Source organism: Embiotoca jacksoni, unplaced genomic scaffold, assembly GCF_022577435.1.
Source record: "Embiotoca jacksoni isolate LCO1_2020_lvr unplaced genomic scaffold, fEmbJac1.0.p SCAF_63, whole genome shotgun sequence".
Taxonomy (NCBI): Eukaryota; Metazoa; Chordata; class Actinopteri; family Embiotocidae; genus Embiotoca; species Embiotoca jacksoni.
Genome location: NW_027185418.1, coordinates 975135 through 1045239, shown reverse-complemented (window position 1 = coordinate 1045239; position 70105 = coordinate 975135). Strand labels below are relative to the sequence as shown.

The 70105-nt window shown below is 43.7% G+C and overlaps 5 protein-coding genes across 6 annotated transcripts; 3 read left to right on the top strand and 2 right to left on the bottom strand.

Annotated features, from left to right (window-relative positions):
* The first annotated feature begins 16727 nt into the window (after window positions 1-16727).
* Window positions 16728-32673, top strand: LOC138213756 (soluble guanylate cyclase 88E-like). Of its 2 annotated transcripts, none has more exons than XM_069175006.1 (18): window positions 16728-16748; window positions 17068-17118; window positions 18162-18338; window positions 19188-19320; window positions 19745-19919; window positions 21150-21241; window positions 21673-21930; window positions 22060-22204; window positions 23791-23916; window positions 24104-24224; window positions 25410-25539; window positions 25952-26098; window positions 26508-26654; window positions 27416-27572; window positions 29264-29373; window positions 29799-29888; window positions 30233-30351; window positions 31372-32673. In XM_069175006.1, the coding sequence occupies exons 3-18, from the start codon at window positions 18211-18213 to the stop codon at window positions 31727-31729; spliced, it is 2436 nt and encodes an 811-aa protein (XP_069031107.1). In that variant the 5' UTR covers window positions 16728-16748; window positions 17068-17118; window positions 18162-18210; the 3' UTR covers window positions 31730-32673. The 2 variants fall into 2 exon arrangements, with proteins under 2 accessions (XP_069031107.1, XP_069031108.1); XM_069175007.1 differs by lacking the exon at window positions 16728-16748 and adding an exon at window positions 16932-16952.
* A 3056-nt stretch (window positions 32674-35729) lies between these two features.
* On the top strand, window positions 35730-42848 carry tnfaip8l2b (tumor necrosis factor, alpha-induced protein 8-like 2b). The gene is made up of 3 exons (XM_069174976.1): window positions 35730-36278; window positions 40815-41139; window positions 42021-42848. Exons 2-3 carry the CDS (start codon window positions 40822-40824, stop codon window positions 42261-42263), a joined length of 561 nt encoding a protein of 186 aa, XP_069031077.1. The 5' UTR covers window positions 35730-36278; window positions 40815-40821; the 3' UTR covers window positions 42264-42848.
* A 304-nt stretch (window positions 42849-43152) lies between these two features.
* On the bottom strand, window positions 43153-46310 carry lysmd1 (LysM, putative peptidoglycan-binding, domain containing 1). The gene is made up of 3 exons (XM_069174975.1): window positions 45747-46310; window positions 44935-45245; window positions 43153-44052 (listed from the first exon to the last, which is right to left on the bottom strand). The coding sequence occupies exons 1-3, from the start codon at window positions 45915-45917 to the stop codon at window positions 43866-43868; spliced, it is 669 nt and encodes a 222-aa protein (XP_069031076.1). The 5' UTR covers window positions 45918-46310; the 3' UTR covers window positions 43153-43865.
* Window positions 46311-46758: 448 nt separating this feature from the next.
* On the top strand, window positions 46759-49029 carry scnm1 (sodium channel modifier 1). Its single transcript, XM_069175012.1, is given in 9 exon segments — window positions 46759-46890; window positions 47057-47127; window positions 47268-47356; window positions 47573-47616; window positions 47618-47668; window positions 48110-48210; window positions 48293-48429; window positions 48542-48644; window positions 48743-49029. Coding segments are annotated over 9 exon segments (768 nt in total). The 5' UTR covers window positions 46759-46839; the 3' UTR covers window positions 48864-49029.
* A 2334-nt stretch (window positions 49030-51363) lies between these two features.
* On the bottom strand, window positions 51364-67735 carry tmod4 (tropomodulin 4 (muscle)). The gene is made up of 10 exons (XM_069174937.1): window positions 67643-67735; window positions 60218-60396; window positions 58761-58917; window positions 57615-57734; window positions 53663-53755; window positions 53385-53515; window positions 52869-52976; window positions 52446-52589; window positions 52028-52172; window positions 51364-51839 (listed from the first exon to the last, which is right to left on the bottom strand). The coding sequence occupies exons 2-10, from the start codon at window positions 60317-60319 to the stop codon at window positions 51817-51819; spliced, it is 1023 nt and encodes a 340-aa protein (XP_069031038.1). The 5' UTR covers window positions 60320-60396; window positions 67643-67735; the 3' UTR covers window positions 51364-51816.
* Window positions 67736-70105: the final 2370 nt, after the last annotated feature.

The following is a 70105-nucleotide window of genomic DNA, read 5'->3' as shown; positions in this document are numbered from 1 at the left end:
TTTTGGGGGGGGGACAGCATGGTTTGCATGTAATGTGGAGGGGAGAGGAGGCTCGAGCGTCGGTGAGCGCACGGCGTTATGTATTCATAAATAGATACAGCTCAGACAGAGAGGGAACACTGTGCTCTTTGCCATCCTGAGCACGGTGATGTGATATATATATATATATATATATATATAAAAAACAAAAAACTTTAAAGACATAAAACACCACCGAGCTCGCTGAGCTGGATGACAGACCGCGAGCGCGGGGAGAGGCGAAAACGACTGCAACGCAGACGGGCTTGCGAGGGGGCGGGGGGGGGGGGGGAACCAAAAAAAGCTTTACGCGAATAAAAAGCCATCAACTTTTTATTGCTAAATTTCATGCGGCAACATCAGCCGCTCTAATTAAGTGTCGAAAACATCCACGACAACAACCTCTGCGGGTCTACGAAAAACGGCTCAATAACTCAAAGTAAAACACTGACTTTTCAGTGTGCTGTCATCCAGGGAGAAAACCACAAAAAGCTCTCACTTTTATATTCTGTCGAGGAATGATTTACCGCGCACACACGCTTTTTCATTTTTTTTGTTTTGGAATCCCTGTTTTACATTCACTCTGTTCAGCAGCTCGTACTCACCGCGACAGGTTTCTGCTGTTGGCCGAGGAACAACCGAATCTCAAGAGCCGGGATTGAAGTGCCTTGCTACGCCGCGGAGTTTTTGTCATCAACGTGTTTTGTTTTCGATTCAAACTTCCTCATCCAAAAAAAAAAAAAAACCCTCGGCGCGTGATCGCGACCCGACGAACGCGCCGAACCCTCCGACCGACTTTCGTTCCTTCGCTCGCCCTTTGAAACGCTGCCGACGGAGCCAATCAGACGCATTGGCATCGAAGCACGCTCTCTCTTTCGCCCTTCTGTCCACGAGCGCGAATGTAAAAAATATCTGCGCGGTTTTCGAATGCTTTTAACACCTTTCACTTAATTAAATGCTTTGTCAGCTCCTTTGAAACTGACTCCGACACCCTCAGGTGAATGGTGGAGATCCAGTCGAGTTCAGGCAACTGAAGCGACTTTGGTGAGCCGCGCTGATCGATGTTTTTTCCCCGTCGGGTTAAATTACCGTGTTCGAGGTGGAAGGGCGGCCCAACTTCAAATTTGATTTACTGCGGGACGGTTTCTTCCTTTCGCAGCTTCAGAGCACGCAATCAGTCGCCGCTTACAAGGAGATAGAAGCTCCTTTTTCCACCCTTTTACCGGCTCTGCTCGACTCGACCGCGCGCTTTCGGCACGAGCCGCTTTTCTGGCGCTGCAGACAGCGCGCCCTCAAAGCAACGCCGTCACTGTGACATACCCACTTTGTACTTCCATCGGTCCACGACACTGGAAAAAAGGAAAAAAAAAAAGCAACAATTGTGACGGTTCCCTCCGACCAATCGGCGGTCCGCAGTGTTTTCGCATCGACCTCTTAGTATCGGCTCACGCGGAAACGCAACACGGGTGATACCAGAAATGACACCGGGTACCGGCACCCGTCGGCAACTTTCGCCCAATAGAAAACTACAAAAAGTGAGAGGAGTAGATTAGAGTCTGGCGGAGTCCAAAGACCAAAAAAAAAAAAAAAAGGGCTATATACCAAAATTGATGTCAGGCTATGTATGAAACTTCAACTTTTCTATACTCCTGCTGGAGTTTCTTCTGCTTCTCCCTCACTGAAAACATTCCCCATGTTTGTTTTGACCTCGTTTTAGGTGGTTGCAGCAGTAATAGGAACACACCGCGCACAGATAAAGAAGTTTTGGGTCGGGACCGACCGAATGACAACCTGCCTTCATTTAAATTCTGTGTGTCCTGTCCAGAGTAAAAACTGCAAAAAAAAAAAATACACTGAATTATTTAAGCTTCCTGCTGTCCGGCGAACCGACGGAAGATCACAAACAGCAAAACGACGACGAAAGAAAAACATCGCTGCAGTTGAGATGAGACCTTTAAAAGACGCGTTCGATCTAAAACACACAAAAAAAGTATGTTGGTTGTGTTGAAACTCTTGCGCTGCCTGACCAATAAATGAACCCACGAACTGCAACAATGGCCCACAGATTAAAAAAAAACAAAAAAACGAAAGAAAGAAAGAAATCTAACGCAACAACGTGGCGAACTTTCCCTCTCGACAGACGGCGCTGAATTAGAGCCGTCTGCGATGTTGGAATATAAAACGAAGCAGAATCCCAGTTTGACGCAACGCGGGGAAGAATGCACGCCGTCACTTCCCTAATAAAAGGAAACAGCTGTTGGTCCGGCCTCCGAACGTTTACTTACTGCACGTCCCTCCGGCTCGCGCCGCTCTCCTACATCTGCATGATCGTGATTCCCGACTTCGGCGCGGATTAGCCCGCTCGTCGCTTGTGTGTTTTTTCTGAGAGAGCGAGCCGGGAATGGAACCACGGCATCAATTAGTCATGCAAAATGTCATCATCGTTATTTAGACCGGCCTGGAGGGAGTGGAGGGGGTGGGGTGGGGGGTGATGCCTCTATTCTGAGCGACGGGAGGGACGGGTTTAAATAAAAGCTTAAAAATTAAATAAGAGGAAACGGGGAATCTCCGCCGATGCTAGCCAGCTGCGTATGAAATATTAAAGAAGAGACCTCCGGGGCACGATGGCTATCTGATTGGCAATAAAAAAAAAAAATTTTAAAAAATTTAAAAAACGACTCCGACAATTTTAAACTGCGCTAATTGAGACGAGGAAGACAATGAGGTATGGCAGGAGATGAGGGGGGGGGGGAAGCACCACGAGAAAGCACAGGGATAGCGTGTGATCACAGATCAGCTCGCATTATATTTTCCTTTATTGTCTCTGATTTAATTTTACAGGAAAACAATATGCTGCGTCTTCCTCTCCCCGCTTCCTGCGCCTCGCCATCTGTTGTTTTTCTTTGCCGAATTGTTCTCTTATGTTGCACTTCGTTCTCTTACTGATGGCCAAGATTGTCTAACTGTACCTCCATTTCTACAAGAGATGAAGAAAAAAAAAAAAAAAAAAAAAAAAAATTGAAACGAACAAAAGGCCTATTTCTTCACAGAATTTTTTTTTTTTTTTTTTTTTTTTTTTTTTTTTTCCCTCTCGGCCCAGAATAGAAAGAGTCTATCTGCTGCCATCACGGAAGATATAATCACACTTCAAGAAAAAAAAAAAAACAAAGAAAGAAAGAAAGAAAGCGGCCAACTTTTGGCTGCGGGTGGTGCCAAACTCAGGATTGAAGGTAGGTAGATGGAGCTGGATACAATCCGGAAAAAAAAAAGAAATATATATATATTAGAGTAGAGTCGAGCGCACGGCGTCAACAAAGAAGTTTCCTCGGCGCTTTCCCTCTCGGGCCTTTGTATTCTATTAACATTTATTAAAGCATATCAGAGAGCTCAGGGTGGAGGTTTTTTTTGAATTATTTTTTTTTTTTTTTTTTTTTACGAATTACAAATTGCTGAGCTGCATTCGCCGGCTGTCCTCGAGGGACATTCTTGGACTCCCAACACCCCGACGCGTTCCCTCGAGGGCCGCAAAAACGGGAAGGGATTGAGAATCGTGCGAGGATGTAAATTGACTGGAGGGAGCGGAGAGAGAGAGAGAGAGAGAGAGAGAGGCTGCCAAATCGAACGCGCAGATGGTTGTGTCAAGCTGGCGGGAGGGGACGGTGTGGGGGAGGAGGGCGGCGGCGGTGGGGGGGGGGGGGGGGGGGGCACGCGGATGTCTTTGGCACACCGTGAGCATCTGGCACCGGTGGCACAGGAGAAAAAAAAAAAAGAAAAGAAAAAGCGCACATCCCAACCAACACCGCCACCGACAACCACCTCCACCACCTCCACCACCTCCCCGCTCCGTGTTCGGTTTATCTCACCACCCAGAATCCGGGAGGACAATGGAGCTGTGAGAAACCCAGTGTGTGTGTGTGTGTGTGTGTGTGTGTGTGTGTGTGTGTGCGTGTGCGCGTCCCTCTCTGTTTGTGGCTCATCCCAGGGCCGGCGGTGTCACGGGGGAACCGAGTGGTCACGGGACAACGTGAGCCACGAAGGAGATTTGCAGGCGCAGTCAATGAGAGGATGGAAAACCTTCCTCCCGCTGATGAAGCTGCCCAGCCGTCGCCTTCTCGGCACACGTTGTGGCTCATCTCGGTCTTGCCGGCTTTGTCGGGCGTATAATGACTGCAATTACAAAACTGTTTCCCTGGTGTTCCTTTTTTTTTTTTTTTTAAAAGATGGTCGTAATATTTTGATTGTCCACATACACAAAAGACAGAAAAGAAATTGAAAGTTTTTCACCGTTCAGACGACTTCTGAACTAATTATCGCGATGATTTAAATAGATCTGCAACGCTCCGGGCAGCCGGCGGATCCACCGTGTTACACACAACAGAGCGACGGTTGAATCGATAAAGTGACTCGAGTGTTTTTTTTGCACAAGTTTGTGGAGCTTTTGTACTTTTCACGGTGCAGACCGTGTGCAGTCATAGTTACGAGTTAATTTGCAGATTATGGTTTTTGCAGCAATAAAATACAGTATTATGTTGTAGGTTATGGGCACAGTCAGCAATTAATTCACTTTCTGCTAAATTCAGCGAATGTCTTGTGGTGTGCGCTGGAGAAAAAAAAAAACACAAGGAAATGTTCGCAGCCCAGGCTCGGTAAATGGGAATGAAATAAAGTGGCTCAAGTTCAAGCCGGACAAAACTATTCCAGCCAGATGAGGAAGAGGGGATGGGAGAAAAGGGGGGGGGGGGGGGGGGGGAGCAAGAAGGAAGGTAAATCTGGCACACGCTAATGGTGCTGAACTCTACAACAACATGGCATTGCCGGGGAAAAAAAAAAACATCCAAATAAAAGAAGTGTGTAAAGACGCCTTGCAAACACTCTTATTAACATGATGTCCTGTGCTTTGTGTATTTGTACCTCTTATCTAGAGGAAACCGGACCTTGAGGTGTAACAAACAGTCAGCTCTTGCGTTGCAGTTATTTATAAATCCTCCTATAGTCGGTTGCCATGTTTTCACACGTTTCTAAAGCTGTAGAAAGCCCAGGTGATTCCTGCATTGTTTTGTTTTTTCTACTTTGCTAATTAACAAGATAAGATTTCTAAAACAGATTTGGAGTTCATTAAAAGTTTACTTTTTTTCCTTTTAACAGAGGCTTGCTGTTTATATTTTATATTAGCACTAAAGAGGGCTGTAGATGCGCTGAGGGAGAACCATTTTTTTTTTTGTCTAATTATGAAATGAGATTAAAATGATGAACTGTATCGTCTCACTTTAAGAATGACACACAACATTCGCTCCCCAAAGTGTTGTTGAATCTCAGACGAACGGCGTGCAGGACCTTCTTCGCTGCAGCTGGTTAGCAGTTGATATGACGACAGCACGGGGTTGCGAGCCAATTTTTCAAAATAGAATAAATGAACTACAAAACCAGCAGCCTTTGTCATTATTAACACAGCGGATATATAGTTTTACTATAGTCGCTTTAGGCTACGCGAGAACAGAAGGAATTGTTGACTTTTTTTTTTTTTTCAACCCGGTAATGCATTTAAACCCTCGACAACCGACCGCACACACAAACGCACAAACACACAAACACCAGGGGTAACAGAGGGCGCAGCCGACTCACCGATGGACGTCTGCAGTTGTGGTTAGTGGCAAAAGCGTCCGTGATGTCCACGTCGTATCCGTGTCCAACATATTGCGTCATTGGTATGGAAGGACTGTATGAGTTTTAATGCGGGTGCCTGAATGCAGCGGGAGAGAAAAGGTCCGCATTCAAAACAAATTGCGTGGTCACCGAGTACTCCAGCCGGGTGTGTATTTGTTTGTGCCGTATTCAAATATATTTCTTCCCCCTTTGGTCCATCGCCGGTTTGATATCAGACGCGGCGCGGCGCAAATTCCCCTCCGGCTCGGGTTCGAGGCCAGCCGGTCCCCGCTGCCGCGGGGGTCACGTGGCGCCGCCGCCGCCGCCGCCGCCTGTTCTTTCACCGTGTCGTCCCCCCGCATCGTTGGCGACCCGGAGAAACGGACAATCTGTCACATTGACATCGCAAAGACACTCGAGTGACATCTACTTTTTTGAGTTACGTTTTTTTTTTTGAGCTCAGCTACACTAGCCGAGATCACCGCCTTACGACAAGCACCCCCGACACACTCTCCGACGTACCACCTTCATTTCACGTTGCCAAAAGTCAACACAAAATGATTTTCCCATAACTATCATTAAAATGATCAAAAAAATGTGAAATATATGTGCATATATTTTGAGATATGTTCTCCTACGTAGCACACTTTTCCGGTTTTCACAACCAAAAGGATTGGATTTGTTTTGAATGTTTAGCAGTTGCTGGTCTGAATCTCGGTGTTGCTGTGGCAACTCCAAACTACCACCAGGCCCCGGCACCGTGATTTAGTGATAGAGCTTAGTTCGTACGCTACACGGCATCTTCCCGACTTGAACAAAAAGTCCCGAATGTACCTTTAATCACATCTTTTCTTTTTTTTTAGTTTTTCAGCCGCCTATAGTTTAATCCTCGAGGGATAACACGGTCGTCCGGTCCAGTCGGCATTATCATTTACATTCCCATTTTGATACAGCGCACGTACCGCAGACGAGCATCTTGGCACCTAAGCGCGCGTCTCATTAATGAGCTTAAACGTGCGAGGACCCAAAAAAAAAAAAAAAAAAAAAAAAATCTGGTATCCATTTACCGCCTGCGAGGAGATGCCACGCTAAGACCCAATCGCTTTGGCAGAGCTGCGGCCTCGCAGCGTCCAAAACCCAGCCGCACAGCGACGCATTGAAAACAACGCAGCGGTGTCTTATCTCCGCTGGCGCGCAAACAAATCCGCACGTTCCAAGGGCATCTCGCGACAAAACAACGTGCCCTGTGCGCCTCGTCCGTTATTTGACTGAACTCCCGGGATCTTTGTTATTTCTAGAATTCCTTTGCTGACATCTGCTGTGGCATGAAACACGCGTAGCCTTACCAAAAACGGTTCAAAGAACGTCATCCGAAATTATATGAATAACAACAACAACAGCAACAAAAAACACACATTGTGTAATCACGTTGAAACAAATCCAAGAAGATATATCCGTTTCCCGCTCCTTTCGGTGTTCGGCGGTTTTTAACCCGAAAAACATCAAACTTCTTAAATAAGAGTGACATTGCTGCACTGATGTGTTGCCAACTGTCTGTTGTCAGCAGATGCTCATACACACTGTCGTAATGATGGGGGGAAAAAAAAAAAAAAAAAAAAAAAAAGACCTCCCGCTGCAGAGGGACAGCGAGAGTCAAGTTCAAAAATTTTTTGGCTCATCTGCTCTCCAGAAGAATCTTCGGAGAGGAGGAGGATTATGGATCTGGTCTCAGTCCACGCTGCTGGGCTTCACAGCCACTGTGCCGGGGAGGACGGGGGGGGGGGGGGGGGGACGGGGGTCTGCAGAGGGGCCTCAGACTGCCTCAGACTCATAATCAAGCAGCTTTCAGACAGGAGGGCATTGTGCCGGTTTATCCAGCAGGGGGTGTTTAACTCAGCTCATCGGGCCCTCAGAGTGCAACTGGGACTCGTTGGCTGCCAGATGACCTGTCCCGTCCCGTCCTGTGCTGCAGGCTGCCAGGATTAAAGGACAATTACCTCATCAGACTCTCTTTTTATCCCGTTGATGTTCAATAACAAATGCTGTCGTTTAACTTTCTTTGTTCCTCTCAACCTCTACTCCCGCATTTGTTTTTTTTTTTACTTTTGTACCAGAGCCGTTGAAGAGAAAGTGCCCGGATTTATTTGCTTTAGCGGCGGATAATGACAACAACACGCACTTCCAGGATCAGAGTTGCCTGAAAGACGGACCGACTTGTGGCCGCATTGCACTCCGATCTAATCAGGCGACTTGGATTGTAAAAAAAAAGACATGGATTTTCCTGTAATCAAAGTTGCAGGAAAATATTTAAAGAAGCACTTGCTTTGTTATTGTGAAGGACTATCATCAAAATCGAACACTTATTATTGACGTTTTAGAGGCCTGAACTTGCTTCTTTCTCAAAATCCAGGGTCAGAAAATATCAGATATGTTGCATCATCACGGATGCAAGTTGCCTATTTCCCTTTTCAGCTCCTTACGCATGACATCTATTATTCTGACCCAGTACGAAAGCAATGTGTGAAATAGACACGCCCCTCCAATACAGCAAAACGTGAGATAGCTACGCTCGGCGATGTCTCGGCGTGACAGTTTCACGTTTTGCCGCAGTCGACAGGCGTGTCTATTTCACGCTTTGTCGCGATGACGAGTTGATTATGCTGGCCCCGACTGTAAAAAAAAAAAAAGATAAACACGATTTGGGGGTTGTAAAGGCTTTCCGATGCGCGCATGTTTGGAGAGAAAATAATATGAAGTACACGGAATGCAAAACAAACGGAACGAACCGCATCATTAAAAACACGCAAGTTTTTCTAATGCTTTGCTGATGTCGTCGACAAAATAATACGAGTGGCTGCGGGGCTGAGCGGATCCCATTATTACCCATAAAGCGTTTCATTACCGCTCTCATCGACCCGCCGGTAGGAATGTTCAGGTTTCACGCCGCGCAGGATGACAGTTTGTGACGAATGCAGCGAAAACCGAAAGCGAAGTTCATCCATTATTTCAGTGTAAACAATACTTCAGCCGCGATCTCCAAGACGCTGCCGCATTGTTGTGTGAATGATTTACGACACACAACGCTGACTGAGCCGCTTCACCATTGGAGGTTCGTGCTTTTGTAACAATACACTGCACGATCAAACACACACACACACACACACACACACACACACACACACACACACACAGAAAAGCAGGCATACCACAGCCCGGTTGCAACCCTGTTTTAAATTACCTCTTTGTGATGCAATTACCCCCCTCACTGCGAGGGGTGATGTTGGCTTTTTGTTTCACCACCATTTGTTTTCGCTGCGTGTCCTCTGCGGAGCATCCTGAACAAAGACTCCCTGACCTTGCCTCCTATTTAACTACACAACTGCACACAAACCAAAGGCTCCACTCTTAGGTGGCCGATTAAAAACAAAAAAAAAAAATCGAACCTCTCCCAGTGGAAACTTGGGGAATTAAAAAAAAAAAAGGATGTTCAACGATGTGCTTGAAAGGCGTACGTGGGTGCATACATAGGAAACGTGTGCGCCGACAACATACTACAAGACAAAGACAAAGGGAAGCACCGAATGCACAACGTCTCCGTGCCGCCGCCTCTCCTGTGTGGTCACTGTAAAATTACTTGTTGAGAGACGAAGCCACTGAAGAACTGCTTCCTTCAGCACTTCTTCAAGTTCCTAAAATAAAAATGTACAAAAAAAAAATAAAAAACGTTGCTTCACTTCACAAAGACTCTCTCAGCACGTACTCTCTTTGCCCGCCACTTCAAAGAGGCAAGAAATACATCCATGACTGGAACGAGGCCTGGTGGCTGCTCTTCGGAGCCGGCAAAATGTGGATTTTTTTTATTTTATTTTTATTTTTTTTAATTTTTTATGACTCAAATAAAATCGCATCGTGCCAAATGAGTTGTCATTTACCAAATTACATGTGAAGTCATGTCCTGATTTCATTATGAAATCTAAAACAAAAGTGTTGCCAGCGTTAGTGACAATGCGCACAATTATCTGCTCTTTGGTTTCATTCAGTCCAGCGTCAGAATCCAATGTGGGCAGATGGCACGTCGGTAAATTACATACAAAAAGGCAGTTAATGCCAAAAGCCAGAGATGGGAAACAGATAAAAAGGAGCAAATGAATAAAGTAGTGAATGTTATTATCACAATTCATTTATCTATTGTGCCCCCCCACCCTTCACACACACACACACACACACACACACACACACACACACACACACACACACACACACAACCAGCGTCCTACCCACTGCATGCATGCGACGTCTCGGACTCGCCAATGACACAGTCAAGGTGTGAAATCAACACAGAGCTGCAGCATCTGTTTAGCAGACAGTAGTTAATGCCGCGGCTGGAAAGAAAAAAATGCTCCGTCGGCACTTTTCATTTCACTGATACGATCCCTATGAAACAAACCTGTCAGATAGATCAAGCAGGTATAAAATTGATGCACTGACTTTAAGAAGGAATCCATCGGTATCTCGATTCAGGGCGTAATCTGTCAGTTTTTTTTTAATCTAAATAAGAGGTCTATATACATTTTTCTCCAAACTAGACGTCCGTCACTGCTTTTATAAATTACTGCAAATATCACCAGGATCGTACGTTAAATGCACACTACGCGTGAACTTGATTTTTCTAAACTGCCATCACTAGTTAGATAGGTTCATAGTGGTGGTTAAAAATGTGAAAAAAGCAGTGACTGGTTGATAAAAAAAAAAAAAAAAAAAAGGAAACTTTTTCTTTTTGCTTCCGTGTCCAAATCCCCCACACTGCTGACTCATCCGTTTCGACAACCCTTCTGACAAGGCTTGGCGACTCTGTGACGATGACACGCTACTTAATGCCTCTGTCTTTGAAGGACTAGAGTCATAATTCGTGAGGACGTTTGGACGTTGGTGCGTGTCAGGTGAATTAAAATGGAGACTGATCAGGAATCTAAATTCGAGAGGCCCCCTTCGGACGTGAACGTAAAGCAACATTCATAACTCGAACTTCTTTCTTCTGGATTTTGATCATGAGACCCGGTTTACATCGACTGGACCTTTAAAGAACTTTCTTTTTTTGTTTGTTTTGTTGTTTTTTGGGTACCGACTTCCATTCCTGGCCAGTATTTGTGTAAGTCGGTTCATTTTTTTTCTCATTTCCAGCCGCTACAATGCAATTTCGAAACCATCATCGGCAAACGTCAGGCTGTTGGCGTCAGTCACTCCGAATCAAAAGGGCCGAGGGCTTATTTCTAATCTCGCAATTCTGCACCGAGGTTCAATAATCAAACGGGGGGAGAGATCCATCATTGGACGGCGCAAAGGGACTAATTTCTCCACCAACAGTAGCCCCGGGAGATTTACGCGATACGGACCCATGTTGCGCTGGGAGTGAGAGCGAAGACTCGCGCGACGTCCCGATCCGCTCTCGCCGAGTTAATCCGACAATATTTTGAATTGAGTGAATTGTCGATGATGAGTCAGCTCGACTGACCTGCAGGTACAAGGTCAAGATATAAGGGAAATACTTAACTATGAGCTTACATTACATGATATTAAATAACAAGAATACGATTATTGTCAGTGTGCGGGCGAGTTTCTGAATGGGATAAACTCAAGGTTCAGGCACTTGACAAGTCCCTGAGCTTTCAGGTGAACCTCGAGTTTTGTTTTATTACAGTATAACGATGGTGTTTGAAGGATCAATTCACTCAAAATTGGATGAAATCCGCGGATTATTTTGCGTAACCGAGTTTGTTGCAAACCACTGGTGTCTCGGAGATAGATAGATAGATAGATAGATCGATAGATTAGATACATCATGTCAGGCAGGTAACTGATTTACTTAACACACGTTATGGACTTGAACACCCGTCTCTTGGGTGAAAGTCCTGTGTTTGTTCTGTCCGACCACCCCGATCCTGAGCTCTTTTCTTCCTCCTTCGCCGCATCGCATGACCTTCTTCGGCGCCGGGCGGTTGCTGCGCTGCCGAAGGACGCTTTCGTGCGTGTTTCTCGGGGACCGGCGGCCTTGTCGGTATTTAACGCCCCGGGGAACGAGAACGGGGCTCGCCGCTCGAGAGCAACGCAAAGAGAGCAACGCAAATCACCTCCATTGGACTGACGTGGCAGATACAGTCTGAGTGGCGGAAAATCTTTAAAAAAAAAAAAAAAAAAAAAAAAACGCCGCTAAGAAAGCCCAAAGGGGGTAATTTGGCCTGAATTCCCCCCCCGTCCCCCTTCCTTAACCCCCTCTCCCCCCCCTCCCCTCACCCAGACCTAATAAATCAGTCTTAATCCAGATGTACATTACAGATCGTCGGGCTGATGTCTCTAAAAACCTGGCAGGACGGGAAGATTGTTCATAGATTCACTGTATGTGTGTGTTGTGTACAGTCATGTATAAACGTGTGTGTGTGTGTGTGTGTGTGTGTGTGTGTGTCCCCTCCCCACCCCCCCACCCCGGATACAGTATGTGACCTTTTTAAAGTGTGCACGCAGCAGTTGTGTGTTTGCGCGAGTGCATATATATTTTTATATATATATATATATATATATATATATATATATATATATATATATACACGGGGTGGAAATGGTACACAAAACCGCGTTAGAGCTATCACAAGCAGAGCTGAAATTGGATTAGTGTCACCCGTGATAAGGCGAAGGGGCGAAAGAGGGAAAGAGGAGAAAATTGGAGGAAAGGAAACGGCCATTTGAGCCGCCGCTGCCTCCCTCTCTCTACCTCCACCTCCGCAATAATTTCATTTCAAATTCCAGGCACTGAATGCATAACCGCGCTGCTACGCCGTTATGGAGCCGGCGGAAGTTAATAGAATATTTATATGCAGACGCCCCCTTTCACACCGCGCACACACACACACACACACACACACACACACACACACACACACACCTTTTCTCCTATCTCTAGTTTTAGAATTGCCTTTGTTAGAATTTGACACTATTTTTACACCTCCGAGAGCGCTGTACTTCCGCAGGCGGCGGTTTGAAAAGGCCTGCGGAGAGACGGAGTCAGCCGCCATCAGCTTCCAGCGGAAATCTGACCGGTCAACTTGTACATTCGGAAGGCGTTTTTACTCGTTACAGGCCCGTCAAATGCGAAACCATTTACGCGAAATCGGGTCTTCCTTTGTCGTTTTTTTTCTTTTTTTTTTGTCATTCGACGCCACAGGTAGCCGCGAGCTTAAAATCCGAGCGGCGGCCGAGCCCGACCGGGTTTTAGCCGAGCGGCGAACCGACGGCTGTTACGAAGCCTTCGGGTTCGGATGCTGGCCGGCGCCCGCCCTCGCTGGTCCCGAGCGAGTTTGAAACAGGAGGCGAACCGCGTCTGAGCGGGTGGATCTGACCGGAAACCCGGCGGTGCCGCGTCTCGTCCGCCGGCGGCCGTAAACTGACTGCGCCGCAGGCCTGTCAATCGAACAGACACGCCCCCCCCTCCCCCCCCCCCCAAAAAAAACAACACCGCTTTTTGAAGGTTATTTTTTTTTTGTTTTTTTTTCATATTGCAGGATTATTTCCAGGTGGATCGGCAGAAAAACGAGGGTCGGCCGCACTTGCTGGAGCTGCAAACAACTGCGCACGTCAGACGAGGGTCGAGCGGTCGCTCGTCCGGTTTCCCCCACCTCGGCCGCATCGCCGTCGCGCCGGCGGCCGACGTCGGGGCGCCATCGTCCCGCGCTCTGCAGGAACGGCGGCGGCGGGAGATTTTTAAATTAAGCTAATGCCAGAGAAAGACAGAGAGGGAGGATACAGCTGTACGGGGCGGACGTGATGAACCGTGACAGTGATCTGGACGGATATCGTCCGAAACGTCGCGTTGAATAATGACAAAAAGACCGGAGAGAGAGAGAGAGAGAGAGAGGACCGGAGAGAGGAGATGGAGAGCACGGCGGAGACGAGCGCGAGTGGAAAGAGAAGAGGCAGCAGGTGCGGTAAAAGGATGCTGGAGGAAGATAGAGATGCTGACAGGTGAAAACTGAAAAAGAAACAGCGAGGGAGATGAAGCGGGGAGCGGGGGAGGGAGGGAGGCGGGGAAGAACTTGCAGACGAGCTATAAATACAGCAAAAGAGAGGCCCTCTGGTTGCTTTGAAAGCCACAATAAGATTTTTGCCCGGATATTGTTAGCATTCAGCGAGCGTAGCACGGCGGCGCCGGGCTCCTGCAGGAAAGCCAGTAAGAGAGCGGTATCATGGGATTTTTTTTTTTTTTCCGTGAGAGGAATATGGAAGCGGGTGGGTGGGTGGGTGGGGAGGGGGGGGGGGGCACTGGAGGGCGCTAAGGGGTATCGGATTGAGAGATACGGGACGGCTGGGATACAGATAGACTGCCGTTAAGTATTCAACCTGCGGGGTCAGAGTAGTTACAGCTCCTCCACAGAGGCAGACGTTTTCCTTTTGCCCTTTTTTATTTATTATTTATTTTTTTATTTATTTGATTCCCCACGTTTACCCGGTGGTTTCGTACACGCGGCTTTTAAGTGCAGTCACGGCGCCGCTATAGGGACGGCGGTGGGGTTATCTTTCAGGGACTGCTGGCTGTAAACAAGAAGAGGCAATTTATGGCATGAGCTTGCCCCCCCCCCCCCTCCCTCCCTCCCCACACACACACACACACACCTCCTCCCCCCCCCCCCCCCCTTCACACCACACCAATAACTTTGTGCTCGGACTCAGTCGAAACGCTCCAATAACCCTGCTTTTGCGCTGACTTTCAATATCCGTGTGTCACGTCGGAACGGCGGAGCTCTTTTCTCCCCCTCCCGCCCCCCCCGCCCCCCCGCCGCTTTGACGATATAAATAAACGGTATGAACCGCAGAGCTGCAAAAAAAAAAAAAAAAAAAAGAAAGAAGGCCCCCCGACTGTGCACGCCGGTTTCCTCCGGTGACCCTGATTCTCCACCGCCACCACCAGAGATTGGATCATGCCTGCGTTAGGGCTGGCTGAGCCTGATAACTCCTCCAGCAGATAACAAGCAAGGACAGAGAGGAAACATATATGAGAAGAAGAAGAAGAAGAAGAAAAAAAGAAAAAGACACCACCTGTACGAAGAAGAGCGAGGAAACAAGAGCCCAGTTTGTGCACGTGTGTAGTTCCCTGTGTGTAGTTCCCTGTGTGTTGTTCCCTGTGTGTAGTTCCCTGTGTGTAGTTCCCTGTGTGTAGTTCCCTGTGTGTTTTGTGTTGCTCACATCAAACAATGGGAGGGGAGGTGTTCCTTTGGCTCCCTGTTAGCATTTGAAAAATGACATGAATGGACACCTTTTGAAACAGCGACGCCTCTCTCTTTGTGAGGGGTGAGGGGTGTGGGTGTGCGGGTGTGGGGGGGTGGGAGAGAAAAGAAAAGAAAAAAAAAAAAAGGAAAGGCAGGGTGTAATATCGGCGGAGTGAAAAAAGAAGATGAGTCATGTCATCTTTAATGAAAGCGCCGGCAGCATCTGTGTGGAGTTTACGGTTGTGGCACCATCAGCACATTGTTATCTCCCTTTCTGTTCTCTGGTTAAGAGGCGGGCGGCGGGCGGACCTCCCAGCCTGCAGTGTGGTAAAGTCTGCACTAGAGGCCATTAAAGGCAAGACGGTAGACACCTGGCGAATAGAGAGGGGGTGAGGGGAGAGGGAGTGAGCGCTCGGCAGACGAGGGGAAATTGCTGGTTGAAAAAGAAGCAAAAAAAAAAGTCATACAGGAAACGGAACAGAGAGCGGCTCATTATCGCTCAGAGATGGTAGTTCAGGTTGGCTGTCGGCAGCCCTTCGGTGGCCTCGGCGTGAAGGAAAGCAGTGGCAGGATGAAGTGCTCCACCTAATTCCAGCTCAAACTGTTTTCTTAATTAGACCTCCACATGATAGGTGTGAACTTCCTTAACCTTTCAGGTCAGAATTTGAATAGAAAGGAAAAAAAAAAAAAAAAAAGGGAGAAAAAAAGAAAAGTCACTTTTCATTGTTCACGGCTTAATCTTTCCTACAGAGAGGGAAATTATGTTTTGAATCAGGGGGTTGTGTACTTTGCAACGAGGCAGATGTAAGAGCCCACAAATGTCTTTGAAAAAAAAAAAAAAAAAAAAAAAAAAGGACGCAGGGCCTGATCTTTTCCTGTCTGGACTTACCTTAAAAAAAAAAAAGCACATTTCTTTTAACTTTTTTAAGCTGGTTTCTTTCAGTGGAAGCGTCTGACGAAGCAGTGGGGGAAAACCAAGGGTGTTGTAACAGTGCCCCCTGGTGGATGTGCTCCAAAGAATTACTCTGTCACTTTTCAAGACAGAATCTGTTTTGACAGCTGTTTAACAAAGCTTCTCTTATCATTCACATGCCTGGTTCTATAATGAAAAAAAAGTTTGAAAAAAAAAAAAAAATACATTCAAGTCATAAAACCAGAGTAAAAAAAACTCAAACGTTTGTCACATTTTAAAACCTGCTCTGATATCAGGGGCGGTGAGATAATAGCAGTCGTAACAGCAGGCCGCAAAAATGTTTTGAACAGATTAATTCAGCTTCACTTCACAAAGCGGAAATACACAAAACCTTCCAAATGCCAATCTCAACACCGTGTACTGTCAGATAAAATGTGCACCTGACTGTAATTATGCAAATGCATTGCAATTAGCCAAGAAAACCTGGTAGCCCTAATGAGTTGTTGTGAAGGAGTACAAGCTAATTTCAGATAATGAGCCTCACATTGTGCACTCTGGTTTACAGAAGACACAAAACTAAGTGTCTTTTTTTTTTTCTTTCCTTAAGGGATTCCCGTATACACTCACAGCCGCCCACAGACTTCTACATATTACAAATTAGACTACGGTTTGTCAGTCCACGCAGCTGAAAACCGTTGTTTTTATTTTTGGTGCCTTTTCTTTTACTACCTGCCACAAACATGCCTTGGCGCTGGCTATTTGTGGCTCCCCGGTCACCTGTTGACCTGACAAGCAAGTGTCAGGGGAGAGCGCACATGTCAGCCACAGGTGGAAACTCTCGGCGGGGGGGGGGGGAGGTGCTGTGGTGCTCGGCCGGTCACAGATGGAGGCCAGGATAACGCAGCAGAGAGAGACTGCAGGTAAGGGCGGTTTCCTCTTTCACCTGGGCGTTGGATCGGTTTGTTGTTGTTGTTTTTTTTTTTGTTTTTTTTGTTTTTTTTTACCACTTTGATCGTATTTTATGCGTTTTTATTTGACTTAACTGGTGGGTTAGACGCATTACCCTGCTGCCTGATGCTATTTTCAGTTGCTTGTATTTTCCCTACAGTGGCACAATTTTTCCTGTAAGTGTAGCAGCGGCAGCGGCAGCAGACATGCAGTCAAGGATGCGATTGCCTTTTCTTTTCTTTCTTTTTTTCCACGCTTCCCTTGACAATGTTGTTCTTTTCTCGGATGTAGGTGTTGTCTGAGGGGGTTACCTAACGTTTCATGAGGTTGTGCGTGACACAGGTAAAAGAAACAAGTATTTTCTTCTTTCCCTGATTGCACATGTGGACCGAATATTAATTCAATGTGTTATGATTTGCTTTTAGCCCAGAATAAATCAATTTAATTTAATGAGAAGACAGTGCCAATTAGTGTTACAGTCTAGTAGTATTACCACTTACTAATAATTATATCAAGGCAGTAATGTCAAATTCCTCCATTATAAGTAAATGTACTGCATGAAAAAAAAGTTTTAGAAGCAAAATGCAGGTAAAGTATTAAAGTGAAAGTGCTGTTTTGGTCCCTCGGAGTGACATATTATTAAGTAGGACATCATTAGATTATTAATACTGAAGTATCAGTGCGTAAAACAGCTGTTACTGTTGTAGCCGCAGGAGGTGGAGCCGCTTTAAAATACTTTATATACAGTTTTATAAACAGGGACAGCGGATACATGTTGTCCCTGTTTGTTATCTCATCAGATTATTGCTGGGGAAAGACAAAAAAAAAACATTTCTGATACACAAAAGTCTTTTAGTTCTTGGACTTTTTCTCTAGTCTTTGATTTTTGGTGCGATATCAGATCATGTAAAAAAAAGTTTGAAATGACTATTTTGACCAGTCATAGACATCCTGAAATGTGATTACACACGGCTTCATTTAAATTGTCAGATAACAAACAGGTTGGAAACTTGTGGTTTAATTTATGACTGTGTTGCGTTTTTTTTTTTGTTTTTTTTAAAGACTTGTTATCTTATCAATTGTGTCAATTCTTCATCTGAAAAGTAACTAAAGCTGTCAAATATATGTTGAAAGTACAATATTTACCTCTGAAATGTAGAAGAGTGGAAGTATTTGTGGCATCAATTGGAAAGGAAAGTAAAGAACAAGCACTTTAACATTTTTGTTAAGTATAGTACTTGAATAAAATTTTTTTTTTAAAAAAACGTTTAAATATATACTATTTTTTAAACATCAGCGGTACTTTAAACTGTTGATTCTACCAAAGATGAGTCCCGCCTTTTATTCCTGATGTGTCATTTCTCTCCCCCGCGGTCTATTCCCAGCTAAGCAGTTAACTTCGGCAGCACTCTGGAGGTTTCTAACCCTCTGAAGATGTACGGCCTGTACCTGGAAGCAGTGAACGATTACATTAATGAATCCTACGGAGAGGATGTGTGGAGACTGATCGAGAACCGAGCCGAGATACCCCACCTCAAGTTCGTCAGGCATCAGATGTACAAGTAGGTCGTTGTTGTTTATTCTGTGACGACCGCACGATTTTTAGGGACAAACTGGTGCGATGTTTTTTGGTTGGTTTTTTTTTGTGCTTGAACGGTAACAGACAATTTTCCTTTAGCAAAAGACTCACCGGTAACATATTAAAAAAAAACAACAGTTGCAAAATTCTGCATCTGCAACACATTGGAGCACTTTAAAAACAAAAAAACAGCAGCCTAATTTTTGCATAAAGTTGTAGTTTTCGATGTAAAATAAAACAAAATAGGGGCCTCCATTAAAATGCATACAGTAATCACCAACCTGAGTCAACAGGAGTAACTACAAAACAAAGAAAAAGTGTGCAATCATCCCCGTGTGTGGAATCCCGTCTGTATGTGAGACAGCAGGAGAAAAATAGAACTGTTCACGCTTTTAATTAGCTCTCAATAGCTTTCTTATGTAATGCATAAGCTAATACAGTAGATGAATCGAAAACATCATCACTGCAGGTGCAGGATTTCCTAGTCTCCGCTCGAGACGGAAATCTTAATTAAATAAAACGAATGAAAATACAATGATGGCTAAACGCAGGATTAGGATACTTCCCTAAACTTGTGAATGTAACTAATTTATCAGCATTTAGGTAGCAATGTTTGCTCCTCGATTACAGTTTTTTGGGGGCATTTTGAAGATTTCCTACGTTCGATCCATCCCTGTTTTTGGGGTTTGACTGATTAAAATTGCCACTCACATTATTATTACTGAAGTTACCAAATGTGGGCATTTTTTTGTTGTTTTTGTCCATCACTGAACTGAAAAAGCCCATTTTGAATCACACTGATGTAATAAATAGCGTTCCTGATTGCTTACAGTGACAACCTGATCCTGCGGTTGGCCAAGGCGGCGGGCGAGGTCCTGGGAAAGACCCACGATGAACTCATGTACGCATTCGGGGTCTATATGGTCAAGAGGATTGGAAACTACGGATATGAGCGGATCCTGAAGGTGACATAGAGCCCACCGCTTTAGTTGTCTTTCGTTTTTACGGTTTTTCTTTCCCCCACAGGAAAAACCTCTTCTGGCACAATGGGAAGTGATATATTTCACATTTGGGGACAAATGGAATAAGAACTGGAATTATTAGTACGAGTGGTTAAAAGCAGCTGAAAAGAGAAATAGCATCCATTATTTCTGCTCAAATAGAATTCCCCAAGGAGAGAGTAAGGTTTCATATATTTACTTGAAATGAAAGAGAAAGTCTGATGGCAAAAACTTCTCTGTATAAAGTAGCTTCTACATCTATAGTGGGGTTCATTAAAAAAAAAAAAAAAAAAAAAAAAAAAGCAAAAAGTTTTCGGACACCATGAAAAATGCTTCCAAATGAAATCATTTTCGATCATTTTTTAAGTTTTCCTTCATTGTTTCCCAGGTGTTGGGGCGAAATGTGCGCGACTTCATCAACGAGCTGGACAACCTGCACGAGTACTTCCGCTTCTCCTTCCCCAAAGTGCAGCCGCCGAGTTTCTGCGTGGAGGAGGAGTGCGAGACGAGCCTCACGCTGCACTACCGCAGCACCCGCAAGGGCTTCACCCAGTTCGTCAAAGGTAATAAAAAAAAAAAAAAAAAAGACGCGAGACTTGGGGGTCTACCGCAGCGACAGGAAGCTGGGTTTGACCTCCGACCCCACCCCGATCCCCTCCCACAGCTCTCTGCGGGGGGTTTTTACATCGCCCCGCTGTGTTTGTGGTGTGTTTCTGACTACCGCGCCCGCGAGGATAGACTCCGGCCTCGGGGGAACTCTCAACGCGGTCAAGCATGTACTGACTTCAGAGCGCGGAGAATAAGCAGAAAAGAACAGGAATTTGTTCTGAAGTGTGAATTTCAAACGTATAAAACAAAGTTTTTGTTGATTTTCAGCAGCGTACACAGACACAACTATTCAATTTGTGTATCTGTATTTTTCAGATTTTCCAAAACATTACAGTATTTTACACATTTTTTTTTTTTTTTACTTTCAAGGGAGCTGCAAAAATCAACATTTTCAGGGAACTGGGAAGTCTCTTTATTTAAATTTCACATTGCAAAGTGTCATTGTTGTTGTTTTTTTTGGTCCAGTTGATATAACGTGTGGAGAAAGAAATCTGCAACGTTAGTATCAAACAATAATTAAAAAATATACACATTTTCTCATCCAGTATGTTCTTTACAAAATAAGATTACTATAATGTTAATTCTATGTAATGTGTGTAGATAGATACGACTTTATTAATCCCACAGTGGGGACATTTTGTAATATAGCGAGAATAGTATAATTTAATAATTTAGTGTATGCAATCAAGACAAATTATTGGCTGTAATTTTTAGATCTGACTACCATCTGATTTTAATTCAGAACGATCCTGAATGCTGGATCTTTTTTTTTTTTTTAAATACAACTACTTTACAGTTAAACGTTTTATATTGTTACACTTCATTTTAAGTCGTTCGCATTTCCTGCTCATTTTCCTTCTAACTTTCTTTCCATTATAAAGCTGAAGATATTAAAAGAGGGAAAGAAAGTTTTGCGCAGCATGAATATTAAAAAGTAAAATGATACAGTTCATGAGGGCACAACAGCTGTGAAACTATCAGACAAGGCTCATCTATTCAGTCATTGATTCTAATTAAGACAACATATTATTTATTAAGTTATCTCGTAAATGAAGCCACACAAGCCTCTCCTGACTGATTCTCTTATCCACTAAAGTTGACCTCTACACCCCCGTGTGTGTGTGTGTGTGTGTGTGTGTGTGTGCGTGTGCGTGTGTGTGTGCGTGCGCGCTCGACTCCTGCAGGGCAGCTCTCTCAAGTGGGGCGACAATTTTACAACACGGACATCGAAGTGGAAATCCTATCCAAAGAGGAAACGGAGAAAATGACGTATGTGGTACGTACTCGGACTTTGACCAAGTGTGATTGGAGCTGTTGGGGCGCCTGACCTTGACCCCTTGCGTCAGTTCAATCATCATGGAAATGATTCCATCGCGTTCAATAAGACGCCAGGCGGAGTTGTTTGTTTACACTCAGACGGCAAGTGCTTATTGGATGGAGATAAGTGTTTATTGGGATGGGGCTCTGGGTAAATTCACATTCACAGCACAACAAACATGACAATGTCACCTCCGTAGAGTTCGATATGTTCCGCAAGCAAAAAGTCACTGCATTTTATGACTTGCGCTGCTGCCATCAACTGGCCCGTGTTAGTAATTTTGGTTTACGAAGTGCACTTCGGAGAGACATCCCTACTACCACAAAATATTAACACGAATCAACTTGTATTTCAACGAAATGGTTTCAACTTTTTTCCCCCTGGTCCAGGTCTACAAGATGAACTTCGACAACGCCGCCTTCAAGCACCGCATGCCTCAGCAGAAGACAGCGCCGAGCTACGAAAAGCTGCCAATGAAGCGAGGTATCTTTTTCGACATGTTCCCCTTCAGCGTCATCTTCCGCCGCGACATGACCATGTACCGCATCGGCGATGGCCTCAAAGAGGTCTTCTCCGACCTCCAGGGCAAAAAGGTTGACGAGGAGTTCGCTCTGGTGCGACCCATGCTGGAGTTCAGCTGGGACAACGTGAGTTTCGAAGGAGTTGCCCAGTTACTTGTCGTAATTCTGCAGTGCAAATTCAATCTGTTGCCTTGCTGACTGCTCTGTCATCATGCTTCAAGACCGCAAAAAATCCGTTCCGCTTACTCTCGTCAGATCTACACCCATTTGAACAATGTGTTTGAGCTGATGTCTAAAGCTGTGGTGGAGAGCAAGCAGAAGGTCAACGTCCTGAAACTGAACAAGGAGGACCCAGAAGAGAAGGAGGAGAGCGAGAAACCGAAAAGAGAAGAAGAAAGGGGTACCGCTCTTTCAGTTTCAATTCCATAATGCATAAAGAGCGTTCATTTCAAATTGATGGGATCACAAAATGTCAATCAAGTCTGGCTGGATATGTGGAAAAAGGCAAAATAAAATATTTATGATATATCTATTGATTCAGGTGTGTTAGCAAACTATGGGCCGCTATCCAACCTCCCCTGTATTTCTAAAGTCCTTGAAAAAGCCTTCGGAAATCAATTGTGTGACCATTTGAACTGCAACAGTTTGTTTGAATATTTTAAATCGGGCTTTAGGAAGCATCATGGAACAAAAGCAGTACAGGTGAAAGCTACAAACAATCTTCTGGCTGCTTCAAACTCGTCTCTATACTTGTCCCGCTGCTTCTGATACCATCGATCACAGCATTTAATCACAGAGACTGGAACGTGTCATTGAGATTAAAGGAACGGCACTATGTCGGCTCAAATCCTATCTATCGGATCCGTGCATACAAAAGTCAGTTATGGAGTGCCACAAGGTTCGGTGCCAGGGCCGATACTTTTTACTTTCTACCTGCCGTCTCAGTCGATACCGTAAGGAAACACTGCATGAACGTCCTTTATTACGCAGATAACACCCAGCTATATCTCCCTATGGAAGAATGTCTAAAAAAAACATCCAGGACTTCAAGACCTGTAGTGTTCTACTTCTAAATATGGAGAAACTATCGTTATTATGGTTAGCTGCTTCAAAATTCTTTATCCAAACACAGCTACTCCGGATGACTTTGCTTTGGCCTCCAGCACCACTGTAAGGAATCTCGCAGTCATTCTTTGATGTGATATGTCCTTCAAATCACACATAAAAGCAAGTCTCTAGGACTGCTTTCTTTCATCTAAGCAATATCAGTAAAACCGGGAACATCCCACCTGAACCAGAAGCAGAAAAGTTGGTCCATGCATTTATTAATCTCTTCTCTTTCCTCCCTCCACTCTCCCCCTCAACCCAACCAGTCGGGGAAGATGGCCGCCCACCTGTCTGAGGTTTTATTCCTGTTAAAAGGGAGTTCCAGCTATTGCTCATGTGGGAATTGTTGGGTTCCTCTCCATAATGTTGTAAGGGCCTGTTATCAGGACTTACTGTGTTATGTGCCTTAAAAATTGAATTGAACATCCAAGTGGAAATGAATATCAGACTGATTAAAAAGCCAAAACACTACTAGTTTAACAACAAATTTAAATGCAACTGCTTCTTCAAGACACTTTTAACTATCTTTAAACACAGACGTAGAAATACATTTTTAATACAACAAGGAGGCTTATGGCAAACCAAACAAGTAGCGGCAGATTGAATATTCTCAAAAATTTGCCACCAGAATAAAAGGGGATTAGAAAAAATAAAAAGAAGGAAATTAATTTGAAGCATATTGCTGGGGGTGTAATTATTTCAAGAGGACATGACAATCATATCCCCTCACTACGTCCACTTATTCAGTGTTGCCTGACTGTGTGATTGGAATTGACTGCATCACCTTTCACACACTTATGTTAATTTGCATGGCGAACTCATCCTGGTTCATCCGGTCATCAATGCTTCTCACTGTTTCTGTCGCTCTCCGCCAATCAGAGCAAAAGGCAGCGGAGGAGATGAAGGGCACGGACCAGGAGTACAGCAGCTCTCTCACCCAGTACAACAACTCTGCCAACTCCGGAGGCGAGGACATCGAACTCCTGGCCTTCCAGACCGTCACTGGTCAGAACACTTTAACCTTTTTTTTTTTTTTTTAAACAGCACTTAGTTAAATCTAACATTTCTATCTTTATCATAAGAGGGAGTGCAAAGTGTCAAGTGGTTTTGAGTCAACAGGTCTTCCCTTCTTGAGTACCGACTTTTTTTATTTGAGCCACGACACCAGTAACCTCTCCTTCGTGGTTCTCAGGAAAATGTAGCGAGACCATCTTCGAGGACATGCGGGAGCCTCCCAAGAAGCCTCTCCACTTGAAGGGCCAGATGAAATATGTCCCCCCGTGGGACTCCCTCATCTTCCTGGGGACCCCCATGTAAGACCGCTCCCCCAACGGGGGACCACGTTTGATGCTGCGAAGGTCATGACGACTGCAGTCCTAACAAAGTCGGGCTGGATTTTCAATCTAATCAGGTCTGATAGGGTCTCGCTCTGTTGCTGCGAACGTTGTGTCGAGCAACGAAATGGATCCGAGCTGCTTCGCCATCAGCTCCGATCACGTAGTGCATCAATCAGTGCAGCAGGTTGTTTAGTGTTGTCTGGGAAGTTCAGGTATTTCTGCTCTCTTCAGCTGTGGCTGCATATTAATAGATGATGTATTATTCTGCTACCTGCGTTGCTGTTCTCTCTCTCTCTCACTCTCTCTCTCTCGACTAAATTAATTTGGGTCAAATGCATTTTTGATCAGGTCTAATTGGGAAAATTAGTTTACGTATGTCAGGTTTTCACGGGTCGAATCCGGTCCAAAGTTAATTGTCACGAACAAATCCAATTAAGGACAAAAAACAACAACATTGAGATGAATATTGAGTGTTATTGTTATACCAGATAACTGAAATGGTTTTATTTACCACGAATAAGGAGACAGACTCATGTTAATGTGTGCACGCATCTCCTACTGCTCCAAGTTTTGGTATGTTTCATATTTTAGTATACTTTAGACTTTCTATATTCTGATTTGCAGTTTTTGAGTTATTCAGTTGCTGTTCCCTCAACTGTTTCAGACATTTCGAGCAATTCAGAGAAGATATTTTCTTTACTTTGTTTGCAGGATTTAGTGACAAAAAAAAGGTGTTTGGTTTCGTTAATATTGACTTAACTGAAAACACACAGTAATCTATAGTAATTCAATTGAACAGAAAGTGCAGTATTTCTGTTTGAGCCCACACAGAGAGTCATCCTGTGTTTCCGCTGCTAATGCATACAGTATTTACTAGAAACCTGCATTATTTCTGTACAGACGGCAACTACTGAATAACTGAAATTGAGCCATTTTTAAATATAAGCCTTTATTGTAAAAAAGAAAGTCTGCAGATCAATTTATCCCCAATTAAAATGAAAAGAAATTCTCCGTCTTAGATATGCAAATGCTGACACGTTCTGTATCCAGTGGTAAATGTTGTGATTGTTAATTACTGAAATTGAAAGTGAAACTACAGATTGGACATTTTTATACCACTTTACAGTTTGTCTCCTCATTTCCTCTCCTTCATTCCTGCAGTATAGAGACCGTGGAGGACATGATAAAGATGGGTGTGTACGTGAACGATCTGAACCTGCACGACTCCAGCAGAGAGCTGATCTTGGCCGGGACGCAGCAGTCGGCTGAGCTGCAGCTGGCCCTCGATCAGGTGAAGGGGAAAAAAAAAACACACAAAAAAACTAATCTTCAGTGTTGGGCAGCCGAGCATCGTGGCAGGAAACCAGCCTTGTGTTCGACTCAATTCTGAACTATCAGGGTTCATATTACCTTATAAAATGTACCATTATACCACTTGCAAGCTTAAGTTATTTCTAATCATACACTGAGTGCACAAAATGTAAGAACTGCGAGCGCTCTTGTATTGAAGCCAACCTGACCAGGTGAGCCCAGGTGAAAGCTCAGCTCCCCTATTGATTTCACCCATTAAATCCACTTCAGTCATGCAGGAGAGATGTGGATTAAGAGGATTAGAGAAGACAAAGAACGGGAGGGTTTTGGAGCTTTAAAGAGAGGTGAGACTGTAACAGCCGACTCCTGTGTCCCCGTCTCTGATCCTCTAGGAGCAACAAAAATATGCTCAGCTGCAGGAAATCATCAAGAAGCTGGATGAGGAGAAGAAGAGAGGAGATTCTTTGCTGTACGCCATGATCCCTAAAGCGGTGGCCGACCGGCTCAGGAAGGGAATCACCGCTCTGGAGACGTGCCAGGTACAAGAGACTGCTTTTTGTCGAACAAGGACGGCGGTACTTCAAAAAAACACGTATAAAAACATAGTGTTCTGAAAAATGGCTCAGTACTAAATTGAGGTCGTAGATATTTTTTGGTGCTTTTAGAGTTGTTCCATCCTACTTAATAGAACACTGTGACCAGAGAGACTAAGTCACTTACAGCGAGAGCACATGTTGCATCCCAAGTACCTTTTGTTTCATCAACCGAGGTCAGGGGGGGGGCAAGCCACGCAACAGTGGCCTCGGCTCGACGGGGAACACGATGTGAAATGGAATTACTTTTTCCTGGTGAGTGTATTGGTGCGAAACTGTCATAATTTAACGTGTGTGTGTGTGTGTGTGTGTGTGTGTGTGTGTGTGTGTGTGTGTGTGTGTACGTGCACCGCAGGTCTTCCCAGATGTGACCATCCTGTTCAGCGACGTGGTCAAGTTCAATGAGATCTGCATTCACATCACACCCATGCAGGTGGTGGACATGCTCAACGAGATCTACATCGTCTTCGACACGCTCAGCGAGAAGCACAACGTCTACAAAGTCAGTCAAACAAACAAACAAAACAACGCGCAAGTGTTTCTGTAAATGACTTTAAACTGCTACTAATTTATCTTTAAAAAAAAAAATGCAGGGTCCGATTTGAAGCCTATTTTGATATTTTTGTAATATCTTAACATTTGGCTTTTTTCCCATTAAACAAGCAACTTTTAAGACTGTCAAAAAAAGCACTTTGTTTTCACAGAGCACATTTTAAACTTTAAAAATCAAACTTTAAAACACATTATCAGTCCTTCCAGAAAATCGCAATCTTGCGATCACAATAATTAATGCAAATTCACTCAATATTTGCGGTAGGTTGTAATTTTTTTAAATCCACGCAAGTTTTCTGCAAAAGATTTCATCAGCAGAAGCTGAGCTCTGTGTTGAACTAACATGAATTAAACAGCATTTAAATCTCCTATTTTGACATAAAAGGTTAAAACTAAAATAGTTCTGTGATATACAGCAAGATTAGTATCACAGAAACTGATTACATATCGTTGTTTATGCAATTTTCTTCAAATTCCTGCCATTTTACTGCAAAGAAACTCACATAAAACTCCGCAACTTACATCGCAAATTATGATCAAATCTTCTGCAAAATCGTGCATTTCTGATCGCAACAATCACACGAAAGAAAATTCAGCTAGATTCTGAAGGGACTGTATTACAGGGGATTTTAGCCAGGGCAAACAACCTAAAAAGTTGAGATTTGCCACTTTTACTGCCAACACAACGTCGTCACTCTCCTCTCTGTCCAGGTGGAGACGATCCGTGACGCCTACATGGTGGTGGCGGGCGTGCCCAACAAGACCACCTTTCACGCGCACCATATCTGCGACATGGCCCTGGACATGCTGAGCTCCATCGACCACCTGAAAGACCCGTCCACCGGGGACAACATCCAGATCAGAGTTGGTGAGAAAGTACAAAAACTGTCTGGTGCTTTCAGTGGCTCGGGTGTGATAAGGCGGCCGTGTTATTTGGATGTCGTGTTTTGGTTTTTTTTGCCTCGCTGTGCATGTGGCGGTTGTGGCTTTGTGTCGGCTGCACAGCTGGTGGGGAATCGGTGGTTTGAGGCTTCTATTTCAGACAGCTGAAGTTTAAGGCTTTATATCCACTCAGCCACTCTGCCACCTTTGAGCAACAGTCCCAAAAATAGGATTTGGGGATCTTGGGGCATAACAGAAGGATTTTTTTTTTTCTTCCCCGAGAAGAACCAGATAAACTACAAAGAGCAAGACACAGTTTGCTACTGTCAGAAGGGGGATGCTATTCTCACAGTCAACCACTGATATCGATAGAGTAAACAGGAGGCAAGGGAAATGTTTTTTTTTTATCATTTTTATATCCCTCACTGGGTTTTAGGAATGTGTAAAATTATTATTATTACTCAGGACTTGAAACCATGGGACGAGTCGAACTGAAAAATTGGAAATAAAATGTTTTGATTTAAAGGAACGTTAGATAATACATGACTAGTGGAAAACACTACTTTAACAAAAAAAACATCTGCTTTATGTTATTTCTTACTGCCGGTAAAAATAATAAAAATAAGTCTCAATGCGGCATCCGAGAGGCAAAGTGAGGAAGTACAATATCACTGTACTAAACATCCATTTGTCTATCTATTCTGTAAACTGCCTATTCTGATCTAAGTCTTTGGGGAGAGGCGCTGGGAACCGAACATCAATCTTTTTTTTTTTTTGCACCAACCGAATTGCTTCAGTACCATCTACAAAAGGCCTTCTCATTTTGGTAACCAATTTCAATACCAAGGCTACATCAACACTAACCCATTTTCCTTTTTAAAAAAGCACAGCCCCTGCTCTGTTTAGGCAGGGAAAAAAAATCTCATCAAGATCTGTAAACCAATACAGTATTTCCCAAACACAGGCTGTCCTTGGGTGACCTGCCAGACAGATAAAATAAATCGTACATTAGAACACCTTCGCTCACTCTTTTCAAACTTATTTTTGGCCTCATACCTGTCTGCGTTGTGCGAACTGAAGTAACTAAGACTTCTACGTGCACATCCGACTATCTAGCATCCACCTGTTGCACGTGAGGCGTTTCGTAGACATCTGTGAGTAGCTACAGATATTAATCCGGGCTACGCTCACCCCCTCTAAACTGCATGAAAACTAAAGATTTGTGCCGAAGCCTACTCTGTTAAAGTGGATTTTTCCAAATTCGGCATTAGAATAAGTATTGTTCAGGAAGTGGTATTGTAGTCAAGGTATCGGTACTGGTTTCGAAACTTTTTGAACGATACCCAGCAATCGTGGGGAAGAATCCTTCAGGTCATGGAAGGAAAAGCAAATGTTGATCAAAGCAATCACTACCGCGCGAACACTGTATCGTCGTTACGTTAAGTAACAGTAACAGAAACCTTTTTTTTCAAATCACAAGTAAAATTTAATGAAGCAACAATGATTAAATTGTATTTTTCACAACTTTTGAATTTCGATGCTGAAACGGCGAGTGCAATTTCAAAAACCAAATCGGAATGTTTGTATGGGAAAATTTGACAATAACTGCAGTGGAACATGAAACCAGGCAGTTTATGAGCTCAGGTTTGGTTCTTCTAACTGTGTTTCCTCTCTCAGGTATTCACTCGGGTATGGTGGTGGCCGGCGTCGTGGGCCTGAAGATGCCTCGCTACTGTCTGTTCGGCGACACCGTCAACACAGCCTCGAGGATGGAGAGCAACGGAGTGGTGACTGCACTAACATTGTTAATAGGCTGCCACCCAGCCAAAAAAAAAAAAAGAAAAAAAAAGAGATGTTCCAAATAACCGCCAGCGACGACATAATGACATTCATGATTTCCACTCAGTCAAATTCATGCAGATGAGAATAGAAAAAACATTCTCTGTTTAATGATGCCACTGTGCACGCTGCTCTTTACTTGATGCAACAAGCTGATCACTTCATTTGCTTTCCATTACTTACAGTAATAGAAGTTGATGTCATGTTGTGAGGGGGAATCTGCTCCGTGATGAAAATGAAAGTACATAAGAAATGGAGGCAGTTTGTGCAGGCTTAATTTCCTCACTAGATGTGCTCGCTTAAAGCAAGAAAAACTGATAAACTACATGTTTTCAGTTAGCTTAGTTTTCTGTGTGTGCGTATGTGTGAGCAGGGCATGCAGATACACATCAGTCAGACCACCCAAGACCACCTGGAGCATGATCCCTACCTTATTGAGGAGAGGGGCAAGATTTTCGTAAAGGTAAGAGGTAGTTCAGGTGCTTTCTATCATCTTTCTCTGCAAATTGTAGCTCGTTATCCACCTATCGAGGTGGACATTAATGACTGCGACTCAACATGTCCAGTTTTGCCCGTCTTGCTACAGTAATAGTTCGAGCACTACAGTTCGAGATGAGGTGTATAATTAGAAAAATGGCATGCCACCCTTTTTCGGGGACGTTTGCTCTTGAGTAATTCAAAAAAAATACTCACTCTCAGCTTTGAGATCTTTTAACCCTAATACTTAATACTTACCTAATGTTCCCAAAAGTCTTTGCAAAGCATTTCAGATCAACATGAATATTTGTCTCCCTTGAAATCTTCCAGGGTAAGGGCTACATGAAGACCTACTGGCTGAAAGGAAAGAACGATCTATCGTTCAAGACCCCGGGAGAGCTTCGCTACAGCAGCGATCAGAAAGACTCAGAGGAAATAAGTTCTAATGGGTGAGTAGAAAGACGGGGAGATAAGTGAGCACCGCAGAGTTCACTTATCTTGTGCACACGCTGTGGACTCAGGACTTTGGGAGTAATTTTACAAAAAACAGGAAGTAATTCTTCCACTCTGGTAACGTATTTCCACTTGTGCCCAGTGCTGTTCCCCTTTATATGAGATATTTCTTGAAAAAGGCAACAGTATCTTGATCCAAGCCAGGAAAAAAGACAAATAAGTGAACTCGGAACACAAAGTCTGAAGTCATCTGTAACGTGATCAGACAGTTTTGTTGATTGCACTGAAAATAAATGAAACAACATCACTCCAAGGAGAGATTAATTTGCTTGTTTCAAGAAAATAAGACTGTTGTACTATAACAGACAAAATTATGTGTTAAAAATATTTGTGCAAATATCAGAAACCCATTTAATTCCAGTTCTTACAACTATTTAGCCTCGCTGCACCGACTGTCGACAGTCTGCGAACTCAGCTCGTATTAACCTTAGCACGGCCGCTCTGAAGGGCGGACCAATCAGCGACCAGCGTCGGTGGTTGACCGCGTTTGTCCCGCCCCTCCTTCGCTGTGATTGGACGGCTGATGAGAGTGACGAAAGCAGCGTTAATATTTTTCAACTCTTGTTGAACGGGAAAAAAAAATTGTCAAACGTTCAGCGCAGAATAAACGCCGATCGCCTCATCAAGCTGCTGGCGTTCAATAAAACAATTTAATAGATATACAAGAGCCGTAGGTCGTTGCAACGATGATGGCCGGTTTCGGCGCATGCTGATTGGTTCACATTAACCCGAGGTCTACGCCCAGTAGGGTGAAACAACTGCAAATGATTCCCTATGGAGGGTGACCAGACCCATATTCACGCAGTGAAATTAGGCGAACAACTATTAACCCAAGCCAAACGTAAAATGTTTGATTTCTGATAATATGATCGTAGATACGCGGTTTCTGTACCATCTTTTTTTTTTATGTCTCCTGTGAATCCCTGTGAATTTTGAATAATGTGTAATGGCACTAGTTCCGGAAGCAACAGCGCCAAACGCATGGCGTCCAACCTCAACATCGCCGGCAACGAGGAGCAAGCGGAAGGGAAACCGAGCCCGAGCGAGCTCCCGCCGGACACGCTGCCCACGCCAGAGGCCACTAACGAGCTCCCCACCATTTCCATCGAGTGCCAGGAGAAGGAGAAAGCCAAAAAGACTAAGAACAAGCTGGAGGTGCCCCAGGGGAACGCGGTGCCCGACTTTTTGGCGCCCATTGACGTGATGGAGAACCCGGCTCCCTTACTCGCCAGGAAGAGAAACAGCTTCAGACAGCAGTACGCCAAGCTGCCCACCAACCTGCCCATGCGCAGCGCTTCCTGCCGCATTCTGTGAGCAGATTTGCCGGAGGTCGAGGTCACAAGACGGGTCCGACACGTGACGAGGGGCGCGATGCCGACAAAATATCATTCGAGTTTAATCAAAACAAAAGCGGGAATTTCGTGGTTACTGACGAGCCAAGAGTTTTTTGAATGTCAAGAGTTGTGAGAGATGCTGTTTAGGCTTGTGTGACATTCTGAGTATTATAAAACTGAAGACAAATAACGACTTTCAAAAATCGCCCTTAAAGTCCACTAAAGCTTTTTATGACTCAAAGTGAAAGTAAAATTGGGTGCTTTTATCTTGATTGCTTAAAAAAAAACACAAAAAAAAACATCTGCACTTAAAGAAGTTGATTTCAAAATATATCAGATGGAGAAAACGCACATGTTGTTCCTTTGTTTCATTGATTTCATGCATTGAAAGATTTGACTGGTATAGAAATTAGAAGATTTCTTTTTTTTTCAAGATCAGTAAAAATACCCTGAACAATGAGAATTTACAGATTTCCCAACACGTCTTTCAACTTAAAAAAAAAAAAGGAAGTAAAATTTCCTCTACATACAAACAACACATGCACAGAGAAGCAGAGAGCTTGCCAAATATACCGCATGACAGCCATGAGAAGAGTTTATTTTCCTCATGCTATACGCTGTAGTGTCTGCTATTAATGCGACAGGGAAGGACAAGAAATTACACAATGTTTTGAAAGCCACTTTACACAAGGCTTACAGTTTTTAAAATGAGGTGGGAACTGCCGAGAGAGTAGACGTGGTCCGAGGGTGTATTTGATCTTAAACTAGGTGTTGGCGTATTTCAGTAGACATTTGACTACACTTTCACAGCATTGTCTTAAAGAGTCCCGGCTCTACTTTCTGTATGTAACGACATTCGTTTCACTGTATGATAGTGTTTATTTATATAAAACTGTATGTACAGACACTAAACTGTCATGTTTTCTTTTTTCTACACAGGTGTAGTTTCCTTATAATTCTTTGCTCTGCTTTGTAGAAATAACTGTCAATTCATAACATTTACATGGGGAATTGCTATTCCTTTAAAAGAACTGCTCTCATTAACACCAAGTAAAAATGCATTTGTTATTAGAAACTTCATCTCTAAGTTAAAGTGCCTTTAAAGTTCACATTTCGCCATGTCAGCTGACCTGCTGTGGACTACAGGAACTAAAAGATTACTCGGGATCCAACAGCACCAAGTGAATCTCTTTGACCTTTTTAGTCCTGCCACATGACAATAGTTCTTTCTCCTAAACTTATTCTGAAATTGACCAAAGACCGCTAAAAAAACAAAAAGCACTTCTATGAAAGTGAGAAATGCAAAGAGGATGTGAGTAAATGACAGCTGTTCCCAGTGTCTTCTGCAGACACTACCATGCATTTTAGCAACCACTAGGGGGTGCTACGCTAATCACAAGTTTAGGAATAAATGAATAAATCTTTAAAACAAAAACAAAAAAAGAGTTAACTTTCTGGAGGCTATTTACATCTAAAAATGAAAAGAATAAAGGTGAGATGGAGGCGAATGGCTGTTAGCCGCAGACTTATCATTATTAAATCTCTGGCCTCTCCTGAACCAGCATGTGTTCAATCTCTATCTGTGCTTCACCATCAATCTTATAACACTGCGAGTGGGCGAGCGTACGAAGCACCGATAAGCTCACCGAATCCTCCGTCCAATTCAGGCTCCGCATCTTTGGGTGTGACTCACTGACCTCAGTGGTCATGAAGTTGGTTATTCTTGTCTTAGTCATCGGGTGATAACACGCTGCCATTATGTGAGTGACTGTATTCTTGTGTGTGTGTGTGTGTGTGTGTGTGTGTGTGTGTGCCTGACACAGGTGTGTAAAAGGTTGGAGGTTGGAAGGTACTTCTGATCTTTTAATGAAAGATAAGAGACACCATTTAAAAATCCTCTTATTATCTCATAACCAAAAGAGGCGAGTGCGTAAGCTGTGTACATGACGAAGGTGAGACAGGTAAGAGGTCATTTCAGAGCGTGTGTGCGTGTGTGTGTGTGTGTGTGTGTGTGTGTGTGTGTGTGTGTGTGTGTGTGTGTGCAGGACACAACTCACACACAGACAATACAAGCGTGTACACTCACACAAATATTCAGCTGAGTACTCCCCTGCTCATGTTTCCTTGAGATGTCATTACATGATAAAGAGGAAGCCATCAGGAAACCGCTTAAGCACTACTTCCTGTCTGTTGCCACGGTGACAGACCTCGTTCTGCAGTTGCAAACTATAGCGGCGACTTTACTCCAGTTAATTCCCTCGCAGAGGGGGACTGAGCGGGAGGCGGACAAAAAAAAAAGCAAAGAGGCAGGTGTGTTCGGGTTCCATCGCACTCCGGAGGGGCTTTTTTTTTTTTTTATCCTGCTCAGGCACTCCCTCTTAGTCCAGCTGGGTCTCAGGGTGACCTCTAACCCCCCCCCCAACATCTGACAACAATTAACATTCGCGAGTGTGTGCAGTGGGACAGGTCTTTCTGAATGGCCTGAGCCTCGAGCGAGCCAGACCCTTCAAGCACACAGCTGGTTGCCATTCGGATTAATATATAAAAACCAAAATAAACACACAGCTTTAGACGCAGCGCATACTTCCTGTTTCTAAATGAATCGCTGAATTCACAAGTTCTGATTGGCTGAAATGTTTGCTGTGGTTCAAAATAGATCCCCCCCCCCCCCCCCCACACACACACACACACACACACACACACACACCCCCCTCCCGCTCCCCCCTTCCCCGGCAGTAAGGTCAATTCATGCCCTGCTTCTGCAGCTCAAAATACCACAATCAATATTGGTCACTGTGGGTTATTTACCATATTATCTTCACGTGTATCTGCACTTCAGATTTTATTAGCTTTACGATGTGACAACAACGAAGCTCGCCGCTCTCAGGGGAATTACTTTATAAATTGTATTTTTTTTTTTTTACAGTGGAAATGTAGTTATTGGGGACAAAGTGCACTAAATTACAACGCAGCCTACTGGGTCTATGATTCGTAGTCTTTTGCGTACATGTGCATGTTGCGACTGCGAGTTGTTGACTTTTCTGTATTTTAAAAGGCCCATCTATCGGGGACAGGCGTTGCAAACGAGCTTAGGCTGTAAATGCTGCGGTTTGTCGCACCGTTTATGCTACATACTCGTCCCTACACAAATAAACATGAAACAATAACAGTATTCATGGTGTCGACGTGAAGATTTAGACACTTCAAACCAAAGTGTGTCAGTTAAACTTCAAAATAAGTGTTGAAATGTTAAATTTCTTCATGAAAAGGGTTTAAAAACTGAAACTCTCCGATGAAATTTAAGACTAAAGCTAAAATATCTTAAATGTTAAACAGAAAAGATTGATCACTGAGTATATAAGGAAGTGTGAAATCAGTTGTTATACGTTATAAGGCGCATATAAAATTACTTAAATTACAATGCATTTATGTCGATGTGAAGCTTTAGACACTTCAAATCTGTGTTTGTCACACAAATTTAAAAAGGAAAAGAAAACCAGAGTTGAAATGTGTAATTTCTTCAGGAAAAGGGTTTTAAAACTGAAACTATCAAGACGAAATTTAAAGGCATCAAAGAATAAAGCGCAAACATTTTAGTTATCAAACAAGAAAACCGAGTATATAAGCGAGTATTAAATCAGCTTCTACACGTTATAAAAGGTGCACATGGCATGACTTTACTACAAATAACTACACAGACGCTGATAGAAAGTGCAACGTCAAGTATTTTCAAGTGTCTTTGCCTGCATGAGCTTTAAATCGTTGGTAAGTCCGTGAGCTCTGACTTGCACGCCTGTCAATCAGATAGAGACACTCGTGGCTACTCATTGTTTTGAATCAGGGACGACGACGCACTGACAGGAGCCGCATTCCAGCAAAGGTGATCACGTGGAAAAACAAAAAAAACAAAAAAAATAAGGGAGGGGTTAACCCGCTCCCCTTTCAAATTGGCTGCATCACTGGGTCATTGTGCGAATTCTTTCTGGGGTGTTCACTTGTCAGAACAAGCAGAGGAGGCACAACGTCAGCAGTAACAGAGAAGAGCAGCCAGCGGGACGGACGGATTCGGGAGAGACCCAGGCAAAGTGAGAGGAGTGAGGTTTCAAGAGTTTGAATTTGAATTTCAGAGGGAAATACAAGATAGGTTAGTGAGAGAGAGAGAGAGAGAGAGAGTAAGAGAGAGAGAGAGAGAGAGAGAGAGAGGGAGGGAGGGAGAGAAACACACAGCTGAGGGGTGTGTCATAGCAATTTAGTTCCTCAAGGAAGTACAAACTCAACATTATCTGAAGACAGAGTGGAACTCCGTGACAGAGGCGCTGCAGGAGGACTGTTTTATGGGTTGTTTTATTTATTTTCCTTTTCTTTTTTTTCTTTTTTTTTTTGGTCCGGCTCGCGGTGACGATGGAGGGATCTCGTTAAAACTAACCGGCCTGTGCTGTCAACCTGAAACACACAGCAGAGAAAGAGATATCTGACACAGACAAGGCGGGAGGGGGACTCAGCAAACACACACTCACACACACACACAGGTAAGACACTTTCTACCAATGTTAAAAAAAGACTTGAAAAAAAAACCCAATCTCCTGAGTGTTATCTCTCCTTTTCTTTTCGCGGTCTTCTATAAAAAGAAATAAGAGTTATTGATAGCTGCCGCCGACTGGGCAGAGGGCGGGAAGATTGGAAACTGTGTGACTTCTCGCTACTTCCCCATCTTGAGCACGAGCCGGGAGACATGCAGACGTGCCGCAACAAGTAGAGTGTCAGGCAACAGATGTAGAGCTCACTTTTTTTTTTTTATATAATTTTTTTGTTTGCACAGGCCGGGGAGTTGCTCAACTCCAAATCTCGAGGCAGTTGACTTTCCCTTCTCCCACTGGGCCGCTCTGATTTAAAGCGCGTTAAAAGTCACCGGCAAATATAAGACGGCGAAAAAAAGGTTGCAGAGCGCAGATAGAACGAAAGGGACAGGTGGAGAAAGGCCTCGGCCGTCGACTCCTCACCAGAGCCGGCCGCTCTGTTTCGCTTCCCTTTTGAGGTGTTTTTGCAGATGGGGTGGCAGGCTTGAGCAACTGTGCAAAGTTGTGCAATGTCGCAAAGAGAAAACTGCAATACGTGCTCTCAAAGGATTTCAAAATGCCTTCTGGTCTGTTCCTTTGCGCAGGCAAACTTTTTGTTTCAACGAAATCAAATGTTGGCAAATTTCAAATTAAAAAAATGAGACAGATTTAAGTCCTGAGAAAAACGCAAAGGCAATTCAATGTGGCACTAAAAGTAAGAGCGAGTTACCCAAGAAGTTAAAGGGAAGAACAAGATCTCAAACAACAGCCTTTTCGCCAACAGTACTCGTCTTTCACAGAGAAAGTTGCTGAGTAAGGACACAGAAATCCTGTATTTTTGTGTTTTCATCCTCTCGTGATCCATTCAACATCGGTTCAATGGAAACATTATCCTAGCTCAGTGACAACCTCTCCAGGTTTTTTTTTTTTTTTTTTTTTTTTTATCAGATTGGACGGCGTGATCTGTGTGTTTTTTTTCTGAAACATCCTCGTGTTTTCAATCTGATCAAAAGGCTGCGAGCGACTAAGAGACCTAACTAACGGCTTTCCTCTCGGTTTCAGTCCGATCAAATCCGGCCCAACCCTACCCCGGGCCTGATGATGAAACACACTGAGGATGCTTGAGTCAAAGCAACACAGCTCTGCTGCACTCTATACACAGTATAAAAAAAAAAAAAAAAAAAAAAAAAAAAAAAAAAAAAAGCATATTTTGATTGGCTCAGTCACGAGAGGCTCCTCTGAACCCTGTCGGAGTATATATATTCATAAACACGAAAAACAATACGACTAACAAGGATTTTACAAACACAAAAATCCTCTTTTTTTTGGAGGGGGGGGGGGTTGCAAAGAGCTGCTTGGAAAAACAGCCGGAAACCACTTTTACTCCCCAAAAAAAATAAAATGCAAATCCACATGCACACAAGTTTATACATGAACACAAAAACAGAGGCTCTACGCCGGAGTCATCCAAGGAATGCTAAATATTTACCTCTCCTGCCCGCCCGCCCGCCTTGGGAAGGGTCCACCAATCGGCACTCCGTCTCTGACTGTCCATGAACCTCGCCTTTTAAAGAGTCCACGCTGCCTGCGCGGTTGTCATAATAACCCCGGATCTAATTAAAACCACGTCTGGCTGTGATAGTTCCATCTCTGCTATACATCTAATGTTGTCCTTACAGTATTAGATCTCTCACACACACACACACACACACACACACACACACACACACACACACACAGATGCTTGTCGATTCCAGCAGGCGTTTGTGAGGGAAACAAACACTTGAACGTTTAATGCAGTCGCTCCCCGGTGGATGTCAACAACAAACCGATAAATGCGTACGAAGGCCCTCATCAATCCATCCGTACCAGAAAATTGCTCCTCGACACTGAAAGCATCCGCCGACTGACGGATGTCCATTACTAAAAAAAAAGAAAAAAAAAAAAAATGTAAAAAAATTAATAAATAAAAAGTTTAATGTCGCTGTTAACTCAGAAATGTTTCAACGCTCTCTAAACAACCTCCTCCCTGTTAGATCTGCGTAAAAAAAACAATGTAGACAGAAAAAACTAAGTAGGCAAGCTGTCTCCTGCTGTGCGTGTTTGTGTGTGTGTGTGTTGGGGGGGGGGGGGGCCCGCATTATATGGAATACTTTGCTGATGAATGCACCCTGTGCACGTCCCTCAAAATCCCTGCAGTCTTTGTTCGCAGATGAATGAGATTGAAGCACGAATCTGAAATAGCTATCACACTGCTCCACTTCCATTATCACTGTTAAGGGAAATTAATCTAATGAATGTTCTTTAATTCCCCGCAGGGAACCCCGGAGCTTTTGTAACGTAGCGCCCCTATTAGAAATGTGACACTCGTTCAAAACGAACGGTCGCGCGAGGAAAATGGGAACCCACCGAGACGTCCTATAAAAGCGACTGTTTGCTTATTATGAATGTTACAGCTGGGATCTGGGAGCGCCGCCTATTTGCATGATACGGTCGTTAACGCGACCGAAATCACTTATTAGTTAGCGGCGGAGTCATTTTGCTCACAGTGCTGACTGGGCGAACTAGAAACCATCATTTCAACAAAAAAAATAAATAAATAAATAATAAAATAAAAATAATTTCAACGACACCGCCGACTACGCGCCAACAGAGATGAAAGCGATGCATTAAGAGCAGCAGCCAGGAAGTTTTAACTGACAATTTGTGGAGGAAATATGCCGTTGCTAATGTACGGGATGTTCGTTTTCTTTTCGTCAACAACACCCAAAACCACAGTAATTTAAAGGTGGCCGCTTGGGTTCGTCGGGGTGCCGCTCGGCTTTCCTGTCCTCGTCACCAGCGGCACTGTTGCAGCGTGGAAACGAACAGCAGGCACGGACCTGCCTGAGCTATGCAGCCTCCCTGCTCATTTCAGATACTTGTCCACACAGGTCCGGAGGTGGGATTTTATTTCAGAAAGATGTTGAGAAACTGTTTTTTTTTTCCCCTCTGACATTTCAGAGCCCCATTTGCGTTTAATAAGATCACAACAACAAAAAAAAAACATGACACAGGAAGTGAGAGGCTACAGAGCGGATTCGGTGGCACTGATGTTTTCTAAAGATACTGCATGAGCTTTGTTGATTCTGCCTCAGCTCATCACACATACTTCGGATTAAGGTGAAGTGGAAGCTAAGCGTTTAGACTTTAAGATACTTGGGGTTTAGGAGGGATTCATCGACACAAGTATTCCACAAATACACTTGTTTGCATCTATTGTAGGGAGTCATACTGCTCTGATACTTGGTTATTTTGCTGATGTGGGAATCACCGCTTTATTCTGCTTGCCCAGTCTTTGTATTGAGGACACAAGAAACACGAAACGTAGACGTGGTTTTTTTTTTTTCCTCCGCCAGCGATCCCCTTTTCAAATCCGCCCGCTTCCATGTCACAGATTATACGAAGTTAATGAAGAATTAAAAGGGAATTAATTCAAACGGTGTTGACAATCAAAGGTAAACTGTGGATTTTGTAGTCGCGGCACAGCGTGCTGTATGCATGCATGCTGATGACCTCCCAGGGGAGGGGGGGGGGAGGGTGGGGGAGGTCCCTGTGATGGATGTTAGGTGTGGTTCAAATCTCAGCGGAGAAATTAAAAACCTCTGCGGAGCTTCTTCCATGGCACTTTTCCCTTTTGGCATCGTGAGTGTGTGTCAGATACGAAAACAAACAGTGCGACTAACATCCCATAAACACAGGGTTTCAGCCTCTGCAGAGCTTTACGTTCAGCGTTTTCTCTTTCAGCACTGCGGGCAATAATCCTTTTTTATGGCATAAACGCATCATATCTTGATTTGTTAATAATAGAGACACTGAGACTTGACAACAAACCGTTTAACCTCGAACAAGGCACTTCAACTCCAACTGCTTTTTCTGGCTGTGAAAGATTTAGTCAAAACAGCAACCAGGTGTGAAAAAGGGTTGTCATTTTTATTTTTAAAAAGGCGTATCTATAAATATATTTACATATATAAAACGTTTTTTTTTTTTTAAGCTTTGCAGGGCCTCTTCTTACACTGACCACTTTACTCGTAATATAAAAAAAAAAGTAAATTGTGTACTCATTCCTTTTGTTATTTCTAAATATGGATTTGCTAAAATGAAAGGGACATTTTTGTAGCTGCGAAAGGAGACAAATTGTATCTTGTGTGAAACTATTTTGGAGGAAGCGGAAATCGTAAAGGCAAAATCCTTTAAACTGATTAAGACCATCTAGTTTACTGATATCCTGTTGGGTTATTTATAAAGGAGGAAGTGTGGATTTTTCAGTTCTCCCCACTTACTGGAAACAACAGATGTGCAACATTTGTTTCTGCAGTTTTAATCACTGAATTCCCCCGATTATTGACAGTCTCAAACTGAGCAGTAAAATATTTATGTGGAAACCGAAAGTTGACTGTAATCACTTTGTCAAGATTTGTCATTGGAATTCAAATACGTCTCGTTTTTGTTTTCCGGCTGATCCAGGCTAACCATGGATGCATTCAGCTCCAAGGACATGGCCTTGAAGGTCCAGAAGAAGGTCCTCAGCAGCATGGCCACCAAAAGCTCGGTGCAAATGTTCATCGACGACACCAGCAGCGAGATCCTGGACGAATTGTACCGGGTGTCCAAAGAGTACACGGGGAATAAACCCGAGGCCCAGAAAGTCATCAAGAACCTGGTCAAGATCGCCGTCAAGATCGGCGTGCTGTTCAAAAACAACCGTTTCAGCACGGAGGAGCTGGGAGTGGCCCACGAATTCAAGAAGAAGCTCCACCAAGGGGCCATGACGGCCATCAGCTTCTACGAGGTACGCTTCCCCAGACGCAACCTTCTAAACGCACCAAGTATGCGCGCGGCTTTTAGCAAGCCAGGCTGAAAAGAATGCACTTTCCCCTGAAACAGAAAAAAAATAGATTTGTGCTCCGTTTGACGGGCTGTAACTTCAGGACAGGTCAAGAGTATTTCCAGTTTAACACGCATGGACGAATCCCAGAGGAACGAGCACTCAAGCAAATACTTTTAAGGACAGACCGTGCCAAAACAAAAACAAAAAAAGTTCTTTAAAAACTGCTGTGATATAAACAAAACGGTAAACAACCAGTTTTTCTTTTTCTTACTGTGCTTCAAGTTACTGTGAAGGGTTTGTTGGGTTTAATTCAATACAACTATCCCCTCACCCCAACCAGGTCGAGGCAGATGGCCGCCCACCTCTGAAGGTTTTTCTTCCTGTTGAAGGGGAGTTTTTGCTCCCCTCTGTTGGTTTTCCTTCCTCAAAGGAGTTTTTTTTTTTTTTTTTTTTCCCTCCTAAATTCCGTGGAAATTGTCGAATTGTTTGGTTCCTCTGTATGATGTTCTAAAGTTCTGCTTTAAGGACTTTACTGTGTTAAGTGCCTTGAAATAACCCGTGTTGTGATTTGGCGCTCTATAAATCAAATTGAATTGAGTGACAGAACGTGAATAAGTCTGCGTCACACTGATTATAAACTTCAATACTTTTACTCCATTTAAGAGTTCTTTGTCGATTTTTCTTCTGAAGTCCTCGCAGATATGTTGATACAGAACTAAATCGGTCCTTATTAAATGGGCTCCCTTCGATATTTGTTTAGTATTTACATGCTCATCGGCAGTCGCAGGTTTTAAAATCCGGTGTATTTCCTGACGTTGCAATTCCCCTCCTGGCTGTTGCAGGTGGACTTCACCTTCGACAAGACGGTGATGGCGGAGCTCCTGTCCAGCTGCAGGGATCTGCTGCTGAAGCTGGTCAACAACCACCTCAAGCCCAAATCCCACGGCCGCATCACCCACGTCTTCAACCATTACTCCGACCCCCAGCTGCTGACCCAACTGTACGAACCCAGCGGGCCCTTCAGACCCAACCTCACCAAGATCTGTAAAGCGCTCGACAAACTGGTGGAGGAAGGGACGATATGACGCGTGCCAGCGGGTCGCGTCCGACCGACTACTGGGAGAACGGAACAGGCAGACTCGTCGTAAAGACTCTGAACTGTTGGACAACAATCCGTCTTACTGCTGCTCAGGACCGGCAACGTAAGGGCGAGAGAAGAACAAATCTGCTGCCCCCCCCCCCCCATCTCCTCCCCCCCAACCCTCAACCCCTCATCGTTCTCAAAGAACATGCGGGGAAAAAGGGTCGATGGAGTCCTTCCTAAAGTTTTTAAATGTTTAGAACCGATACTGTACAATTGTGATGTAAACTTCCGTCTATTTGGACAAAGTTAAACGAAAACCAAACTTGAACACAAAACGGATTTCTACCATATCGACCGTTTTGCCAGCATGTAAAATGTCACCTACTGTTTTAATATTTGAGACCTTGAAATGTTTTATTCAGAACTACTGATATTATGGAGTTACATCAGCTGGGGCAGACTGAAAGGGAACAATGCCACTGTAGAGCAGCACTGCCATCTGGTGGTCAGGATGATGCATCGGCGACGGTGGACCGGAGTTGACAGGGAAATAATAAAAGCAAACGAGGACTATTACTCCCACCAATCGCTCTGCGGTTTCAAAACTATGTTTAGAAGCATCGACACGAAACACTGACTCTTCACTGTTGACTGCGCAAGCTTGAAGTTTTAATCCTATAGTTCATGACTTTTAGAGGACTGGATCGCAGCCACACCCGGCTGAGGTAAAGACACGAGTTGTTCTTCGGTTTTACATGATGAAAGATTGAATATAAAAAAAAACAGAAAAGAAAAAGGAAAGTCCCCTTTTGTAAGTCAAATATTGTAATTTTGCATTGACCCGCGAGAATATTTTCTTTTTTGCATAGACAATGATGTGGAGAAAAGTCATTTAAAAATGGGATCAAAACCTTTTTTTAAATTTAAAAATGACCTATACAAAACTTAAATGTAATAAAAATACACCCCTAATGAAAAAAAAACAATAAAAAGACTGCCGTCGATATATATTCTAAAAGCCACAGCTCTTGTTCTTCTGTTGCTTTATTTAAAAACTTTGGCTACATTAAGAGTTTCAACTTTTCAGCAGTAAAAGACATTTATGAGCAAAGTAATGCCGTTATTATTACGGTGAAGGTGATTTGTGTGCTTTACAGTCCACGGCTGAAGATTGGCGTGAGAAAAATGTGTGGCAGCGTCGCACACAAACCGCTCGTCGAGTTGGACCGTATGAACGTTGACATGACTAAACAAACATGCGACTCTCATTTGAAAAACATCTCGCGCTCCTATTTCCCGCCCGTGAGAACAGGCCGAACCCAGCGATTGGCCTTGTGAGGCTCGTCATAGTCTACAGTAACGTCTCAACAAATAACTAACAACGACTATATAATTTAAATTTAAAAAAAAAAAAAAAAAAATTGTTAAATAGTGCGTAACCTTCCATAAATAAAAGGTCCGTATTAAATGGCAGTGTGAAAAAAAAAACCCACTTAAAGAGTCACGCGGGGTTCTTTTTCCGTTTTCCATCCGAACCCCGTACGCATGGCATTCTGGGAAGAGTTTCTTAAATGATTAGAGCGAAGACAGAGGACGCAACGTGTCACAGTTCGAAGATCTCGTCCTCCCTGTCTCTCAGTTTCTTGGTGAGTTTGGTGATAGTGAGCGGTACCGCCCCGTGAGCTACCTGCTGCTGCTGCATTCTGGAAGGCATAATGACACTCTGGGACCTTGTGAGCGGACGCCACTCTGATGTCCTGCTGGTGCAGGCAGCTTCGAGGGCCGTGACCCTGTCGGGTAGAAAACGGATGAGAAGATAAAACAGCAAGAATGAAGTGATTCAGCCTGTATTCACCTTTGGATGCATTCAGGGATGTTCCGTCTCTTGCTGGGAGACTATAAATCGAGCTCGAAAGATCAAACCGGCCTTATGTGAATTGCTGCAACCGAAGCATGAGCAACTTTCTTTCTCATAGCGAACATTTAGAGTCAAAGAAACGGGTGTTTTAAGCGTTTGACACGGAGAAGCAGGTTTTATGTAGGGTCTCATACCAGAAATCTACATTAAATATGTGTGACTCGGGGTGGGCGATATATCGAACATATCGGTGGTTCCGATAGAAACCACTAATGAATATAAACAAGGATGTTTGAATGCAGACATGCGCTACTACTAGAAATCAGCATACTGGTGTTATCTTAATAAATCAAAGGGTTAAATGAAGCATTTCTGAGGTGCTTTAGAGAATATTTTAAAAACTATTGCGGTATTATTTTTAGGCCACATCGCCCAGCTCTGTTCGTGACTATAAACAAAATATTTTGTATACCTCGCTACGCGTACCAACCAGCACCTACAGTATTTGCCTGCAGGTGAAGATTTAGTGAACACGAATGTGGAAAATATCAAGAGGGTCGCGTTCCCCCCCCTGAAAATGTGTTTCGGTAAAGCAAACTCCATGTGAACATAATTATAAGAGATACTATTGAAAAGAAATGAGCATCAACTGACAGAGCTTTGCAAGTGACCTAAAAAAAAATATATATATATACATATATAAATGGTGGAAAGCTATTTATGACATGCCACACTACAGTGCAGAAAGATTCAGGACAGCAGGACTCTGTTATGGTACAAATATAGAAATGTCTGAGCAGCCACGTAGTCGTACCTTTTCTCCGCTTCCTGGCATCCTTTGACAGCAGCCTGCTTGGACTGGCTTATCAAGTCGTCCAACCTCTTCAAGAAGTCCACTGGCGTGAGGTCTGTCGGCCTTTCTTTTCCATCCTCTTGTTTCTTCTCGGCGGAGCTTCCCGTGCGCCCGTTTCGACCGGAGGGACGGCTAGCACTTCCCCCGTCGCCGTCCTCTCCGGCCAAATCCACCCCGTTGCTGTAGTCTGCCAGCACGGGGATGGACAGGGATTTCTTCAGGAATATGGAGTCGTTGGTGTACAGCCTGTTGGCCCTTTTAATTTGCTCCATCTGTGAAGAGAGAATATCCTCGTGAACCCTTTTTTTTAAAATTTTATTTCTTTTGGCAACAAAAGCTGGGGCGAGACATCTTGCATGAAATTTTAAACGAAATAAAGAGACAAGATGGCACCCCAATTAAAAAGCTCATTCAGGCATTGACATTTAAGGCAGACGCTTTTTTTTTTTTTTTTTTTTTCCTCTCAGCATTAAAGCAACAAATGAATAAACGATTTAATTAAGAGGGCAGGTTGAAGATTTAGCACCAGTTAAAGGCCATTTAACCTCCGATCTCCAACAAAACAAATCACAAAAAAGACAATAATAAGAAAACTTCATGTAGACTCGCAAGACTAAAAAAAAAAAACCCTACAAAATTATGACTGCACGTCTAAATATAGCACACAAAAAACCCCCACTGATATTCAATTGAAAGGTATGACGTCACAACAATGGTTTAAAGGTATATAAATAAATTAAAAAAAATAAAAAAATAAACGATATTATACTTACAGATACTCCATACTTGAGGGCCAGGCCTTGCAGAGTCTCTCCCGGCTGAATTGTGTGTTCAATGCGTCTCTGGTGAACCGGAGACCGGATCAAACTGCCGTAAGACCTGGTGCGGGTCCCGCGGAGTAGGCCGTTACCCCCGGCCGGCAAAGGCGCTTGCTCCCCGGACATAGTCGTGGAAAAACTCGTTCTTTTTCTTTTTTTTTTTTTTTTTTAGCTCGGTAACCGACCAAACTGTGGTAAAACGCGGTTAGCAGCCACGTTTATTGTCCGTAACATCGTGAGAGTCACAGCTCGGCGTCCATGATCGTTCAAACCAGCAGCTTAGTTTTAGCACGCCGGCTAAATTGTCAACTTAATTCGCGTTGACGCTGGTTGTTGTTTTTGTTGTTGTTGTTGTTGTTTTCATCCCGAGTGTCAAACGACACCTGTTTGAACCTTCTGCCGCAGACATACAAAAACAAAAACAAAACAAAAACAACAACTCGGAGTTCAACCTACCTTATCTGGCATACAAAACAGCTGAGAAGTTTCCGTGGTCAGCTGTCTGCAGCCATGTGTTGCTATGGCGTCCGTGTCGAGCGCGACTGGGTCACGTGATTCGTCACGAAGCGCCGCGTTCATGAACAGTCGGAGACAACGGTGACCCCAAAGTGAACCTTTATATATACAAGTCCGTGATTTGATTCAGAATTAATCCCTTTTCCACGGAGGGACTGAACTTCAGCCACGCTTGATCATATAGTGAATTTAAAATATACATTAAAATATACATCAGCAGCTGCTGCTGCTTATTCAAGGTGTCGTTCAGATTTGCAAATTTAGCAAATTCAAAATAAAGCAAGGAGCCGAGCTCAGTCCCAACTAACGATGTATATGTAGAAATAAAAACAAGTAGAAATAACTACTACTAACTACCCTCCGAGATCATAACAAATTACAGCCTAAAGGCTGAGCTAATTAATATTTTCAAACAGGAAGCTCATTTTCCCCCCATTGTCTTAAACGCAACACTACTACCGGGAACTAGCCCGCAGCTGTCCTGTAGCCTGTTATTGACTTATCTATTACCAGACTATCAACCACAATAAGGATGTCTTTTAAAAGGGAAGGCGACGACAAGAGTCAGCTGAATATTCTGAAGGTGACATTTCGTTTTTTGTATATCCGACTTCGGTTTCCTAGAAGTGACGTAACGTGCCGCGACGACGTGTGTTGTTGTGGTTAGCATCCTGCTAGCTGCTGTAGCTCCTTTTTTTTTGTTGTTGTTGTTTTTTTTGAGGCAAATTAAAAACTTTTGTTGTTTCTAGAAACGGCGCGTGGCGGACCTTTTGTCTCATTTCATTCCGGAAGACGAGGCTGCTCTTATGAAAAACGGAAGGTGATGGGGAAACTTTAAACTGTGTTTATTTATTTTTGTTATTATTGTTGTTGTTGTTGTTGTTTTTGGGGAGGAAAATAAATAATCATCATGGCGACATGAAGGTGGAAGTTCAAGATGTTTCTTTCGGTGTTTTCCAGGTACACGTGCCTCGTGTGCTCCTACCGGCCCGTGTTTGACACGGTGGACACGCTGTCTGTCCACAGAGGAGGGAAGAGACATCTGGAAGGTCTTTCTTTCTGTTCAACACAATCAGACACCAAACGTGATGTTTACCATCACAGATGACGTTTTGTTTGTCAGCAGAATTTTGTGTGAAGCACTTTGGAGCTGCATTTTTTTTTTTTTCCATGAAAGGTGCTATACAAATGATTATTATTAAATAAAAGAAAATCTTTACTGGGTTTTTTTGTTTGTTTTTGTTTGTTTTTTTTCTCCTATTCAGGATTAAAATACTTCTACGGCAAGAAAGCGCGGCTGAGGAACGAAAAAAACGAAAAGGCAACACCAAAGCCACGTCGAGGCCGAAGACGCGAGACGGGTCGGGAACCGCTCGCCTTCGTCAATCAAGTTGCTCGTTCGGTCGACCTCGGGTTCTTCCTGCGGCCGACTCGATTTTAAAAGCGGCCGAGAGTCGCGGCGGACCCGCAGCTTTCTGGGACTTTGTCCCAGATGTGTAGATGCGTTTTGGCCCCTTTTAAAACCCACTCAGCGCTTCAACAGACCGGCAGCGGGATTTTAAAGCGGATTCCTCGTTCGGTGTAAAAAAAAAAAAAAAAAAAAAAAAAACCTCCAGGAACCGGAGTGACGCGATCCGGTTTCTCGGTCTCGAAGCTGCAGCCGTTCTGATTGACTTTTAACAGAGAGACCCGTGAACACACCGTCACAGTAGTCGTGTCTGCTTAAGATATATATATATATATATATATACGCAGGGACAAGCTTTTCCAAGTCCTCATAAAGCGCTTCGCTGTGATTTCAGGAGCCCTCCAGTTCAGCACCTCTACTGGCTCAGACACGGAAGATCACCCATCATGCCTTGCTCAAGACTTCGCCGTATAACAGCTGCCACCGAAAAACCAGGTGCACATTCATTTTTTATTTTTTTTACATATCAGCAAATAAAAAAAATATAAAACATGACTTTTTTCTTTTGTTTTTTAAGTACAAAACGTGAAAACGGACCGGCGCGTACCGGCTCACATCAGAGCGGCAACACGTGCGACGAAACGGCGCCCGCGAGCCGAAAAAGTGAAGTTTCGCGCAATTTGGCAGCGAGCGATTCCAACGACAGCGAAGCAGGTGAAGTCCTTTTATTTTCAGATTTTATGTCGAGGGGGGAAAAAAAAAAAAAAACAACAACAACTCAGGTTTGGCTTTGTTTGAACTGTTTTTTTTTTTTTTTTTTCTGCAGCCGACGAAGAGTCATCGAAAGACGCGACGGCGGCGACGGAGGAGGCGGACGTTATGTCAGCGCAGAGGCGGAGAGAGCTGGAGCACCACCTCAAACTGAAAAGGTGCGGAGCCGTTACATTTACACGTTTGTGAACTCCGTTTCGACTCCGGCGAACCTCGCGGGTCTTCATCTCTCTTCGCTCTTGTTTTAATTCTTCAGCGACGGCTGGGTGCGGGACCGGAGCGGCCGGTGGGTGAAAGACGACAACGCCGAGTTCGATTCGGACGACGACGAGCCGGCTTCGCTCGCGCCTCCGCCCGCCGGTCGCTCGGAGGACTGAAAGCTGTGTTTGAAAGTTAAAAAAAAAACAAAAAAAACGTTTGTACTTGAAGCCCGTCAGTGAGCAGAAACCCATCAGTTACGATTGAGACACCAAACTCACCGACAAATGCCCATCTTCGCTTTGCCAGCTGATTCTCTACGCAGTAAATAAATGGTCAAACTTTTGTGGCATTTACTGTTATTTCATATTAAAGTGCCCTTTTTTTATTTTATTTTATTTTTATTTTTGGACTTTTGCAACATGGAAAATTCAGCAGACATAATTTGGCATGTTTGGTCAGCATTTTTTTTTTATTTATTTATCTTTCGCGGCGTTAGGAAATCTAAACGGTGGAGCCGAGCTGCAGTGGCCGACCAGAATTTGCCAGAGAGCCCGATCGGGTTCGCAGATTAATCAAACGTCGTGAACACGAACCGATCCGGCAGAAATCCGGGCCGAGGGGGTTTTAAAGTTTAACGTAACATCGTATTCAGTTACAAATTGAATTCGCTACGATTTAAGATGATTGTCAGTTTTCACCTTCGATCATGTTCGGTTACTGAAACATCCCTGGAGCGTGGAAGTTGGACACCTCCTGAAACATCGCGGGCCAACATGGACGAGACTATCGGGGTCGGTGGGAGGCGGCGGAGGGACTTAACGTCGGGTGGAGTGGGGAGGTGGGGGAGGGAGGTTAGGTTCTGATGACACCGCTAATGCGCACTCACTTCGTTATTCGGAGCGATGACGCCACCCAAGGAGGCGGTAAAATATCTTTAATAAAAAATTTTTTTTTTTTAAATAGTATCACGCGTAAACACTCGTCAGACCTTTTCGATATCACGTCTGGCTCTTTGGCGGTACACGTTTGAACACGTTTCTCTTGACAAAATAGCAGAAAAAAAAAATCAAACCGAAGGAACACAATACGGGGAGTACACCTGTCGCAGCACCCCCGGTGTTACCGTCCCAAAATACCACCTGCGTTTTACTGCAAACGATCAAAGGGAAGGAGAAACTCCAGGAATAGACGCTGGCTTTAAATCATCTCGAGGTGCCAAAATGTCAAGTGAAGCCTGCGTTCGCTTTGAGAATGTTTTTTTTTATTTATTTATTTATTTTTTTTTTTGTATAAATCACGCCGTCTCGTCAAACTCGACTTTAAGTGAGAGCATTTTTTTTTTTTTTTTTTTTTTTTTAAGAGACAGGTTTCGAGAAATGAACCCGAGCAGCAATGCTGTCGAAGTCCTCGGAGGTTAGCAGCTGCTTCTGTTCGTAAATCTCTGCAAGGCCCTCTTAAAGTGAGGTCTTATATTTGGAACGAGGTAACTCAAGCTCAGTGGTTATGTTTCCCCAATCGGGGCAGAGGAGGGGGGGGGGGGGGGGGGGGGGTAAAAATAGCTCAGGTGCCCGGGTGGGGGGGGAAGTCAAAGGATCAGGAGAGACTTTAGGAGATTAAGGCGCTGTGATTCTTTACATGAAGGATTCGTCGGTACAGATGCTCCTGAATATGTTTTTAAAAAAAAATGTCGGGGGAGAAGGGGGGGGGGATTATCATTGAATATGCAGAGAATACAGAGATTAATAACGTTCGGGGTTCTCACGGGGAATTTTTAGGGAATTTTTTTTACATTTTGGGGGAATTTTAAAAACTCTTTTCCAGACAGAGGAAGTCTAGAAAGTTGATAATTTTTTTGAGGGCCAAGTCCTGGAATATCAGGGAATCTTCATTTGCATGTTTAAATTTTAGTTGCCATTTATCAAAATATAATATTTACCACAGTTTTTTTTTTTTTTTTTTTTTTTTTATTTCAAGCTTTTCCCATATTTCACGAGTAGTTTTTATTTTTTTTATTTTTCCCCCTTTCAGTTTGTTAACAAGTTTCATGCACTTCAGTAAAGATGTGCCTTTTGGTGTAGCTGCTTAGGAAAGTAAACACGCCAGGAAAATGTACATTTAAAGAACTTTGGCTCCAAAATGAGGAATTCAAAGACGGGGCGATTTAAAAAAAATATATAAAAAAAAATTGGACGACAGGAAAGCTACGTTTGTGAAGCTTCTATTATAGATCTATCAAAAAAAAAAAAAAAATAGGAAGCCGCCAGCTCCTTATGTTCCCGTTTTGAAAATACATTTTGAAAATACAGTGCAAAAGCCTAGTTTTGTTTCATCGTAATTGTGCAGCAGGTTTAAGCAGTGAAAGTCGGGGAATTTGACTTCTGACTCGCAGTTGGACCCCTGAATGTTATAACGTTGTGTATGAGAGACACTACTTGCCTCAGAATAGCTGCCATGTTGTTAACCATCTTCATTTTTGGTTAAAATCCTGTTTGTCGAGGATCAATTGGTTTTGATTGAGATTTTCATAACGTGATTAAAAGTTCGTTTGACCTTAATATTGACGGCCGCTTTTGGCGGTCAACGTTCGTTAAGAATAATATTCACACAAGCAATAACAATTAAACTTGCCAAACATTTCCCCCCCCCCCCCAAAAAAAAAAAAAAAAAAAAAAATAGTTGAATATATATTTTTATTTAAAGTATTTACAGATTTGTCTTCCTTCCCACATATGATGTAGCACCACATTAAAAAAAAAAAAAAAGTCATCATGAGTGAAAAGAGTGGGTGATGCACAAACTTAAAAGCACGGGTGGGGGGGGGGGGAGAAAAAAAAGACACTTCACATGTTGCTTGTGACCTATACATGCCTTTATGATGAATTCAGCAGTCTACACAAAAAAAGCTCGCTGCAGCCAATGAAAATGAAATGATTAGATGTTAGACGGCGACCTCAGATTAATCTGGGGAAGAGTTGTGCAGCTCTGGTGCGCCACGGCGAGTAAAAGCCGGCACGAGGTTGTCATTGGCAGTCATTGCAGGCTCTGAAGTGGAGGTGGGAGGGGGGGGAGGAGTAGGGAGGGAGGGGGGGGGCATCCAAGCACCCAAGCGGTCGTTCATCTTGTTTGTTTTCATCTTAATCTCTGTTGGCGAACTGCAGGCAAGAGAAAAAGGTCAGATAAGAAAGGATTAATGGCATGACATAGTTTACTTGACCCACAATTTTGCCAAACATTTAAAAAAGCGATTCCAGGTCAATTTGAACATTTCTACGTGAGATTTTTTTTTTTTTTTTTTTTTTTTAAATGATTTTCTGAGCGGCGTGGTCGGAGCGATTCGTACGCATGTCGTTGTTTCGTGTGACGGCCATGGCGGCTCTGGCTCGGGGACCCTGCTGGGTGAAGTGGTAGCCGAACTTCAGGATGCTGGAGTTGTTCTCCAACATGGAGGCGATCTCCATCTCAACCGAGTCTCCCAGCTTCTGCCTCTGAACCGGAGAGAAAGAGCGGCATTGAGACATTAAGTTCTTTATCCAGATGTGCGTTTCATTAAAAAAAAAAAAAAACGAATTTAAAAAAAAGAACAAAACTTTCCTCAAACAAGATACGGTGAGAAAGAGATCTTATTGGTTTATTTTCATGTTTTAGCTGACGAAAGGGATGATTTCTTGTTCTTAATATATGCTTAACAATAAGCTCACGAGTAATAAAAGCCAGTTTTCTTTTTTTTGTTTTGTTTTTTTATCTGCCTCCTTTCTGACCTGGTTGTCGATCTTGAGCTCCACCAGCGTGGCGTTTTTGGCCACAGCTTTGATGACGGCCATCATGCCGTCGGCGGTGATGAAGTTGGACTCGATGTTAAGACTCTGCAAGCTGGTGTTCTCCTGCAGCATCTCGGCGCACGCCTGGCGACGCAAACGCGGACGTTGGAAATCAATGTTCAGACGCTGCGCTGCTACCAGGAGTCGGTAAATATTCTCCTCGCGAAAGCGTCTACATTTCTTTCGGTTTTTTTTAAAAGTCAGCATTATTTTTGTCAAATCCGCTTCATGCTCCAGGATCCGCGGCTGAGTTAAGGTGCTTGCAAGGAAGTAAACATTCAAAAAAAAAAAAACAAGTCTTTTATACCAAAGAAATTAAAGGACACGACAATAGATTTCTTTTTTTTTTTTTGATGTACTCACGTGGGCTACGGGGTCGTTGCTACGGGTCGCGGCGATGCTCAGAATCTCCACGTGGGAGTTTCCCTTCATCGCCTCGAAGATCTCTTTCAGCGTCGGGATGGGAATGTCCTGCAGGAAAGATTTTGAAAGTTTTGGTCCTCAAGTTTTGGCAAATTTAGGACGTTTTTACATTCCAACTAATCAATACAGCAGAAGATATTAACTCAAAACTGTTCTTATTTGTCGTTGCAATGATAAATGATCTCATCATTAAAAAAAAAATTCCCCTCGGGGATTAATAAAGTAACTACCTAACCTAACCTAACCTAACCTAACCTATCTGGTCGTCCTGCCGTGTGTTAAAAATGGCACGTGTGGCAAACAGCGGGTTGGAAATAAGATTACTGGTTTGACCTTTGATGCAAAGCGAATATATTTGCATTTCCGATCGGTTTAATTATCGCCCGCCGTGTTGTGACGCGTCATCGGGGCGGGAGGGGGAAGAGGGGGAGGAGGGGGAGAGGGGGGTTGGCCGACCTTGATGTTGTTGAGGTTGACCTCTGTCAGGCTGCTGTCGTTGTTGTGGACCCTCTCCAGGGTCTCCTCCACGTTCGTCGGGTTGGGAGGCTCCTCGGGGAAGATCTTGAACGGATCCGGTTTCACGACACCTGGAGGAGACGCCACAATCGTTCAGCTGAGGCTACGGGGCGGCCCCGATAAAACGCGGGAAATGACCGCGGAGGTAAGAAAAAAGTAAATCAATAAATATGCAACGGCGGCTCGTGAAGTCGCTTTTGAAGCGGCGCCCCACGTACTGTTGATGCCCTCGGTGTTGGCGATGGTGCCCGTGGTGCCCAGGGCGTCGTAGTACTGCTTGTTGCTCATCAGCGTGTACATCCCGAGGATGGCTGCGAGTACAAGGGAAACAGTCGCGATGAATGCGAGTCACGGACGCCGTTCAGATCAAAAATATGTCCGATATTTGATCGCAAATATATTTGGTCGGTGCTCTTGTCACGTTTTTTTTTGCATTTTATAGTCTGCGTCCCTGTCTTGATATCCTCCCAACACAAATTCTTGGATTCAGTTCGGAGTCCAAAACCAAAAGAGGCCCAGTTGGGTGATCATTCCTCTTGTGTGTGTGTGTGTGTGTGTGTGTGTGTGTGTGTGTGTGTGTGCGTGTGCGTGTGTGTGTGTGTGTGTGTGTGGGGCGACTGACTCCCTCAAGTGTTCTTCTGGCTGATATGGAGTCGCTGTTAAAAGATTTGGAAGAGAAAAGCACTCCCAGTATTTCTGGTCATCTGCAGTATGTGCCAGGTCAAATTCGTAATTTGCAATTGGCTCTAAAAAAAAATATGTAGTCGCTGCTGAAAATAACCCTCTCAGTGAGTCTTTAATCTAATAATCAGCCACGGTAAAAGAAGTACTTCTTTATTTGAGTAATACCTTTATCCTGTTACCAGTGCGAGTAAAGATTTTATTCAAGTACTATATACTATAATTTTGTTTTTTTTTTCTGTTTTTAGCTCTCCACCAATCACACTTCAGTGCCTCGGTGACGACTTCACTGTCCATTACCAAAGTCACACCCCTTTTTTTATTGCTTCAAATACGACAGTTAGTGACGTATTTTGCGTTGTATTGTCTGTCGTTGTTTTGTTTTTTTATTTATTATTGGTTTGGAGACTTAACTGACAATGTATTAAAAGAAAAGAATAATTTCTTCAGAATTTTATTTTTTTTATTACATGGGCTTATACAAGAGCATATGGAAGCTATAGATATAGAGTACTGCACTTCTCCCCTTCCACGTGTCCTTCACCGAAATGACATTTCCTCCTTTTGTACGTGCTGTTACTGCTTCTGACCAGAAGGGGGCAGATGTACCGGCTCGCGCCCTCCTGGTTCCCCGTGTTAGGAACCTGCCAGCTCCAAACTGGGTCACCAGCCAACTGCTGTGACAGCAACCGCCTCCCTTCCTCCCAACCTTCCCACCCCGCCAGCCTCCCGACCCCCGTGTGGGGAACCATGGGAAGGGCCTTGTGAGGAAAAAAGTTAGGCCAAAGGGGGACAGCTGCCTGCTCGGGGGGGGGGGGGGGGGGGGTTTGGCGGGTATAGGGGTAGGGAGTGTGTGTGTGTGTGGGGGGGGGGGGTCCATAAACGCCCACATGTCGTCCGGTTTGGCCCCTGACAGTAACCCCGAGTTAGCTTTGCAGCACAAACTAGTCTGCAGATAACTAGAAAGGCTCGATATAGCAACGTATAGCAAATATCTTATATAAATCGTGAGGATCAAAATTCCAGGGGCGCCTCGTTGGACACTCGTTCCCAGCTCCGGTCGGCCGGGCTATTCATCCCCACCCCCCCACCCCCCCCCCCCCTTTTTTTTTTTTAGTCTGTTTGCCAAAAAGCCCAAACAAAAGAGTGACAGAGGCTAACTGAGATTTAATCCTCGTCTGGACCGTGTCCAGGGTTAAAACGGTGGTCTCTCCGACGGGCCGGTGGAGCCGGACAAACACGCTGCCCCGGCTCTGGCTCCGGCCCGTCAGAGGATCAAAATCAAGACAGGAAACGCGTTTGATGGTTCATATTTGACCTCGTTTAAAATGCGATCCGTGCATTCAGTCTGCGTAACGTGTGTATAGTTCTCGGGTGGATCGAGAAGGCTTTCTGACATAACTATTATTTATTCGTCTGCCGGACTCCGCCCACAAAACAGCGCTCGTCCAATCGGTGGTTAGCAACCGTAACTAGGTGAGGCCAGAGGCCTGTCAGGATTTTGATTTCTCTATGTCAAACTGGTTTGCGTGGGACTGTAGTAACAAGCAGCACTTTTGCATTTAGTTGACATTTAGTTTGGTCGGTCAAACTCACTACAACATCCTCCTTGTGGGAAAGTTCTGTCATGCTCTTATTTTGGATTTAGGGAGATTTACATTTGGCAACTGATAAAAAAAAAAAATGACCCAAGATATGATTAACTTTGCCAAATTTTTTTAACGTATTTAGCGTCGTTGTGTCCGACTTAACCAACTGCTAATTGATAAATCCAGTTAGCTGCCACGTGCACACTTGTCTGTACTTATAATGCTACTAACGGAGAAATAATTGGATTGTAAGTCTCGTTTGCATCTGGAATGATGTCATATTTAAAGTACTCTTTCTAAAAAAAAAAAAAGACTCCAACAAGACGACTCACATTGCTTTAAGCTTCAGTTCGATTCATTTGAGCTTCACGGCAACGTGGAAAACGGTCCAAACTTCATTATCTGCGAACGCAGTAGCTTCCCACTCGTCTGTTTTAAACAGATACAGTATCTCTGCCTCCCCCTCCCTCCTCCTCCTCCTCCTCCACCATCCCTACATCCACCCCCCTTCTCCCCTCCCGCCTCGGCGGCCCTGGGGGCCGGGCTTATTTATTTCTGTGCTGCTGATCGTGGGGAATTGGACCCCGTCGCACGTCTTGGCCGCGTCTGTCAGCCCCGGGACCGCTGAGCTGTCTCGGTTCTGAGGGAAACGGTACGAAGCGAACAACAACAAACAAACAAAAAAAAAACACGCCCGTGTGACAGAACTACGCGGGTCAGAGCCGCCGTGGCGAAAACAGCGAGGTCACACCGCGCTGTGTGTGTCATGATAGGTTAACGAAACAGCTTGTGGTGGGAAGCTGCACGAGGACCAAAAACAGATGACGTCACAGGGAAAATAGAGTTGTTGGGTTGTTGTTGTTGGTTTTTTTAACGCACATTTTTGCATGTCGTCGGATTAAAGGCACGGGTGAACGACTCGGACACCCGATGAGACGGAGCCGTCAGTGATTAAATTCGTTTTATCGGTCTAGATCGCTGATTTACTGACGTTTTTCTGTCGTGTCCTCCTCGGTCGCTCTCATTACACAGTTTGGGGCGACTACAGAGAGATTGTGTCACTGTGATCTGCGTTTCAGATAACTATTACTTTAAAAAAATTAAAAAAAAACATGTAGCTGAAGGGCTTTTTGGGGGGGGGTTGATATGCTTTGTTATAAGCACTCTGTATCAGTCAGATTCATTGTAGTCAATGTTGGATGTCGGATCACGACTGTATGTATTTTTGGAGTGTAAAAAATATTGCGCAGTGAGCCTGATGAAGCCCGAGGGTGAAACACTTTGTTCACACAGTACGCAAAAAGAACAAGAACTACCGCCTCCGCCGACCAGTTGCAGTTTACGTCCGTGTCTGTTCAGACTCATATGATATATGTAGTGAAGACTTTGAAGGAATTTGGCCCCAAAAAAATCTGATTTTGATAGAATGGCGCTAGACTAACGCTTCAAATGGGGATTTTTCTGCAAAGAAGCTAAAAGTAAAAGATCTGTACAACCGGCACGGTTTTGAAGGCGGAGACCCAACATGAGCGTCACTGAATCCGTATCCGACCAAACGGTAAAACGCGTTCTCGATTTCCCCTTGAATAACGTTCAAAAATGAGTCAACACGTTTTGATGTCGCCCGTGAAGTTGACCTTTGACCTCGTGGATATCGTGCGCCGTCACTTAATCACGTTATCCTCTCAGACATTTGTGTGAAAGTTTTGTCAAAACTGAGCCCAACGTTTCTTCAGTCACGGCCACAAACGTGTTTTAGAAGGTCGCAGTAAATTTAACCTCTGACCTTTGAACATTCAATTCGGATGAATTCATCCTCGAGCCCAAGTGAATGTTTGTGCCAAATTTTAAGAAATTACTGTGAGGATACTGCCAGCAGCAGCGATACTGTGTGTCCGACCTGCGATGTCACACATCTCGGCGTCAGTGGCGTTTTTCAGAGCCTCCTCCAGCTCCGGCTCCAACATCACCTTCTCGTGGTCGGGGATGTCTGAATCCTTCTTGGGCACGAAGGCCTTTCCTGGAGACATACAAAGAAAAAGGGGGGTTAGACAGTCAATCCAATTTTTTGTTTTTTTGTTTTTTATCTTAATGAGGTTCTGTAGTCTGAATGTCTTGAACCATATATTTATCTTTGTTTTTGGGGAGAAGCTCCGTTCGGATCATGTTTCCCAAAACACGAGTAAGTCAGGGCTTTTTTTTTTTTTTTTTCTCCACATATTTACGAAGCAGCTCTATAAACCCGGTTTTCTTCTCGCAGCCTGTACTTTGCTTTTAAACTCTGTACTTTTTCTCATTAATCTTCAATTTCATTTTAGACAGAACGTAGACATGCCTGCTGTCTCATCGGTTTCTGTTTATTGGGCCCTTCGCACAGGAACTGCACGGAGCGATTCTCCTCAGCCGAGTCATTTCCCGGTGTTCGGTCCGAACGCGTCGGCCCGGCGGGAACAGGGTGGAAATGGCCCCGAAAGTCGGTGAGCCGTAAAAAACCCCACACAGACCTGAAGCTAAGAGCCTGAGCTGCTTGCGCGGTGGAGCGTCACGGGGAACAACTGTCCAGCAATCCGAGCGAGCAGCAAAGAAAAGACCCTGGAGATTCAAGACATGCATGACCCTGAAGAGCGATTGTTCCGACTCTATGGATAATCCAGTATTTCTATAATTATTAACAAACCTCTGTGCAGATAAAATGAGGGGAATATGTTCCCTTCACACGGGCAGAGGAATGGGAATATTCAGCTCGATTGTGTGCAGCTAGAAAGTTCTAATTAGCTTTTATATTATGATCAATTCTTTCTATATTTCTGTTACGTAAAATGGGCAAATGCGGCTTTGTCTGAGTTTCGTTTCAGAGAAAATCTGGATTTCACTCTCACAAGGTTTCAGTTCCTTTTTGTTGTATCGTTTCGTGAAATTCTCGTTTCTGTTTGTGTTGTTCATAAAATTCAACAACGAAACTGAAATCCAAAGGAGTCTTTTTTTTTTTTTAAATATTCGGTAGCAGAACACCAACAGATGTCCTCCCACAGAGCCCCCCCCCAACCTTTCTTCTCCCTGGTGAAGGGCACCAGGTCCTCCTTGTCGGGGAACTCCAGGGCCTGTTTCTCCAAGTGCTGCATCAGGGCGTCCCGGTCATACTGCCCCGTCGGGCTCTTCTTTGTCTGGTCTCGCTGCCGGAAGCCGGCTGGAAGCATGGCATTCTGGGAGAAAAGGCGGGTTGGGGGAGAGGGGAGGGGGGTAACATGTTATTTTTAAGTGGCATTAAGACTATAAAAGCAGGGAGCATGGATCAATTGTTAAACGTGTAGATGGACTACGTGATTAAAAAATAGTCTGAATGCAGAAACCATCGAACGACCTCCTGCAGCCAGATTGCAGCGATCTTTCACCAAAAGATGGGAAGAAATAATCATCTGACATCTACTGACGTCAGTTTCAATTTCATTTTGAGATCATTTGCAAACCTGAGTCTGTGGTTTCACATATTTAAATGTCATATAGTGTAGAATTGAATTTTTAATCCAAAATAGACATTTATCATTACATTTTGAATATGTGGATGGATCATCATGCGCAACAAGCAGGGCTGGACGCTTTTAGGGTTGACAAGTTGCTCAAAGAAACAACCCACTGAGTGTGTTTGGTCATCAGTCTTTCAGTTCTCAGTCACATCATTATTAAATTTCACAATTTTTTTTTTTGTTGTGGGACGTTGTCTTTCCTTAAATCCCCCCCCCAAAAAAAAAAACAGAATGAAGGTTAAAAACTGGTTAAATGAAGTAAAAATACCAACATCCACCGAGATTTATACAATTTTCCTCATCTCAAGTGTGTCACAGTGTGGAGACCAACGTGACATTAACTGCAGGTGCACAATGGCAACTCATTCATACTAATTTTCAAATGTAAAATGAAAACCTGGAAAGCTTTTTTTCTGCACTACTCTTACTAAGATGTGGTTTGTTTTTTTTTTTTTGGGGGGGGGGGGGGGTTGGGGGGGTATTTTACCATCTAAAATGAAATGTTAAGCTTGTGAATATTCTGCTCTCAGTGTTTGTTCATTTGCATGCTGCATTGTTGGATCTTGTCAGAAAGGAAGAAAAAAAAGCCTGAAGCAGTTTCTTTCATTGTTTTCCAGAGTAAATGTTTGTTATGGCGGCCGTTGATTTTAGTGACTGAGAAAAGTTGCTCGACTTTTAGCTGATCTTTTGCTGCTCACTTTCTTGTAGAGTTAAAGTGGATGCCACACATCCTGTGTTGTTGGTTTTTTTCTTTTTTCTTTTTTTCTTCATACCTCTGAGTTAACAAGCCACACCTGGTGTCAGGTGTTGATTTTGGAGCAGCCTGATCACCGTGAGGGAACAAACACCTGAGGGGACCTGTGAAAAGCATCAGGCTCCAGATCTTGGCTACTGAAGGCCTTGTGGCACTGGAGGAAAAGTGATCAGAAAACCCGACCGCTTGGCAGGCTTTTAAGACAAATCGAGCGCTCCTCCGTACCTCAGGGTCCATCTCCAGCAGGTCAAGCTCCAGCTGATCCAGCTGCTCGGCGCTGAGGCCCTTGAGGATGGCATCCTCGTCGATGTCCCTGGGGTCCGACATGGCTCCTGAGGCTCCGGCTCACATGCACGCACACTCACTCATACACACTGCTTGCACAACCCCTGGGCAAGAGCGCACTGTGGGTGAAGAGGAGAGAGGAGAGGAGGGGGGAGGGGGGGGGGGGGGGATCACGATGAGGTTTTTTTCTTTTAATGCCATCTTATGGTTTCTTAAATCTTATGGTGTCTTATCTAAAATGTTACACTTTCTTTATGCTCTAATCAGAGTTATTTGTGACCTTTTTCCACTGAATTAAAACTTCATTAAAGCGTTTACTTGGTTGTTAGTTAGTGATGCAGTGAATTGTATTTCCCTGTGAAACTCCTAAAATTGAAACACTGACACTTACAGATGCGTAACAAAAACGAGACAAATTATCACATTTTGTCTGTAAAGTGTTTGTTTAGCTGTTTATTAGGACGTAAGCTGCGTTCAAATGAGGTCGTATTCACCGTGCACACGGGAAGAGTCGCTATGTACGGCCCCCTGTTGCGGTATTCACCGCTTCGGAACTCAAAATGTTCTATAAGCCTTGAATTTTACGAGTTGTGACGTGTTTGCTGACGTTGACGGAAACGGCAGAGGAGGAAATGCAAGTTCCTTATTAGTCAGATGTTACGCTAATATATTGCAATTTTAGTCATGCCGAGCTATCCTTCAAAACTTTTCCCTCTGTGCCTTTGCATTTCCTGCATTACCCTAGCTTCGCTAAACGGTTAACCCTCTGTGGCTTCTAGACGCCTTCCACGTCGCAGTTGCCTGGCAACAGTGTTTTTCACAACTTAACCCCTCGAACGCCGAGCGTACGGCGCACACGAGTTCTCATGGTTGTTTTTTTTTCAGCTTGTTTCTTACTGGAGAGATGAAGGGACATGTAGACTTAAGATGGGGGGGTGGGAGTCATACAAAATGTCAAGCCGGCCGGACGCTAGCCAAGAATGCTACAACTCGCATGGTCACCACCTTCATCCCCGGTTGTTCTGACTATGAGTAAATGACAAACCCCCTCTGTCCTCATTTTCCCTGGGAACCTCCTGGAACCCTGTCAAGGACTGCAGGAGGCGTGTAGGGGGTGGGGGGGGGGGGGTTCCCCTACCGGCATTTTATCAAACCACTGTCCTTGGAAAAACAGCTTGGTGATCTTCATTCAGCTTATCAGCTGCCCTATCCAGAGTGCTACAACAACGCGATGACGATAATAATAGATGCATTTCCAATAATAAATCCGCGATACTCAGGACGGCCGAGTCTGTATAAATATGTTGCAGCAGCCTCCAGGTCACATTCTTACGTAATCTTCAATTTCACTTTTAAAGACACACCAGAGGTGAGCAACCGCCCACCGCCGCCCCCGCAGTTTGAAAGGCGAAGAGGCAGAGAGAGAAATGAGATGAGATGAGATGAGAGCGAGCAAGGTCTTTGTAACTTTAAACCCTTCGCCCACCGCACAGCGACTAAGAATAGCGGGGTGGAGAGAGGAGAGGAGTGCAATCCCTTATTTATCATTGACAGACACTCGCTCGTCCGGTAGTGGAACCACCCTGAAAAACATATCTGCACCCAGCGATGAAAAGCCACCACAAGCACACAATAGACAGAAGATAATGAGACACAGCGGGTGGGGGGTGGGGGGGGGAGGGCTTTCAAATACCACAGCGATAGCATATATCTCTGGGTCAAAGTATGAGTAATACAGCTATCAGGTTTGAGGGGCTGATGTTTTCTTTTCTTTTTTTCTTTTTTTTTTTTGGTCCAAATTTTTCCCCAACTTGGACAGAGAAAAGAAAGCCATCACAACGTGGGTTCATTCAGCCAGTCGGCTTGCGCGATGTCAGGACACATCCACATCTGTGATCTGTGATGGCAACAAGAGGCCAAGTGTTTTACAGCAGGCGGCTTTCTGCGTCCGTATAAAGTCACAGTTACGCTCGGGGATTCATTAAAGGGATATTCAGAAAAACACGGGCCATTAGATGCTTTTACAGGGACGTGAAAAACAAAACTTTAGTCCTGACACGCTCACCCCAAACGACCCGCCTACGGACTGAGTCATAGTAGCTTAAAACGGAATTTAAAAAAAATAGAGTGGGATGTCGGAAATAGCTGGCAGGGACGCAGAGACCCGCTGTGAACAAAACTTACTGAAATTAACACAAAAGGTAATGACAGACAGCATTGTGTTTGCAGTGTAGAAGAACCAGGACTTCAACGTTTAGCCTCTAAACTGACCAATAGTATGTTTTTAAATCATTCAGAGTGCTAAAGGTCACGAGCTAAAGTTACTATCCGGCTCGCAAACTGCATGTTAGCAGAGAACCTTTTCGGTACTTGTTTGTTCGGGAGCTGAAGTGCAACACAGGACAAGTCCACAAGACATTAGCTTGTAAGCTTATGAAGGTTGCGGTTGTGTTTCAAGACATTTACACTTTCGGAGACTTAACCAAAACCTTATGTAGCCTAACCTAGCCTAAAGCCTAACTTAACTTAACTTAACTTAACTTAACTGAACTTAACTTAACCTAAAGCCTAACTTAACATAATTTAACTTAAAGCCTAACTTAACTTAAAGCCAAACTTAACTTAAAGCCTAACTTAACTTAACTGAGCTTAACTTAAAGCCAAACTAAACTTAACTTAAAGCCAAACTTAACTTAACTTAACCAATGTCGCCACCCAAAAATTGAATTTCGAACAAGACCCTGAAAATCCTCATTCACTTTACATGATTTTGTGTACTAATCCACAACCAATTAGTATTTTAATCAACATAACACAACAATTGTTTTAGTAAAATATAAATGTTGTTTCACTTTGGTCGAAATAATGGGAGGTTCAACTCTTTTTTGCAAAAAGTAGATATTTCAGCCATTTATAGTAGGACAAGAAACACAACATTAAATGAATTACTTGTGTTTATCTCAGGTCAGATTAATTAAAAAAAAAAAAAAAAAAAAAAAAAAAAAAAAAAAAAAAAAAAAAATTTGCATTTCTGCATCAGGGATCCTGAATAAACCATATCAAATGAAAATAGAAGGCTTTGCAGATACATAACCAGAACATGCAAAGTTCAACAAATCTCTCTTTTTTTTTTTTTTTTTTTTTTAGAAAACTTAGATGATGTAAACAGCTGTTAAAATATGTTCCTGTGTGCCTTAACTGCTCTGGCAGTTTCCCATCAATGCTGCGTGGCTCTAATGCGTAAAGCCAATGACACAAACAGCGGATCACACGGCTGAGTGTCGAGGAAGATGGAGGAGATTTAAAGGATGAGGGGGAAGGAGGCTGCGGCTCAAAGGACCAAGTGGAGGATAAGTCTACCTTGATTCGCTTTTTTAACCGTGGATGAAACGTTTCACCAGCTTTTACCACCCTGAAGCTACAAAAACAGCTTTTTATATCAGGGGTTTAAGCTCGAACTTTATACTTTTTTTTTTTTTTTTTACCACCTTTACTCCCTTTTTACCATAAAATCAACAGATTGTGAGGTTTTCAGTTACGGGACTGAACTTCAACAACATTCAACGAGAGGTTTTCGGATTTAAAACGTCGGGTATCCTCACTGCTGAAGTGTCGTCGGGCAAAAACGTAGAATCCCTATTGTTTGACCTCTGACCTTTACGCGACGGACGCAGGAAAAAAGGAGGAAATTTCCTCCGTGTCATTAGAGAAATGAATCCATTTCATTCCTATTACCCATTCACGTTTATTCTGACGGGCTGAGGTCAGTAAAGGTCATTGCAGTTAAGGGATTAAACTAACATAATTATTCAATAACAAAACCATTCTCTGCTTACTGCTGGATGTGTAAATAGGCAGCCGTTTTGCGGACACGCTCACCACATAAACTTAACAAATAACTATGTCCGTGTCGTTTTGGAGTGTTTTTCCTGCCCGCTAAGTAGTCCAACCCATTCAAATATTAAAAAAAAAAAAAATACCGACACCAGACCATTTTTATCTGCTGTCGTCGATGTCGATGGCCGTCTGTGACTCAAGGAGTGGACGTGAGCCCAAACAAGGCTCATGTGATTTGCCCGCAGTCAAGCCTTTGAGCCTCGCTTATTGTTGAGCTAAATACACGGCTGTTTTTTTTTGACACTTTAGCTAAGAGGGAGGGCTCAGACAAACCCCAAACCGGTAGCGCGGCCAGTGAAGACAACTGAAGAACGTATTACTTTTAACGCATATAACGTCATACTGGGATGTTGTTTTATCTTCTGCAAATCCAGACTAGATCAAAAACTTGTCAGGATCCAAAAAAAAAAAGAATCAAAACGGTAAATACTTTGACTTTTTTTTTTTTTTTTTTTTTAAATGGCGCCCTGTTAAACCGAGTAGTACAAATGTTGTGTTTTTAACATTCAATTTGGCTCATTCGCCGAAGCCTCAGTGGAAACAGACTGTGTGTGTTTGTGAGCTTTCGTCTGTCCTCTGCAGTCCCAGCTGGGTTTTTCTACATGAAACAAAACAAACTGGGAGTGGAGCATGAGCGCTGGGCTGTCACCTGCCACTGCCAGCTGGCTCCGGACATTTTCTTTTTCCCAGTCAAAATATCACGACCATCTTCCCGCACCTGCAGCTGCTGTCTTTATGGCATTCGCGGTATGCAGCTGAGCCCGGCTATAAACGCATGACTACATTTTTATCTGGGGTTTGATTAATGACAGATACTACTACTAATGACAGATAAGTAACTTTAAATATTCAAATTGGGTTTTGGGTTTGATGACCATCAAAACAACACCAACACACATTAGAATTTCTTCTCATTACTTCAATAGTAAGTCGATGGTTTTGAAAATCTCCTGAGACAAATGTCCTAATTACTGCCATCCGGCTTAATGAAGCAACAGAACGGGACACACGAACAGAGAGCTTGATTAAGATTTGATGGGAATCCTCAAATAGGGCTATTGCCTCATCATATTGAACTAAAGGTCCCTTATTTTACACTTTTCCTGTGTTTTATTTGCAGCCTTGATGTCCATTAAAAGATATTTTTTGGGGGGTTTTTAAGTACCAAAAATCATCTCATTATCTCAAACTTGTATCGGGAGCTCTACAAAAACAGGTCATTTCCTGTCTGTGTGTCTAGACGTATTGATACCATTGACCCCTTTCTTCTGATTGGCTGGCTCTTTTCTGAGTGACGCACCCTCAGGCAAATCATTTTTTTTCAGTCCCGAAGCTCGCAAACTCCAAAACAAAAACGACCACTTGGTATCTTTTTTTCCCCACATAAAAGGGCGGATGGTGGAAATATGGCACAAGTGTGACTTTGTGACATCACAAACTTGAGGAAGTCCAAACAGCAAAGTTGCTGAATACCAACTGTGAGCATTTCTCTTTGGACTGAGGGTTTTGACGCTTTCACTATGTTTATTTAGCACCATGACCTGCTTCATAATCAAAATGGAAATGAAAATGTATACAATATGGGACCTTTATATATATATATATATCAGATAAACTGAAAACACACGTGTAAGTGTGTCTTTTTAAAGGATTTGAAGTGATGAGACAGACTTCATTTGTTTTGCACTGACATCCTGTGTACACAGTTAAATTAACCGTGTGATTTGTAGCTTGGCTCCATCATCAAAAATGTCAACTGAGCTTACAGAAATCACCTGGAGCCAATGTTTTCTCCGAGAGTAACCAAAGCAGCTGGCTCCAACCGCCTCGACAGTTGCGCTCGTTACGGCTCTTCCAGCTCCAGCCATCTGTTGAGTTTCTACAGAGCGTGTGCACATGCAGGCACTTTGGCCGCAGCGGTTCAAGTATTCATAGCTTACGCTTCAGACTGATTTAGTAAACGCTCGTGCAGCCATTTCAAGAACACGCTGAGTACAGAGCTTCTTGTTAGTTGGAAGTCTGAGGGCGAAAAAAAAAAAAAAAAAAGCTCTTATTTTGGAAATACATGCAGTAAAACCATGATTCAAAGCTTGTCAGCTTGTGCAATTCTTCAGTGTACTTAATGGCATGGACCTCCAGTAAGTCTATGTCAAGAGAGCTGCGCTGAGACAAGAAGCAGAGGAGAGTTACTGTGTGTTTTATAAGTAAAAGACCATTACAGGGGGTTTAGATTTCATGGCGACAAAGGTTATACACTCATAAATGCTCCAAAATGATTTACATTCGGCTTCTGTGTCGGGGTCCTTCTTTTTACTGGGGCATAAATAAACTTTGGCTCTTAGTTTCACTTCTCTATTTTTTTTTTCTTGTTGTAATTTTCTGAAACAGGAGCAGGCTTCAAAGAGGCTTCTTTTTAAATGAGTCCTTCTTTCTTTTTCTTTTTTTTTCCGCCACCGACAGCGCAGAAGATTTGTCACCACCCGCCGGGTCATCTTCTCCACGTCTTACCGCCCGAGTGTAACATTCCAAATCAGCCTCTCAGCTTAATTTTAGCTTCACAAGTCAGCTACTTCCAGCCGTGTGAATCCTCTCCCGGCTTGGGTTGCTCCTTGAAGACCGTTTCATGGGGGGGGGGGGGCACCATTTCGAGGCCCCTCAACCCCCCCCCGAAAAGAACTTCAAGACTCAATTCACCAAAAGATAATTCATTAAAAAAAAAGAAGAAAAAAAAGAAAAACTAGTGTGAATGAGTTTTCAACTGAGCTAAATCAGCAAGAAGGTCAAATCCACATTAAATTAAAGGTTTTTACACTTAGCCCATCAGATCCCAAAAGACAATCAGATCAAGTGACGAAATAGACAAACGTCAGGCACTAATGGATCACAACTGGAGCGGATGAGCGGGCTAGAGGGCAAACTTTTTTGCCCTCCTTCCCTTGGTTTCCGAACACTTACAGCCTCCCCATGAGACAATATCTCCAAATCCCCTGTGACGAATTAACCACACGGCGATGGGCAGCAAAATGGACGGCTTAACCCCTCCACATACCATGCTGATACATTCATTTGAGTGACAGTGGTCCAGTTTTTTTTTTTTTTAAAAGCTGACGCCCTGCAGATAAGTTGCTGCTGGGGTGGGGTGGGGTGGAAGCGGGGAGGTGCGCGTGTGTGTGTGTGTGTGGGGGGGGGAACTATAACCACCCACAAAGTGAAAACACACAACTTATTTCAACATCAAACCACAAAAAAAAAAAAAAAAAAAGTCTGCACAGAAAATATGAATACAACCATGTCCACGCTTCTATTTGACAAAAAAAAAAAAAACCAGAATCCCACAGTGACCTAAGGAGCGTCTGCTTGAAGGAAACAGAGCCCCAAAACAGATGATTTTAAAAAGTGTGGATCACCTCCAACACGCCCGTACGACCTACAAGAAACCGAGACACAAGGAAGCAGCCTCTCACCTACCTTCACAGAAGCGCAGTGCTGAAGCCCCCCGGGCAAGGCAGAGGCTGCAGTTACAGAAAGTTGTCTCTCCTTTTTTTTTTTCTCCTCCCTCCCTCCCCCCCCCCCCCCCAACCCTCCCTCTCTCTTTCCCCCCCCCCCCCTCCCCTCTTTCTCACTCTCCTCTCTCACTCTTGTGTGTGTGTGTGTGTGTGTCAGGCTTCAGGACCGCTATGCTGAGACAGGCACTTTGAGAAGTCAGCATTTTATTATTTTGGCGGTGTGACAAGAGGAGGGGGAGCGGTGGGGGGAGTCGTGGAGAAAGGGAGTGGGAGAGAGAGAGAGAGAGAGAGAGAGAGAGAGAAGTGGGGCATGAACTATATTCATCAGTCATTCAATTAAAAAGTGAGACAAGTCACACAGAAGGAGACGGTCTGACATCTAGTGGTTCGAGCTCACACGCGCATTACAAATGAAAAAAAAAAAAAAAAAAAAATCTCCGGCACCTTCTGCTTTCACTTGAAAGTCATTTTACCCCCCCCCCCCCCCACCCCCACCCCCCCCAATTAAAATGATCTAATTTACCCACAACCGTTCCAACGGTAAATTACATAAATATTGTGCTTTATGTAAAGCATGTTGTACTGGATTTTCTGCGTGTACTCTGCAATAGAAAACAAATCTTACATCTGTTTTTGCATTACGAGATATTGGATTTTATATAATGCTAAAAGAGGCTTCTCGCATTGTGGTTGGCCATTTTCTTCCATTAAAAGACAACTCAACGCCGCATTGAGTGTAAATTTACAGATAAAAATTGCTTGTTTCTTGATTTTTAGTTCACGTTAAAAAAAAAAATAAACAGTGCTATCCTGTGTGCTGCAGACATAGTCGGGATTTTATTTACTATATTCATATTAAGAATAATGCTACAACCGGTGTATGTGAAAGGCGTTGCTTTTGCAGCTCATTGGCATCTTTTAGCCTATTTGTTGTTGTTTTTTATTTCTCTGCTTTTGTTTTCGACAGTAGCAATCAAGGGAACGAGCTCAGTCTCTGAAAATGTTAAGTACGCAACCAAACAGCAAAGAAAGTTAGCAAGTAGCTTCTGAAGGGCCGAAGAAGTTGGCGAAGGAGTGTGAACGTTGGATTTACAGTCACCGGGAAGACACAAACAGAACTTTAAATGGATGTCAATGTTACTCTAAAAGAGGTGGAAGTCAGGAGCCGCGTGCCTTTATTCTTATAAAAAAAAACACACGTTTAACAGGTTTCAGCTTCTGTGTGAAGATGGAACTTTTTTCTGCGGGCCTACTTTTCGCTGCGACTTCGCGAAGATTGTTTTTCGGCGGGTTTCGAACTCCTCCGGTCTGAAATTCTCCGGTTATGGGACAATAAGGGAACACAGCTCACCTGCTGACGCTGGTGAGTGACGTACGGCAGTGCTGAAAATAAAATCCCCCGGGTTAAAATACTTTGAAGAACAGGTTCTCCTCGCCCATGCACGTTCGTAAACTGAAAAGTGGCCTAGTCAGCGTTTATTGTTTTACAAGTGTAATTACACTCAACTGGATTGAAAGATTTCACACCATAGAAAATAGCTCTTAAAAATGTGTTACTATTCAAAGTTTACGCACGATAACCACCACGCGCTTTCGGTTTCGGCTACGCGACATAACGATAGACTGAAAAGGAAAACGGGGGGGGGGGGGGGACGACTGCGGCGGACTTACGTGACCAGACATTTGTTTGAAATGCTGTTTAATAATTCTATAAACTGGTAAGATTTTAAATTACTTCACACAAAAATAAGTCTCAAATTACAAATCCCCCCCCTCCCCCCCCCCCCAAAAAAAAAAATAAAATAATGAAAGAAAAGAAAAAACACCAGAAATATCACAATGGGATTTCTTGAAGTATCAAGAACTGGCAGCTATGCTTCTTTAAACTGTCGACTTCTTTTTGATGTAGTTAATTACTTTTTATTCAATGGCAATACAGACATTTTCTAGTAGCCTAATTAATAGCTAATACATTACTAAAGTGTATTTTTTTTTTTAGGTAGTTTTCCATAAAAACTTGGAATGGATTATTATTTTTTTTCCATTCTCAAAAAGATTCATGTCTCTTTTTGCTATTCAGATTTTACGATAATTGCTCTGCCATCCACTTTTTTAATGTCTCTTTATTGCTCAGTTTGATCCGTATCTCAACTTTGTCTTTCATAACATCTTAACGACCGTGTGAGCCACATGTTACCGTTTCATTTCATTTTGAATCTGAAGCATGTGTGTGAAAAATAGCTCTGTCAGAAATGTCTTATCCTTTTGCAGTAACCACACGATTTATGGTAATTGGTGTTTTCTTTCATCTTATCATTTTAGGAGAACCACATGATAACAAATTCCCCCCCGGAGGGAAAATGATTGACTTGTAATTTCCCTTTTTTCTTCCCCCCTCCCCCCTTAACGGCTCCTTAGAGGACGC

Coding starts and splice junctions, on each gene's coding strand:
- tmod4 (XM_069174937.1), bottom strand. CDS start 60,319: ATGTCGGACCCCAGGGACATCGACGAGGATGCCATCCTCAAGGGCCTC. Junction 57,735..58,760: donor CTTCACCAGGGAGAAGAAAG/GTTGGGGGGGGG, acceptor GTATGTCTCCAG/GAAAGGCCTTCGTGCCCAAG. Junction 52,173..52,445: donor AGCTCAAGATCGACAACCAG/GTCAGAAAGGAG, acceptor TCTCCGGTTCAG/AGGCAGAAGCTGGGAGACTC.
- lysmd1 (XM_069174975.1), bottom strand. CDS start 45,917: ATGTCCGGGGAGCAAGCGCCTTTGCCGGCCGGGGGTAACGGCCTACTC. Junction 45,246..45,746: donor CCCTCAAGTATGGAGTATCT/GTAAGTATAATA, acceptor CTCTCTTCACAG/ATGGAGCAAATTAAAAGGGC. Junction 44,053..44,934: donor TGCCAGGAAGCGGAGAAAAG/GTACGACTACGT, acceptor TCTACCCGACAG/GGTCACGGCCCTCGAAGCTG.
- LOC138213756 (XM_069175006.1), top strand. CDS start 18,211: ATGTACGGCCTGTACCTGGAAGCAGTGAACGATTACATTAATGAATCC. Junction 29,374..29,798: donor GGATGGAGAGCAACGGAGTG/GTGACTGCACTA, acceptor ATGTGTGAGCAG/GGCATGCAGATACACATCAG. Junction 29,889..30,232: donor GGGGCAAGATTTTCGTAAAG/GTAAGAGGTAGT, acceptor GAAATCTTCCAG/GGTAAGGGCTACATGAAGAC.
- tnfaip8l2b (XM_069174976.1), top strand. CDS start 40,822: ATGGATGCATTCAGCTCCAAGGACATGGCCTTGAAGGTCCAGAAGAAG. Junction 41,140..42,020: donor CGGCCATCAGCTTCTACGAG/GTACGCTTCCCC, acceptor TGGCTGTTGCAG/GTGGACTTCACCTTCGACAA.